Source organism: Centroberyx gerrardi, chromosome 8 (assembly GCF_048128805.1).
Source record: "Centroberyx gerrardi isolate f3 chromosome 8, fCenGer3.hap1.cur.20231027, whole genome shotgun sequence".
In the NCBI taxonomy this organism is placed as follows: Eukaryota; Metazoa; Chordata; class Actinopteri; order Beryciformes; family Berycidae; genus Centroberyx; species Centroberyx gerrardi.
In genome coordinates this window covers 4,301,688-4,369,634 of record NC_136004.1, presented here as the reverse complement: position 1 = coordinate 4,369,634, position 67,947 = coordinate 4,301,688, and the positions used below count along the sequence as shown (strand labels likewise).

The 67,947-nt window shown below is 44.1% G+C and overlaps 5 protein-coding genes across 8 annotated transcripts; 3 read left to right on the top strand and 2 right to left on the bottom strand.

Annotated features, from left to right (window-relative positions):
- Positions 1-8,392: 8,392 nt before the first annotated feature.
- ccn1l2 (cellular communication network factor 1, like 2) lies at positions 8,393-13,667 on the top strand. The gene is made up of 5 exons (XM_071903549.2): positions 8,393-8,676; positions 8,884-9,097; positions 10,005-10,370; positions 10,775-10,977; positions 12,395-13,667. Exons 1-5 carry the CDS (start codon positions 8,608-8,610, stop codon positions 12,698-12,700), a joined length of 1,158 nt encoding a protein of 385 aa, XP_071759650.1. The 5' UTR covers positions 8,393-8,607; the 3' UTR covers positions 12,701-13,667.
- A 6,208-nt stretch (positions 13,668-19,875) lies between these two features.
- lmo4lb (LIM domain only 4-like b) lies at positions 19,876-24,578 on the top strand. Of its 2 annotated transcripts, none has more exons than XM_078285162.1 (5): positions 19,876-20,206; positions 21,079-21,312; positions 21,416-21,512; positions 22,098-22,256; positions 23,351-24,578. In XM_078285162.1, the coding sequence occupies exons 2-5, from the start codon at positions 21,098-21,100 to the stop codon at positions 23,357-23,359; spliced, it is 480 nt and encodes a 159-aa protein (XP_078141288.1). In that variant the 5' UTR covers positions 19,876-20,206; positions 21,079-21,097; the 3' UTR covers positions 23,360-24,578. The 2 variants fall into 2 exon arrangements, with proteins under 2 accessions (XP_078141288.1, XP_078141289.1); XM_078285163.1 differs by having other exon boundaries at positions 19,876-20,218.
- A 25,884-nt stretch (positions 24,579-50,462) lies between these two features.
- Positions 50,463-52,112, top strand: bcl2l16 (BCL2 like 16). The gene is made up of 2 exons (XM_071903547.2): positions 50,463-51,000; positions 51,601-52,112. The coding sequence occupies exons 1-2, from the start codon at positions 50,518-50,520 to the stop codon at positions 51,727-51,729; spliced, it is 612 nt and encodes a 203-aa protein (XP_071759648.1). The 5' UTR covers positions 50,463-50,517; the 3' UTR covers positions 51,730-52,112.
- A 489-nt stretch (positions 52,113-52,601) lies between these two features.
- On the bottom strand, positions 52,602-55,264 carry tubb2b (tubulin, beta 2b). The gene is made up of 4 exons (XM_071903530.1): positions 55,155-55,264; positions 54,121-54,229; positions 53,918-54,028; positions 52,602-53,817 (listed from the first exon to the last, which is right to left on the bottom strand). The coding sequence occupies exons 1-4, from the start codon at positions 55,209-55,211 to the stop codon at positions 52,757-52,759; spliced, it is 1,338 nt and encodes a 445-aa protein (XP_071759631.1). The 5' UTR covers positions 55,212-55,264; the 3' UTR covers positions 52,602-52,756.
- A 7,752-nt stretch (positions 55,265-63,016) lies between these two features.
- Positions 63,017-67,457, bottom strand: LOC139915064 (Golgi-associated plant pathogenesis-related protein 1-like). 3 transcript variants are annotated; one of them, XR_013505047.1, is made up of 7 exons: positions 67,384-67,457; positions 67,138-67,164; positions 66,716-66,925; positions 65,949-66,026; positions 64,916-65,065; positions 63,204-64,097; positions 63,017-63,160 (listed from the first exon to the last, which is right to left on the bottom strand). XR_013505047.1 is itself a non-coding variant. In XM_071903553.2 (6 exons), exons 2-6 carry the CDS (start codon positions 67,142-67,144, stop codon positions 64,116-64,118), a joined length of 450 nt encoding a protein of 149 aa, XP_071759654.1. In that variant the 5' UTR covers positions 67,145-67,164; positions 67,384-67,457; the 3' UTR covers positions 63,017-64,115. The 3 variants fall into 3 exon arrangements, 2 of the variants coding, with proteins under 2 accessions (XP_071759654.1, XP_071759653.1); XM_071903553.2 differs by having other exon boundaries at positions 63,017-64,120; XM_071903552.2 differs by having other exon boundaries at positions 63,017-64,097.
- Between the last annotated feature and the right edge of the window lie 490 nt (positions 67,458-67,947).

Here is a 67,947-nt window from a genome sequence, read left to right as displayed (position 1 = left end):
TTAAAGACTAATTTCATTAGTCTGGGTTTCAGTGGAGAGTTTTGGTGTCACATGATGGTCTAAATGCTGTTTCAGAGGCTTTTCCACCCCGACAAGGATACAATTCTGGGGGAAAAACTGTATCCTTGCAGTTTTTGGGCATGAAAACAGATTTAAAGCTAATGGCACTTCAATCCAAAAATATCCATATCAACATCCGCCTTGTATCTCATATCTCATATCAATCAAACCCTACTAGGAGCATTTGCTCTCTTCGCTGCAGCCAGAAAGATTTCTCTTGCTTCTTTCTCTTATAAATCTAATGCTTCTTTCATACTACAAAAGCCCAGATTTCGACACCGAATGTGGCTTCTAACAGCATTGTCTATCCAGGACCGGTCCGTCTCGTTCACATTCAACCCCCTTCGAGACCCTCCAAGACTTTTCACACCTCAAACCTCACCGAGCTTTCAAAGAGCCCTTTGAATAAATGACCTCAAACCAGTCGAATATCAGCGCAAACAAACTCGGGCCTAATTTTAGACGCTATAACACTTGAATATTTGTCATCGGGTATTAGTGCGCGCCGCTTGCCGCCGAGCAAACAAATGATCTCAAATGAACACGCCAACGAAGTGTGTCAAGGTTGAGAGTATCCAGCGCTCTTTCTTACTTTGGCGCACAATGCCTCCTGTGCTGTCACTTCTCGATCAAGTGTGACTTCATTTCCATCTACTGTATAGTGTGGTTTTCCAGTGGGGCCCCGGGCACAGTGAGCTTTATGTGTTTGTGTCCCAGTTCCCGTAGGGGAGACCTGGAACGTTTTTCTGTTTACGGCTTCGCTGCGATAACATTTTCCCCTCTGAATCACAGGCAGCGCTGTGTAGCAGTGCCACCTTTCCTCCTGCCTGCTAACAGGACACTCTCTGTCAGTCGGCTGCGCCGGCAGCTCCCACACTAAAGTCCCTTTGAAATACCAGTTTGTTTATTCGAGTGTACTTAATATGCAGCGTGCAGCTTAAGAAACCTCAGATTCACTGGAGGGAAAGGCAACATCTGTGTTGATGGCTCTGGCCTCCCTCGTTTTCTAGTTAAATCCTGGTGTTTTTCGGATATTGTACTCAAGGTGTTTTCATATAGGATTTCTTTGTTGGTGGTATGAACTGAACCATATTTTGACTATTACTCTTGCTTCACTCCACTTCTAATCAGGGATGTAGAGAAGGGTAAAGCCACCTAAACTCTGTTTACTTACTTTTTTTTTTGGCCTGACATCAATTTTTATGAGATAACTTCATGGTATACATCATATGTACTGACAAACTGATGTACACTATAAGAATATAGGGTCTTTTAAGGGAAAAACATACATTAGTGCTTTTCTTAAAGTATAACTGACTGATCACCTATTGGAGGTCATAGCTTACTCAGATTTCTATTCACTGCTACATCACTAGTTGCAATTTTCATGCCATACAAGAATTCCAGATCCTAGACGTGTGTGTGGCCTTTGCAGTGATTCAGCAGTAGTTTTGCGTCACATTTGCAGTGGTTATCTCAATTGTACTTACCCTCCATGGCTGGGAAGACTAACAAAATAAGAATTAGGCTACTGTTAGGCTACTGTTTCTTTGCTGAAACTTTACTTAAGTAGGAGTAAAATTACTGGTGTAAAAAACTACTAAAATAAAAGCAAAACGTAAAAAGCTTATTCAAAATGTTCAAAAAAACTACTGAGTTACTTTTAAAACAAAAACATTGTTACACATTTGACATATAGTGTGATTCTTTTGCTATTAGCAAGCTAACAAGGCTAGCAAATTAGCTAGACAACCAGGTAAACACAAACCAGTAATGCTGTATGTAGCTGGATGGATGGCTTTTTGGCTAATGTTAAGTAAGCTACTGTCATGGATAAATTTGAGCGTTTAATGTTACAGTTAGTTAACTTAAGGTTTCCTCCACATGCTTGAGCAGGTTTGAAGCACATGTATGCATTTATGTCAGTTTCTGGTGCAATAAATGGACAGCCTACAACATGTGTAGACCTACTTTGTAGTGGATTAGATTTAAAATGTAGCGAAGTACAATACTAACATCTACACATACTTACAGGGGTGATAAGTAAGGTTTTCACTGTCCCATAGCACCAGATGACCATAATATATCTGTGGGGGGGTTGATCAATACCAGTGGTTCAATGACTACTTGGCCAGCTGCTGAGATTTCTGTCTTTGAAAACTCACCCACTCACCAGTCCGTACTCGGTTTTGGGATCACCACACACACACACACACACACACACACCTACCGGCATTTTCAACTGCTCCGTGATAGTGGATGGTGCTACAAGCGACCGGCGTCGCAACACATTTCAACTATGCAGGCTAAAAAGCCTCGTTGTCAAGTCAAAAAAGTAAATGACAAAGCAGTATTATTATTCCAGTATTCAGCATAGTGATATATTACCTCTTCCCTAAACATGTATGCTCAATTAGCTAGCTTAATCCACTCTATTGTAGAAAATGTGACTTTATTGTTTGTGTCAATTACAGGCCACCGAGACCTGTTGTTGTTGTTGCAATTCCCACTGTTCTCCAATAGAGGTCAGTAGAAGTAGAAGTCAGATAACTTAATGCACCTTTAAAAGTAAAATGACTGACTTCAACAAAAGTTCAAGTACACAGAAAAAGCCAGTCAGTCACAGCGACAAGGGTAAATGTCATTTGTTAATTCCACCCCTGCGTACCTCAGGCTCTGGTTGGAGGGGGTGTGTCTCAGTACCTGCAGCACACCTGCTCATGCCAGACGCACAATGGCCAGGTTATTGCTAGTATTGCTAGCGCTGTGGCCAGTTATTCCCTGTTGTCATCGCTCCCATTAGACGGGCTGGAGGAATGTGCGGGCTGCAGCTTCCCTCTGCCCTCCCGCTTGGGCAGCCGCCAGGTTAAATGACTCCCTTTTGTATGCGGGTGCAGGACAGCCACACCTGCAGCAGCCCCCGCGCAGGACTACTTTGTCATTCATTTTGATTTTATTCAACCTAAGAGTTATTAAAGAGCTTGTGGAACTGCCTCCTCCTGCAAATAAAAAAAAACCGGTTCTATAAACTGTCAAAGGAAGGGAGAACATTATTTTGGGCCAGTATTAGGACAACTTAATAATTACCTATGATCTTTTGATTCCCAAGTCCACTTGTCTAAAATCATACCAGCAGGTTCAGGTTCAAAACTATTTAAATCTTAACTAGACAAAGCAAAGACAGTTCCTTATTGGTCTGCCAAAAGATCCTTCATTATCATTTCAAACTCACCAAGAGAAACCAGCTCTTTCAACTTTCAACCATTTTGCAGTGATTTCCATGTAGGGAAACAGGACACACAATACATCCAGAATACAGACTCATTATCATGGAAAAGTGTGGAAAATGGCATTTAAACACTTTAGGAATTGCACAAAAACATGCAGGAAAATATGGTTTAATCCAGTTATAGACCCATTGTCATTGTACATTATTGTGATATAGTTGTTATGAAGAACAATCATAAGTTCATCATTACTAGTTTGTAAATGCCTTTTGATTGGATTTTCACATTTTAACACACAATTCAACCCTCCATACCCGAAAGACATATAATGCTGCAAATAAGACAGCTTGAAAGCATAGATAGGCCCAAAGTGAACTGAAGTACATTCAAATTCATATAGAGGGGGCATAGAACATTTTACATAATTTCCCTTCCAATTCCATATAAAAGGAGATCATAATAAGGAGAAATCCTCATATGATTAGGATTTGCCCTAAAGAAATGTTATTACTCAGTTTGCAAGGTTGGTATTAGTACAGTTTTCGATGAAGATAAAAACATAATCTCCGGGTCACAAAAATCTGCAGTTAGAAAAAAAGGTTTTCTGCAATATTTAAAAACCAGGTAAAATACATTTTCATGAAATGGAGACAGAACATTTTCCGCTATCAGCTTATGCATTTCTATCAGATCCCACACTGGCCAAAGAAATTATTGTAATATGACTAGTTTGCAGCCATATTGTCCTGCAACTATCAGCATGCAGCAACCATGTTTGGTGAAGAAACTAATGTCTAAAAGTATGGATTTTGAAAATACACAATATGTAGGAAACCTTTATACCGCAAAGCACAGGAGGACTGATGCGCAAATGCCTGCTGCCAGTCATGGGCGTCCAAATGCACCGCAGCTCATGACATAATCTGCTCACACTCATCTATGAAATATAATACTCAGCTGGTGATCGGGTCTAGCCGGTCAGTACGGGCGTCGGGAGTCTTTACAGTATGGACAGTATGTGGACGGGGGGGGGGGGGGGTGGAGCAGATTCAGGCTAATACTGGGATGAGTGATGACTGAAGTGTACCAGGAGGATTGTAAGGACACCAGTATGAGGAATGCAGAGGAGACATAACCTATGGAGGTGGTGTCATGACTCGGGCTGGAGTGCAGCCTTCACACACACACACACACACACACACACACACACACACACACACACACACTCACACACAATCACACAGCTGATTCCACACAGGACATTTGTTTACCTAAATACATGTGTTGCTGCTCCACCAGTTACCATTATATAACTAATGTACAGAAGGATTTGCAATCTTCCTGTCTGTCTGTTTCAGTGATTTAGAGGCTTTCTAGCTGCGTCACAAATCTCCCAGCAACCTCGTCTGTCACCATCATGGAGGTCCATTGGAGAATTATCTGTGAGCAAATAATGTCTAAATACATAACAACCAGGCTAGATACCAAAATAGGCCTACCTGAAAAAGACACTGATTTGTAGCTTGAGAAGAGTTGGCTCAGTTAACCTGAACAAACTGTTAGCTAGCTAACTAGCCAGCAAGCACATTCAGCAAAGCAACTGATGTTAATGTTAACATGCGACTACTAGCCACTACCCTTTACAGTGTATGGCCACTACTAACACTAGAAACTACTGCATACATTTGCTAGTGTGCAAATCAGATGTGTTCACAAGACAGTGATGGTTAGCTGACCAGATACCATTAGCTAGTTAACAAGCTGTTGTTATCTAAACACAAAACTAATCAGATACAGTAATGAAATGGTCAGTTCCCAGTCAAAAACAGCACAGAAATTAATGGAATTCTCTTGAGAAGGCCAAGCTGTATGTTTAGAAATATACTCAGCTGGTGGCCATATTGGACCTCCAATATGGCTGCCATCTGGTGCATTATGGCAGTGATTCTCAACCTTTTTCATATCAAGGACCCCTAATTTAGTACACATTAGAGCCATTGATGAGATTTTGTCCCAATTCTGACAATATTTTTATTGTTAGATACAATTTTGTCCAGAATTCCATGACTATCTGTATTGTAGGTGGAGAGATAACAGTGAAACTATGATCAAAACAGTCATTCTTCTACATTTTCTAATTGTGTTAACTTCTTGTAAATGAAATAATGCTGAAGTTTAACAATTCATCAATTTGCTGGGGACCCTCTGGAACCCCCTCAAGGACCCCTTGTGGTCCCCGGACCCCACGTTGAGAACCACTGCTTTATGGCACCTGAAAGCCTCCTTAGCTTACCTCCTTTTTATTAGTATGAGCTCTACTCATCAAGTGTAAATCTGACCGAGACGACCTTCACATTATTAGCTTTTATTCGAGTCCAACATAAACCTCACTGTCAAATGCTTTCACTGCTGTTTGGGTCTGCCTGAGTTCCTGTTGTGTCTCCTTGGTTCTCTGTGGTTGACTCAGGCGTTAGAACACCTTTTCCTGCACGCTGCGCACACTTCCTGTTTATCCTTTGGACCCGTATGAAAGTATGATCCTGAGTTGTCCAGTGGTATTTGCCCCCTTTTGGTGTCATGTGGTTTTGAGGAAACCGCACACTTTGAGGACTCACATATTTCTGCAACACCAGTAGGCTATATTCATAATGCATAGTCAAGGCTGTAGAAAAGAGTCTGGGTTTAGCCTTTCATTCATACTGGTTAGGGTTAGTTAAATGTCTATCTTAACGAAGCATTTAAAATCTCATATTCAGTTTTAAAATCTTCTCTTTCTTAAAACAAGAAAAATGAAAAATTCTGTCAATTGGATGAGATAATTCCACTTGTTTTCATTCACCTGTTTCAGGGATTTTCAAGAAACAATTGTCAATATCTTGAAACAAGGCAGAAGAAGACTCATATCAAGAAAATGACACTTTTCTGGAACAAGTTGATTTGCATCAGAAACAAGTGCAATTATGTTACAGACTTTTTTTACTTGCTTTAAGAAAAATAACATTTTAACATTTTAGATTAATTGGCTTGTTAAAATGGATTATATATTTTTTCACTTTGCAGGAACGACTCTCCAGACTGTGAATGGCGGTGGTGTCTAGCTCAGGCCCAGAACAGATAAAATAACAGGGGAGGGGCGGCAGCGTGATGAATCGCTGAAGACTCCTGACCTCCGTGTGTTTTGGAAATGTTTGCCTGGGCTGACAAACAATGGCTGGCGCGCAGCCAGGCGGGAGGCTGCCAAACTGGCAACCCCCCCCCCCCCCCCGCCCCATACCCCCGTCCCCGACTCCCTACTCCTCCTCCATCAGTGTCCGATGCAGCGTGGCCAGCACACACATCCTGCCTTTGTGGGCCAGGAATGCCAGGAATCCAGACTGCTGCCCTCCTCCTCCTCCCCACTGCTGCTGCTGCCCAACAAGGTGCTCTCACCCCCCCCGACCCCAACACTCCCACCCCCACCCTCACCCTACCCCCCCTACCCTCTCTGCCGGGTGTCTGGGTGGCTGCTTGCGTAAGTCTCTGCACTGCGTGTGGTTTCAGGGTTTTTTTACTCTCTCTCTTTCTCTCTCTATACAGTAACATCACCGGTCTGGTCTGGAGCTACAGCATCTGCTGTTAGGAAACGTGGAGCTGGGTGCAGAGACTGAAAGGCCACAGGTTTGATCCCAGCAAGACACTTGATTGAGTGTTTCCCCCAGAATTCTATGCTTGTCAGGGTGGAAAAGCCTCTGGAGCAGCATTCTGACCATGGGACACTAAAACTCTCCACTGAAACCCTGTATACTACTACTACTACTATTCCTACCACTACTACTACTACCTGTGATAATAATATGCATGGATAATTTAGTGAAATCTGATCACTGTAAAATGATGAATTAGAATCAGTTAAGGTTAAGGACTTCCCGTAGACACATTTTACAATAAGATGTAATCAATCAAACTGCATCATATCCATCATATCAGAGGTGGATGACACTGGACCAGATCCCATTTTTAATAACAAGCCATTATATTGGTGTAACCCTTCGCTAAACCACTACAGTACCTGTTCAAGTCACTGTGGACAAGCGTGGACCAAGTGTCTGAAAAAAAGTTAAAAAAAAAAAAGTAAACTGTTCCTTTGCTAAAGTTTTTTCAAACTTGTATCGCTTTCACAATCTCATCTGTTGTTTCTCTCAGTATATATAGATATGTTTTTTCTCTGGTGGTTCCTAAGGGGGTTTCTCAGTATTTGCACCACCGCCAGACTTTCAGCAAGCCTTATCGAACGCGCCAAATTACATTTCCCATGTTTCATACCGGCGTGAGCCAACACTTAATGCGAGGACCTTCCTGCTCTCCAGCAAAACACTTTTGACGTGCCCCTGGGATGACAATGGGGAATGCAGCGTTTTTCCTACCAATCATGGGAACCTGAGGACAGGCCTTTATTTCCTGGAATGCCGCCCGTTAGGAAAGCGCTGGAGGGAACACAGGATGTCCTGAGCACAGTGTCCCAGACTGGACTGCAGCGGAGAGGACGGCTTTCGGTGGGTTGGCAAGAGCTTGCGGAATGGTGGAGGAGTTGTTCGCAGGGATTTTCTCAACATCACCACTTCCCCCCCCCCTCCCTGTTAAAACCTCTTACCATGCTGGAGCGGGATTCCCCACTCAAGTTTTCCATTACACCTGTCCTGTCCTTGTGTTGTTTTTTTCTTTTCTTGCAAACATCTGTCAGATATGACCTCGGCTGTCGAATGTTCCCCCTGGAAAGTATACTTTCATCAGGGTTCGCAATCAAGATGAACTTTTCATCAGGTTGCCCCGGATTCACCAATTGCCAAAGATCTCTCAGGATTTTGGACATTTGACACCTCGATCATTCCCTGCGATTATGTTGTGATTCCGAATTTGTTTCCCTCAGTGTTTCACACCAACAAAACTCCCCCCCACCTCCCTCCCTCTGGACACTTTCCAGCCCTCTTGAGAGGAGAGCCGATGATATCACAGGGGGGGCGGGGGCATGTGCGTCTATAAGTACAGGCCCCCGCCGAGGGAAACCTCTCTATGAAGTAGAGCTGAGCTGCGCTGACCTGCGCTGACACCAAGACGTTGTAGTGAGAGCAAACAACACAAGACCGGTGTGCCTCCTTGGTGCACGGACTCCTGGACTGTGGATACGATTCATCCTGAGGCGGACGGACGGAACTTCTCTTGGGAACTCTTGGACGGTCTATGGTACAGCAGGGTTCTTACTTCTCCAGTTCCTGATCTCTTGGACGATTCTTTTTTTTTTTTTTTACCCATTTCCCCTTTTTGTTCATCCGTTGCACCCAGGATGTTTTGCCTTGTTAGTGTGCGACAGATCATTTCCACCCTGTTTGTGCTCTCCGGCGCTGTGGCGATGGTGAGTTCCGAAGTGTGCCCGCTTGTCTTCAAGTGTTCTTTGTTGATTTCTGCAGAACAGCCAATGAAGTGTATATGAAAATTGGAAAAATTGCTTTGTTTTATCATGATAGCTGGGTGAATTGCAACCTAAGTGTGGAAAAGCCTGCTATTATTCTGTTATTTAGTTTTTTCTATCCTGACCTCTCCTCTAACCCTGTTTCCCCAGGCAGAGGGCGAATGCCCAGCCGAGTGCTCCTGCGCCCCCTCGCCCCCGCTGTGCCCGCCGGGTGTCAGCTGGGTGACCGACCACTGTGGCTGCTGTAAAGTGTGCGCCAGGCAGTTCAATGAGGACTGCAGCGCCAGCGAGCCCTGCGACCACATCAAGGGGCTGCACTGCCACCTGGGGGCCGGAGGAGACCCTCAGAGAGGCCTGTGTCGAGGTGAGGGGCCACAGCCAGAGATCAGCTCTACTTTCAGATGCAGCTGTTATCCTAAAACACATAGCTTCCGATTTCATTTATTGTTTTGATGTTGTGCATCTTCTGCAATATGGGTTGTGAGTTTGTTCAGTCTGGTGAAGAAGTGGGAAATAAAAAGGTGTGATAATGATAATGTAATAAACTTTCCCTCTAAATGGGTTGAAAATATAACAAAACCTGTTGATGTAATATAATAAATGTCTGCATAATTTACATTAACCATAACCATCATATGGGGTGTAACATTTTTAACTGATGATGTAATAGTAACTGGAGTTGCATTCACTATTAGTCTATATTATTCTTATATATTATACCCCTTATAAAGTAATAATCGCTGGTGAATGTAATAATGTGATGTTATTACATTATCCAGGGATTCATTACATCAATAGGTTTTATTACATTTCTAAGCTATTTCGAGAGGCATTTATTATTATATTATTATTTTATTAATTGCAGAAAGTGGATGCACACCCAAAACTTGGTGCGTGGTGCAGACTAACATTTTGGCATGAATGCCTTTGTCGGGGGCATTTTATTACAATTTGAAGTTATTGCATTATCATTTCCTACAAAGAGGGTGTTAATCATATGGTAAACCACCACCAATATAATAATAATGATAATATATATAATAATAATATTCCCTTAAAAAACCGTTATTCTCATATATCTTGCATCAGTTTGATACTACTTATTAGGAAATATAGTATAAATTTAAGTCATAGAGATTTATGTCAGCCCAAAAAGGTGAATAAATTGAGTTTAGGTGGGTTTACCCTTCTCTACATCACTAAAGTCCATACATCTCACTTCACAGTTCTATTTCCTGTATGTGTGTGTGTGTGTGTGTGTGTGTGTGCAGCGGAGGCCCAGGGCTTGCCGTGCGAGTTCAATGGACAGGTCTACCAGCACGGCGAGGACTTCCAACCCAGCTGCCAGCACCAGTGCAGCTGCATGGACGGGGTGGTGGGCTGCATGCCCCTCTGCCCCCACCAGGTGCCCCTGCCCGACTGGCGCTGCTACCGGCCCCGGCTGGCCAGGCCCCCGGGCCGCTGCTGCGGGGAGTGGGTGTGCGACGACAACAACCACATCAGCGAGGAGCCGGAGGAGTCGACGCTCCCCGCCTCCCTGCCGGATGCCCAGCCCCTCCCCAACCACATCAGCACCCAGCTCCAGGCCCAGCCGCAGCCTCACCTCCAGGCCGGTGCTGGAGGAGTCACCTTCAGCGGTAAGGAGCGCAGTCCACAGACAGTAAATACTAGATTATGTTATTCAACCCAGCAAGTAATGCAGGAGGTGACCAAGTTCATATTAAAGCAGCTTTGGAGACTGTTTTGAACTGATATCAGAAAGATATTTAGGGTTCCAATTTCACAAAACAATGCAGGCATTAGCTATGGACAACTACGGACATCGTTTCAACTTTCATTTTGGTGCCATATTTACGCAGGTTTTCATATCATCCTAGTGGCTGAGTTGGTTATCATGTAACCCTGATGTCCTGAGTTCAAATTTGGCCTGGGACCTTTGTTGTATGTCAACGCCCTCTCAATTCCCCAATGGCCAAATCCCTCTCTACTCTATCTATTCAATTTTTGTAATCCATTGCATTTGTTCTTTCCTCTCCCACAGAGGTGGTGTCCCTCCCCAAGTCCGAGATGGTGCTTGAGTCCGGCTGTTTCCCACAGACCACCGACTGGACGGAGTGCTCCACCACATGCGGGATGGGCGTCTCGAGTCGGGTGACCGATAACAACGCGGACTGTCGTCTGGTCAGAGAAACCAGGCTGTGCCAGATCCGGCCGTGTGACCTGCAGCTTCCTCTAGCTGGCAAGGTACATGAAGATAACATGACACTTTAATGAAAATGGGAACTAGCAATAGGATACAGTGAAGAAAAAAGAGACCAACAATTATGACACTAGAATGTGTTAAGTAGAACTATGAAATGAAATAGGCTTGGGCGATATCCAAAATTGTATATCACAATACTGTCCCGCCAAAATATCGCGATATACGATAATATCGCAAAATTATTTTTGTTTTTTACTACCCTACCACTAGTAGATTATAGGTTTATAAGTTTAAAAGCTTGTACACTTGTGATCTAAGCAACACATGGTGCCATTCACCATAGTCACACGGCGGCCATTTTCCTCTGACGTCACGCTCAGGGTGGGAAACTCAAATGCTGTTATCAAAAGGATAATGTCATACTGCTGTGTTCCAGGTTGCAAGTCGTATAAACGTTAGGGAATCTGACAAATCGTTATCATTACACTGCTTCCCGATTGATCAGCAACTGAAAAGACAATGGATAGTGAAAATCCGGAGGGACATCGGGACATATTTCAAGGTAAAACAACATATTTGATAACCCATTAGCTGCCGTTAGACAACAGCTAACGTTAGCATTCAACCACTTCCTAGCTAACATTACCGTTTGATAGTGTTACATGATACGATAGGAAAGGCGTAAATTAATTCTGAAATGTCAACGCACATCTTGGACACATATTTAGAAATATGTGTTCCAGTGAGCATAATGTCACATAACGTTACTGACTTAATCAGAACATTTCTGAGGTCGGGTGAAAAGACAGCAAGACAGTTAACGTTACATTGCAAGCTTGATTACATCCGGTGCGTTTTACTTCCAGGCTTAAATAAATGTGTCCAAGATGTGCGTTGATATTTCAGAATTAATTTACGCCTTTCCTATCGTATCATGTAACACTATCAAACGGTAATGTTAGCTAGGAAGTGGTTGAATGCTAACGTTAGCTGTTGTCTAACGGCAGCTAATGGGTTATCAAATATGTTGTTTTACCTTGAAATATGGCCCGATGTCCCTCCGGATTTTCACTATCCATTGTTTTTTCAGTTGCTGATCAATCGGGAAGCGGTGTAATGATAACGATTTGTCAGATTCCCTAACGTTTATATGACTTGCAACCTGGAACACAGCAGTATGACATTATCCTTTTGATAACAGTATTTGAGCTTCCCACCCTGAGCGTGACGTCAGAGGAAAATGGCCGCCGTGTGAATATGGTGAATGGCTGGGAGGTGTGGAGGCGATATTCGTTATCGTGGGAAATATCGTGATATTCACAAAATATCGCGATACTCGATAATATCGAATAACGGCCCATGCCTAGAATGAAAACATTATCACATTGCAATGGCCCTTCAGGAGCACTTTGATTTCATGATGTAATTCTAACAGTGACTCTTATTTCTGTTACCCAGAAGGGAAAGAAGTGCCAGCGAACCGTCCGTCCCCAGGAACCGGTCAGAATCACCTTTGCTGGCTGCTCGACAGCGCAGCGCTACCGCCCTCGCACCTGCGGCGTCTGCACCGACGGCCGTTGCTGCGCGCCCTCCCTGTCCCGCACCGTCCGCCTGCGCTTCCACTGCCCGGATGGGGAGGGCTTCTACCGCAACGTCATGTGGATCCAGCGCTGCAGCTGCCAGACGGGCTGCCGCTACGGCGGCGCCGGGCCCTCCAGCCCCTCCGTCAGCCTCCACAACGACATCCACACCTTCAGGCACTGAGGCCGACTCGTCATGCACCTCCCCTCCCCCTACACCCACCTCCTCCCTGTCTGTCAGCAGGGTGGGAACCTCGCCCTCCTCAAACCAGACTCTACGGCAAAGTGAACCTCTGCCAACCCCACCGCCCCACCCCACCCCACCCCTTCGCCCCAACCAGGCAATACACTCGCTTGCACTTTAAGCGTCCTGCCACGATGACATCAGTTTGCCCACACTAGAGGTGTGTCGCTATATTCAGTAGCGGACTGTTACCTTTCTAGTATAAGGGCGGCACTGAGGACAACGCCCTGCGGTGCGCTGTCGCGTTGGACTGTTGGCGGAAAGCTTTTACTGAAACGTATTTTATTTATTTGTTTCTGTTTGTTCGGCTCCTCTGTTTCCACAGAGGAGTGAAGGGATGTGACATTTTGTCATTACAGAAGGTTGGACTGGTGAAAGTGAGCATTTATGAGAAATGACAGGAAATATGTACATGCATATTTGGTCTGATGCATTTATGGATGAATGAGGAAAAGCTAGATTACATAGACTACATATTCATTGTATGGATTGTGTATTGATTGTGCCCGTCCTTTGTGATACAAGGTTTTCTACACATTTATTGATTGTGGAATTGATTGTGTGCATCTGTGTGTGTATGTGTGTGTGTGTGTTGTTTGTTTGGTAAAGAATGAGAAACTTTTACAAGAGAGAGTTTACAAGAGAATGTGTACATTACGCTACTACAGTATATGGATTAAAGAGTATAGTGTATAGACTTCACTCTCAGTTGTGGAGTGGTAATTTTTGGAGATCGCCTCATTTTTCGGGGTGTGATTTTATGTGTCCCTCACAATGTAGATACTTTACTTGGAGGGAAGAATTATGCTATAGATTTAAGATGTATATGTTACAGTCTTTCAGCAGATTATTTTGTCTGTAAGCTTCAATAATTCCCTACATCAAATAAAAACTCATCAACTCATAATGTGTCTTATTTTATACCTGACTTCTGATTCAGATGCAACGTACGATTATATAGGCTTTGCAGTTGTGTCGCAAATCTCCAGCAGCCACAGCTGGCGAGATCATGCAGGTCCATTGTTGGCTGTACGCAAATAATGTCTAAATATCACTGTGATGACTATATCAGCCTAGAATAGTTAAAAAGATAGTTGTGGTGTGGGTGTACTTTCATTTATTATAAGTAGCTAACATTATAAGTAAAAGTCTGAAAAGGAAGATTTGTTTCCAAATGTAGGTTACTGTGACACAAACTGCCTTGTCTTTAGCCTAAAACACTCATAGTTTATAGTCAGCTCAGTTATTGGCTTTGTTAGCTAGCTAGCTAGCAAGCAGGCTAATTTACCAAAGCAACCAATGTTAATATTAACACGTGACTAATGCTAGCTAGATGTGTTGACTAGTGGCTGAGAAGATACTTTGGCTCACTAGCTAACAAGACATTATCTAAACACAAAATCAATCAGATATATCAGTAGTGAAATGATCAGTCCCCAGTCAGAAATAGCACAGAAATTAACCAAGTCCATTCAGTTAAAAGTTGTACATTTAGAAATCAGTTGTTCACAGCCACTGTTACCAATGTTGTGGACCTCCAGTATGGCTGCCAGATGGTGCGTTATGTCACCTGAAAACCCTGGAAGTTTGGATGAAGGTCATGCCTATCTTGAAAACCTTTCCCACTTCGACGGTAGTTGTTTTCATCTACATGGCCCCCAAACTCTGCGGAGGTAAGAGAGAGAAGAGGAAAGTATTTGTAACATATATTTGGTGTTTCCTTTTATCCAAAACACTTTACCTAAGTGTAGGCTACCATGAGTGCTTCTGGTATGGGCAGCTCCATTGAGAATTAAACCCCTAACCCTTGCAGTGCTAGTGCCTTGCTCTACCCGTTGGCTATAATGCATGCTGTGTACCCCCGACATCCTGGGTTTGAATCTGGTCTTGTCACCCACACCTCCTTTTCATGTCTTTTTTATTGTAAGGGTGGAACACCTAACTCTGGCAGCATTAGTGCCTTGCTCATTGAGCTTCCTTGATCCACATTTTCCAGTTTCAGCCAGAGCTCCAGGTCCTTGTTGCCTCATGGCCTTATACAACGCTCCGGCCGGCTCTGGAGCACAAACATTGCGGCGGACTTCTAAATTCCTCACCCCCCGGCCTCCGCCTCCTTTCTCTCCCACCTCCTCCTGCTGAGAGGAGGGAGGAACCCGTCTGACCTCCTGGACGCCCCAGTGACAACTACTGGTGTGGGCTTCATCTCAACCAACTCCCCAGTCTCCACTTACAACTGGAGAGGAGATGTTGAAATCTTGAGCTTCATATGGAGTGTGGCGGGATCAGACCTGAGATTCTAAGCGTTTGTTTTAAACTGCTTAGAGTACCTGATGGGTGGGGTTACTGCATTGGACAATACACTGAGAGCCAGAAAGTTAAGACAATCACTGACAACTTACCTGACTTAAAATTATCCTGACCATCCAACAAACTCTACCTACAACAAACTCTAAATATTATGACCACAAATATGTTTTTGTGGCATAAAAATGAAGTCCAGGCACTCATGTGGGTCTGAAAGTTAAGAAGACTTTTTTTTTGCTTTAGCCCTCTCCAATTAAAGACCTTTTAACTTTCAAACTCTCATGAGTACCTGCACCTGCCATGAGAGCGTATTTGTGATCATAATAACATCTAAGAATTATTTGCAAATTGTTTTTGAACCCAGTCTGGGAGACGTATGGTAAGGGTTACTTGGACTGATACTGTATAAGGGCTTGGAGAAGGGCAAATTTAGATTTTGTTGTAAATTAAACTGTATTAGGAGTTTTTGTAGTCATGAAAAAACTGTTAAAAGTGTATGATTGCAGTGTATTCCCAAACCAATATCTGTAAATGATACTTCCAATGGGGACGCAGACATAGAAATACCAGAATAATACTCAAATTAGTGAACATTATTCTGGCATTGCTCCATGTGCTTCCCCATTGGGAGTATATATTGTAAATAAAACCGGCAACAGGACAAATATTAGTATCCCTTTCTGCATCCTCCTTTCAACATGGCTGAATTCTTCCCCTGGCCGACCGACAGACAGGAACCAAAAGCACACATGGCATACCATCCTCACCATGGAGACTTTCGTACCATCTGCCATCATCGTCACTGAAGGCGCCGCCTGGCTCCCATTCGACTCGGGCCGTTCCACTTTACCCCCGATGACGATGTTTGTCCGCCTGGGCTGTTTGGTGGTGTAAATTCAGGGAAATGGTCCTTCCGCCAGAGTTATTGTACACTAAAGCCGGTGTCCCATGACAACGTTTGACGGGTCATTTGTTTAAGAGTTGTCCTGGCATTTCAGTGAAATCCATGGCAGTATGAGAATTGAAAGGCTTTTTGATTTCACGGGCGTGAATTATGCCTGGTCTGGTCAAGAAAGCGCCTTCCAGAGGAGATCTCTCTGCTTAGTCAAACTCAAAGCTCAATGCATATCCATGAAACTGGACCCACAATAAATCGTAAATAAATCGAACAAGAACTGGGTAGTCAGCATGAGCAGTGATAGCCACCATGGCTGAACAGACAAAGAAAAGAGTGCCACCTACAGAAACTTCAACTTCCTAGGGACATAGTCTGGATTTAGTGACGGCATTCCCACTGTGGACCTGATGTACAATTTCACGACTTTTCCATGACTTTCCATAACTGAGCCATGACCCGAACCATGACCTAATCATTTGATTCCTACCTGGTTTGTTTTGTAAAGGGGGGAACAGTCTGGTTTCCACTCCAGTTGGGCTGAAAACCACCCAATGCAATACATGCGTGAAACAAGTGGTAAAATACATTCTGCTATATTCCTGTAAAGTGACCCATTTTCCCTGATCGAGAATTGATCAAATTCCCTTTCCCTGTCTAAAATACACCTCTCAAAGCTTCATGATACTCCAGGAATCCCATCTTATCTTTGACTTATCAAGCAGGTAGGACCACTCGTCTCTAAACCCACGCTCCAGAACTCAAGCGCGTAGCCACAAGAGAGAGAAAGTAGAGCGCCGAGTGGAAGGACCCCTCCACATCACAGCGAGGGCACTATATGAATGTGATTGTCTTGGCTGCCCACCACACTGTGATGCTGCAGAGGAGTTTACATTGGCCGGGAACCCAGACTGGAAGTTACAGGTGTCGTCCAGCCTCGCGGAGAGCTGTGACTTTCAGCACGGCCTTGACAGAGGAACAGGAAATATGTCGGAAATCAACGGGGGCCTCAGAGATTTGGCGGAGGGTGGCCATGGACCGCCACACCGACCGGAGCAAGAGGAAACCTGGCCCCGCGCACTCTGAAAGAGGATGTGCCGAAGTGGTTCCTTTTCAACACGACGTGGGATAATAGCAGATGTTGTCTGCGAGTGTGTTGTTGTCAGCCTGTTGTGCTGAAAACAAATGTGTGGAAGATGAGTCATCCTCTTTAAAGAGCGCACAACTGTGACCACAGCTGAGATCTTTAGTGGAACAAAAGTCAACATTTCCACAAAGGACTCTGTTGTTTAGACTGAAGGTTAACTGCATTTAACATGGAGTAAAGACTGTGACGTCAAGACTAATTGAAATTGCTATGACTACTACTACTACTACTACAATTAGTACTACTACTACTACTGCTACTACTACTACTACTACACAAAAAAAATCCCCTTCGGGAATTAATAAAGTTGTATTGTATTGTATTATACTGTACTACTACTACTACTACTGTGACTAATAGTACTACTGCTACTACTACTACTCCTACTGCTACTACTACTGCCACTAAAACTATTATTATTACTACTACTGTTACTACTAGCCTACTACTAAAAGTATTACTGCTACTACTACTGCTACTATTACTACTATTGCCACTAATACTATTACTACTACTACTACTACTATTACTACTACGACTACTACTGTTACTGCTGCTACTAATAATAATAATTGTACTTTATTTATGTAGCACTTTTCTACACAGAAATTACAAAGTGCTTTACAAACAATAATACAACAATAAATAAAAGCCCTCCAGATGAACAATAAAGATAACACAATCATATATCATAATCATATAATCATGTTATAAAACAATAAAACGGGAAAGTACAACACAAAATGAGTAAAATAAATACATAAATAAATAACATAAAATAATATAAAAACACAGGAAAACAACCCCCACCCCAACAACAACAAAAAACCCCTCCGATTGTCCCTTTGAAGCACAGATCTGAAAAATCAGATACAGCAGCTTTCCCTATTTTTTTTTGTTTTGTTTTTTTGCCAAGAAGAGTGAGATCCTTTGTTCCTGTATAAATGCAGCCTATATTCTTCCATCCATATCCAAACCTCATACAACAGGGCGTACAAACTCTACATTCCTACTGACCCAATGCCCGCTCAGTGCAACATAATAGGATGCTGTCCTCTGCTGGCACTCAGTAAGCAGTACAGCAAGGCAACAGGTTGGTGTGACTGAGACCATTTAATCCACCCATGAGCAAGAAACTGAATCACCTACCAGCTCCAGGACTGCTGTTCTGTAGCTGAGCCTGACCTCTGACCTCACATTACGTGATTTATTGGAAATTACATTAAATTGCATCTATTATCAGTATAATTGCAGTTATTTGGTGATAAGATCATGCAGTATTCAAAGAAATACATTTGATAAACACAAGATTGAAAGTGTCCATTCAGGATCAATAGGTTTTTTGCACACAGATACAAGAGGAAAAAAAAAAAGTGTGCATTTCTACTCTTTCTAATGTGTTTCTGTGATGAAACAAAGCTGGTCTGAATAAAGTGATTCAGAGAACAGAGTGAAAAAAATAAGCCTTAAGTCGCTTCATTGTTCTGAGTTCCATTGTTTCTTTCATTAAAAGGTTGTATTCTCTGTTGTAAACACTGAGATAACCCATATGACAAAACAAATTGACAATACATTGACAAGGGGGAGGGGAGGTGGGGGCTTCCACAAAGGGTGGCAAAGGACACCCATGGGGTCCAGGCACAGCACACCGGGCACCCATGGGTGCCAAAGACCGGGGCAAAAAAAAAGCACCCCTCACTAACACACACACACACACACACGCACACACACACAGTCACACACACACACACACACACACATACACACACACACACACACACACACACACACCTTCTTCTTCCAACATAATCGTGTGGCATAACAATAAAGTTAAAGACCATCAAGTTATAATTTGTTAATCTAGTATTGAGTTTTGAAATTCCATTTTTTAAAACAAGGGAACAATCTGCACATGGGGTGAGATCATTGAACTTAAATGAACTAAATGACTAGATTCAGAAACGTTCAAGTGGCATTTTGTTAATACTCTAGTGTTGTGATCTGTGTTATTCTGAATTTTTTCAAGATATTGACACTAGAAAATCCCTGAGACAAGTGAAACTGCATCAGGAACAATTGGAATTTTTCACTTATTTTAAGAACAGAATATGAGAGTAAATGTCTTATTAAAATAGACATGAACATACTGTATGTGAAGCAGACCCTTTGTAGTGTTGACATAGCCTACATTTCCTCCATATATGCATATACACTGTGTATATACTGTATATATTTACACATATGGAGGAAATGTAAAAGATTTGTATCTCGGTTTATATAGATTATATAAAAAATATCCCTCTATTGAATCTTATTTTTCTTAAAACAATTAAAAGACATAATTTCACTTCATCAAATCAACTTATTTCAAGAATTTGAATGGTGCATTTATGACCAATAAATGCATGTAGAACATTTATGATAGTGGATTTTTTTTTTTTTTTTGACACACATTTCCTCCACGTGTACACATACATTAAAGGATGCAAGACGATTTATGGTCTACATGGTTGTAAACCATAAAAATCTTGTACCATCATTTATGTTTTTTTTTATAGCTGATTTCCATACATGTCAATACAGTCCATACATGCTGTTAAAACCTATGGGGATCTTAATGGGTGTGAATGTGAATATTAATAAGCCACTATACACCCATAAATCATTTTGACTGCAGCCACGCCCACTGCTCTCCTATTGGCCGCCGCGCGCTTCATGTAGTCTACATCACCGCTCGGTAATTTAAATAGCCTCTTGCGCAATTTGATGAATAGTGTTGCTGTCAAAAGCATTAGAGACAGATGAAGGCATGCTGATAGACAGGCAGATATAACGGGGAGGAACGGGAACCGAAGCCGCCTCATGTCGCCTCCTCACTGCTACATTTAGCTCTTTCTCAGCGGCTCGCGGACGTCGGGAGAGACTTTTCCCCAACTATCACCTTTGTTGTGTTGCTTTGCCATGCTCTGGAAAATCTATGGAAACCAGAACATGTCAAGTCTAACCGCGGTTATATAACTTGAAGCGGCTTGTGCTTCTTCTGAATTTTTTTTGTCCGGCTTCTCAAACTTCTCCACAGGAAAACCTCTGGCTCGTCAAGGTAAGACGTCTCGTCTTTTTTTTTTCTCCTCCGTACGTAAATTCCTCGTGAAAGCGTCCTTCTACGCTTCTATAGCCTTTTCTGGGGTTAGCTTACAGCACAACACTAAGGGCAAAATAACTGGAATAGTGTTGTGTAAATGCAGAGGTATTGCTTTTCTGTGTATTACCATTAGCATATTTTGACTCCAAACTGGCACTTTTCCAGCAGTCCCATTTGGGGACTTCACCTTTTTTTTTTTTTTTTTACATGCGCATCAAATACATTGTTGATACAATGTTGATGCCAAAGAAACTGTTCTTCCCTCTGCTAGTCATTACAGGAGTTGCTACTGATATATTGTTGCTGGTATTTACATGAACAAGACTGTGATATTTGCTTTTCTTGTGATATTTATCTGGATATGTAGTGAAATATCAATGAATTCCTGTGAAAATCAATTTTCTTTACTGCCCTTTATTGTTTGAATCAACCTGTTACAGGTGCTGAACTGATCTGTTATCAGTCAAATCATTCTGGCTTGAAGACCTATATATGGTTTTGTCAGAGCATAGTGGCAGTGGATAGGGCTGTTGTGGTGTAATGATGTAGTGGTAAATACAAAGGACTTGGTGATTATTATTATTATTAAAGAACCACCAATAGAATCAGAAATCAATGATATGTACAGAAAAGCATTCATTGATGCTCAAAAGACCCTTTCCTCACATCACTTACATCAGTGTGACATCACAGCCTATCCTGTCTACTATGAATTTATGTCATGAATATTGACGTCAGCCTAAAAAAAAAGCTGGGTCTACCCTCCGCTACTACCAGCCTGTTCCGCCTCTCTCTCTGCTAATAAACGTCTCTCCTGCCGGTGTCCCCAGGCGCCGCCGAGGGCCCAGCATGGTGAACAGCCAGGCACCGGGCGTGCCGCCGGCCCCCAGGTCGTGCGCGGGCTGCGGGGGGAAGATCGCCGACCGCTTCCTGCTCTTCTCCATGGAGCGCTACTGGCACACGCGCTGCCTCAAGTGCTCGTGCTGCCAGGCCCAGCTGGGGGACATTGGCACCACCTGCTACAGCAAAGGGGGCATGATTCTGTGCCGGAGCGACTACATCAGGTGAGAGGGAGGATGACGAGGAGGGAGGAGGAGGAGGAGATGAACGAAGCTGCCGGTTTTTAGCTGAAGCCAATCTGTGTGTGTTTTTTTGTGTGCTTTGCAGACTGTTCGGGCACAGTGGGGCGTGCAGCGCCTGCGGCCAGTCGATCCCGGCCAACGAGATGGTGATGAGGGCACAGGGGAACGTTTACCACCTCAAGGTAAATCCTCGGGCTCTCGGGCGTCGGCGCGCTGCGGCTCCCGCTGCTCGTTTGACAGAAACATCTGGGCGTGGGCGGAGATTCGGCGGGGCGGGCGCGTCCCCCTCGATATTAGGAGGAGGAGGAATCGCGGCCTCTCCAATTATTTCTGCCTCGCACGCGTATACTGTAGTTTTACTGGCTCTGTGGAAGCATATTTTGTGTTCTTCTTCCCCTTTAAAATATGGAGCCCCTCTAGCTGTTTGATCCTTTTAATGCCTCTTTAAAAGGCATTTCGACAACAAACTAGACATATATTTCATATTTTGATTCATTTTCACCCTTCAGATCAAGGTTCAGTTTAGCTCGGTCTTACTGTATTTCAGATTGACCAATAATTCCCCTCACTCTCTCGTACCTGTAGACTTTTCTCATGTAAATTTCTAGATTTGTTTCAGTCTTGCTGTATCAAAAGAATTTCAAATGCATGCTGACGCTCTGACTGGCCTCTCTGTACCTTTTTAAATGATTGCTGATGGACCAACTGGTGACCCTTGCCCTCTCTTTCCTCTGCCCCCCCCCCCCCCCCCCCCCCCCCCCCCCCAGTGTTTCAGCTGTGCCACCTGTAGAAACAGACTGATGCCCGGCGATCGCTTCCACTACGTCAACGGTACAATCTTCTGTGAGCACGACAGACCCGGCGCTGCCTTGCTCAACAGCCACCTGCCTCCACTTCAGAGCAACTCTGTGCTGACAGACCAGAAGGTGAGAGGAGGATTGGTGGGGGGATAAACAGGGTTGCAGCCATGACAGTCTGTATTTGGTGCAGGATGTAGATTCTCCTCATGTCAGCAATACTATTCTGTAGGGATGGGACGATCTGCTTATGTCACGATATGATTTGATACACAATATGATATTGTAAACATAATTCTGCATTTGATACAACCGCGATACGATTTATTAATAAATAAAGTCTGACTGCAGAATATGTTTACAAATCTTTCTAGCATCGGCATTGGCTTACTAGAATGTAAACAACAATTTAAAAATGTCTTTACAAAGTGACAATAATATACTTTGGATGGAGAGCTGTGAGTGAAATTGTGATGGTCATGTCGTCTCATTTGTGATTACTACAGCAGAATGAAATTGAGCTAATATCGCAATTCATTTTTCTGCCCCACGATACATATTGTCACATTTTTGTATTGCGATATATTGAATTTCAATATATCGTCCCATCCCTACTGTTCTGTAATGATGGTATCACATGCTATATGTTGGTGTTCACTGAAATTGACAAAGACGAAATTTGTTGATCCCTGTGGGGAAAATGGGGTTGTTGCAGCAGGAAATAGTAATAATATCAATAACATGCAGCTAAGAAAAGTGGGTATAAATAAGAATATAGCCAAATGGGAGGTATTTATCATAATGCACCCGAAAGTTTCCACACTAGACTGTCATGTCCAAATGTATGAATGAAAAGTATGAAAAAAATGAACTATTATTATGAGGGTTTACTAAAAAACATGAGATAAAGAAAAAAATAATAAAAAAATATGTACAATATGAAAATATATGAAAAACATGAAATATATGCAGTATGAAATAGTGAAAAATGATCAAAAATCTAAACATATGACAAGGTGAATTGCTTCCTATGCTATTTGCACACATTAGCCTGATATGACGATGTATCTTATTGTATTTTCTTATTGTATTGAGTTGTATTTTTATTATTGCATTATTTTTGTATGCACATTACCAGATCTACAGAAGGCCGTACATATGAACAGATTGTGTCTTCCTTGGCATCCTTACCCTTTTTACCCCCCGTTCTCTCTTGGCTGTAGGTTTGCTGAGCGGCGGGAAACGGCGCTTGTTGCCCTCGCCTCTCCTCCCTCACTTCACTCCTCCTCGCCGCACTCTTCCTCACCCGCTACCGACGCCGTTGTTGTGGATTCTCCTCATCGTCCAGAGATATCCCCTCCGTCGCCGTACCAGAGACAGCATACCACATACGAAGTCACGTTTTTATGTTGTGTTCGATGTTAAGGTGGTCTGTGCCATCATGCCGAGACTCATGTGTGGACTACATATACTGGCGAGGGCCGGTTAGGACTAAAAGGAAACGAAGGAGGGAAAAGCGATGACGGATAAAACCGGAAGAGACGCTTGAATGAACGCTTGACTACCGGTTTTTGCTTGTGCCATGTGGCATGTTTGCCCCCCCCCTCCCCCTCCATCCCCCCTCCCTTCTCCTCCGAGCGTCGGTGTCTTCGCTGAACTCTTGATCTCTCTGTTGTATATGTTAATCTGGGATCTTGTACACTGAGGATTGGCGTTTTTGAATGTGATTTCGGCTGGGCGGCAAGGCTAGAAATCAAAGGGTGTCCGAAAAATCGTCCAAAATCATAGAGAAACTTGTCGGAAAGTGGGATTCGAACCCACGACTCCATTCACCCCACTCCACCACCTTGACACCTGTGTGCAGGGAAAATCAAGTGCAACAAGAAAAAAAAAACAGTTACCTATGATTATCATGACTTTTCAGACACCCTGTAGAAAGGAGCATTGACATTTTCCAATGGTCTTGTTTTTTTTTCCCCCTGTAGAGTTTTGATTTCTTTATCGCATCTGATGCCTGTTCAATGTGTGAAAACAACAACAAAAAAAATCATGTGGAGTAAAAAAAAAAAAAAAAAAAAAATCCTATTAAAAAGATTTTCCTGTAACATGTCACGAAGCGAACTGAGGTCATTTTGAAGCCCCTTAGCGGCATTAGAGTGGCACTGTGGTATTGCATGGTACCTAGTGCAGTGGATCTCTCTCTCTCTCTCTCCCTCTCTCTCTCTCTTTAGCCCTGTATGGTGAATACATGCCTGATTACCCCGAGGAATGGAATTAGGGGGCTTGAGCTCTGACCATTTACAGAAGCAATTAAACATGAGCCCTGTATCTGTGCTGCTGGAGCTCCTGGGAGGCTGAACTTGGGGCATATCCCGTGGCTGCCTGGGTGGATGGGTGGCTGCCTTGCCTCTAATAAAGCCTAATCTAGAAAGCAGGCTAATTAAAGGGGAGTGTCCCCCCCTCTACATCCAGAGCATTTGAAACAATCTGATGTATTTACTATTTACCATGTTGCAATTAAAGCGCCCACACAGCCCGGTTTGTTTCCCCATCGCAGCTCTTTGTTCTCCGCCACTCTCTGCGTGGCTTCTGGATTTTTTTTTTCTTTTCGGAGCTCTATCTAATTCGCTCTACCTCCGCGCGCCTGTCTAACGCAATGTAAAACTTTAAGTCTCAGCATACCGTCGGAGGTGGGGAGCTAATCTTTGTGGAGTGCGCGGCGTGGAGAGGAGGAGGAGGAGGAGGAGGAGGAGGCAGAAGATAGCATCTGCTCCACTTTCACACCTTGCCTGCGAGCGCGGCAGCCATCAAACTTGCACCTTAATGCGCTTAGCTATTTCGAAAAGAAAAAAAAAAAAAAAAAAGTCCCACTTGTCATGGTAGGTGCTGATACCGCATCAATTATTTATTCCACGTCTGATCAGGAAGCGTCACGCAAATTCATTAACGTATGCAAATGATCACAATTACAATTATCTTTGTATCGTGATGGCGGAGAAATAAAACCTCGGCACATTCCCGAGTCCCACCGCACCACAAGTTACACTTTGCATTCAAACCAATCAAGCCTCATCTGCCTTTTCCTAATTAGCCGGAACGTTTTCAGATGCCAATTAGCAGGTCTCATGAAAAGGCTCTTTGCCACGAGGCGTTGTCTTTTATCAGAGCTTCTGCAGGTGTGTGGCTCACCATGTAGCCTGTGTCATAGGAAAGTGTTTATTCCTGCTAATTAATCATATTAACACATGCAGATGAGTGTAATTGCCTGAGCTCCTCCACCTCACGCTGTGTGAAGACACAAGATGAGCCAGGATATTTTTACACGCTCATGATGAAGAGGAAGAGGACCGCCGAAAGCCGCCTCCTTGCCTAGACGCTCCTGTGATACGGATCCAAGATGGCTGCCGCGCTCTCTTCTGATGCCGGTCCCACTGGTCTGTCGGCCAGCAGCTCTTTACTGATGACTAGGCCTCTCTCTGTGTGGGGAGGCCAGACCGAGGGTTTGGAGTCTGGCATGAGCTGACAGATCTCCATGACTGTCCGTCCCGCTTGGCCTTGTCAGACGCGAACCAAAGGAGAACACACAGGCTCGGTTTCCACTTTCACGACTATGTTTAGGGTTCTGGTTAAATCCGTGAGACTCTCATTCTAGTTTTTCTTCAATTTCAGTCTCCATCTTTGCTGCTAAGCGCTCATCGCTGTGGTGTTTCTACACTGCACTTCCCAGAGATCACCTGTCAATCAAACAGTGTGTCCAGTACTGTGTCCAGTAATAGAAAAGCTTTCATGAACTTGATATAGATCGATACACTATTGTATTATAGAGTAGCAAAAGAGACATTTATGACACTTTGTATTTTGAAGTTGCATCCAACAGTTTTAGAGTGAGGATCCTTTATGGGGCAAATAAGGTAATATGTCATTTTGAGGGTTAAAACAGGTTAAGAGTAGAGATGGGATGATATGCTTATCTCACGATACAATACGATACGCGATATGGGCTTCACGATACGATGTAGTAATTAAAAGTTCAATGACAACAAAGTCTGATTATGTTTATTTCTGAGCCACAAATCTTTCTAGCGATGGCATTGGCTCGCTAGAATGTAAACAACAATTTAAAAATGTCATTACAAAGTGCAAATAATATAATTTGGATGGAGAGCTTGTGAAATTGTGATGGTCAAATCGTCTCATTTGTGATTACTACAGCAGAGTAAAATACAGCTAATATCGCGATTCATTTTTCTGCCCCATGATACGTATCGTCACATTTTGGTATCGTGATATATTGAATTTCGATATATCGTCCCATCCCTATAGTAGAAATCATTCTACAGCACTACAGAAAACATAGTCTTCTGACATGGGCAGATGATGATGGACAGGTATGACTGTACCATGCTCCTGCCCGCCCTCAGGCATGCAGCTCAAAGCAGGATGTTCGCTGTGAAACTACCATCTGGTTGTCACCGTTTCCAACCATCCAAGAATGTAAATGCTATGGTAGCGTGTTAAAAGACGGGTTATGGCATTTTAACTGTGCTGAGAATCCTCCTCTGTCTTGCCAAAGCTATTTACGGGTCTCTTCAAATCCCCTAAGCGGCAGATGACTGGTGAGAAGGAGCTCCAGCGACGGCCGACACGCGCCTCATTTGTCGTTACCGTACGCCACGTTAAATGTTTCAATGATTTCTGAGTCCTGCTGGCGCTCTGTTGCGTAACCCCACAGCGAACGGGAGTGCAACACGAGACAGCGCCGGAACATGTAGGGAAGTCAGGCATGTTGCGGCCATAACTCACTGTCTCGCAGCATTGGGGGAGAGTCGAAAGAGGCAATAATGACAAAGAGAGCGACTTTACAACTCCGAACCTCATGCAGGAATGTCAGGGAAGGGGGGGGAGGGAGGGGTGGTGGTGGTGGTGGTGGTGGGGAGTTCTCCTGGCCAATCGGAACGCTTTGAATAATTAAAGTGATCGGCTTAATTAGCTCAATTACGTTAATTTGACCACGGAACACGGCCATATGGTGAAAGGAAACAAAAGAGGGGGGAACTAATTAAAAGTAAAATAATGAGGATTTTAATTAACTGGCTCCCCAGACAGCGGAGCGCAGGGATCAGGAGCCTGCTACCATAATTAAAGTGCTGTAACGCTGGCAACATCTCTCCTCTCTTTCTTATATCTGTGAGGGCTCTATCCATCTAATTAAATCTGTAAATAAATTAGCAACATTGAGGGTTCCTGCTTGACTTAACACTGCCTGCAATCCACCCCAACCCCCCCTCCACCTCCACCTCCCCAATAACACGCTCACCTTACTTTCAGCACACCCCATATGTAGGCAAAGGTTGAGCTAAGGTCTGTCATTAACGGAGGGATGTGGGTAGAGGATTTGACTGTGTGTGTGTGTGTGTGTGTGTGTGTGTCACTCTATCGTGTTTGTGCAGGCTGACGCTTGTGTTTGCCCCCTGATTCGGTGTTTTAAAATGCTATCTGCTGGGAACGCGGGGCAACACAGGTCGCAGGGAGGTGATGGCAGCATCCGTGTGCTTCACATGTTCAAGCATCACGCGTGTTCGATGCTATCCTTCGGCCTGCCTCTGCCCCCTTTTCACCCCCTACACGCACACACACACACACACACACACACACACACACACACACACAGCTACAGTCAACCTGCAAGAAGCCCCTGTGGAAAGGCAGGAGCGTTTTTCATTAAAATGCATTCAAGATTGACAAGAGACTTATTTGCATATTAAATTAACAAGCACTTAAGAGTTCTGAGCTGAACTGTTACACTGCCAGCTCCGAGTAAATGAGGAGCGAGCGAACGTTCGACTGTCATTACCCACGGCTGTCACTGTTGGACACGGTTGAGGAATGGTGTGTTCAGAGATAGAGAGACAGAGAGAGAGGGAAAGAGAGAAAGAGAGAGAGATAAATGTGAGTTAACTAGTGTATTGGCTCTCATACCTATAGTTAGAACGATATATCGGTTAGCTCGATATTGTTTTCTTTATTAAGAATCTGATATCAACCAGTGAGTGTCATCCACCTCTGCTATGATGAATATGATGCGGTTTGATTGATTACATATTTAGTGTATAATTGATGAATACTACACTGGTTGTCTGTGGGAAGACCTTAACCTAATGTTCTATTAGTAGCAGCAGTAGTAGTGATACTAGTTGTAGGAGGAGTAGCAGTAATAGTATTATCCTGGGTTTCAAAGGAGAGTTTTAGTGTCCCATGATGGTCTAAATACTGTTTCAGAGGTTTTTCCACTCTGACAAGAATCAAATTGTAGGGGAAACACTGAATACTGGGACATTTTTGGCATGAAAATGGTCAAATTAGAAGTATCTGATTGCTACAACACAACAGTGATTCAACCTATATCCAGTTCATGAAAGCTTTTACATTTGCTGTTCCAAACAGCTGGTGTCTGGTAGCTCTTTCCTGGGAAAAATCCTCTGCCGCACATGAAGTGATGTGTTTTCCCAGTTTCCCAGTTTGTTTGGAATAAATAGAAGAAGAACTGGGTAGTTAGCATGAGCAGTGTTAGCCAGCATGGCTGAACAGACAAAGAAAAGAGAAACTCAAACTGCATCAACAGAAAATCCAAGGAACAAGATGTCACAGTACTGGACACACTGTTTGATTGACAGGTGATCTCTGGGAAGAGCAGTGCAGAAACACCACAGCAATGAACGCTTAGTGACAAAGATGGAGACAAAATAAAACAGCGATCTCACAGATTACCACTTATATATCGGCACAAAATATCACTATCGGTATCTAGGTTTTCAAGAACTTCTAGATGGAAGATTCCTGGTCCCAACACACTAGAAAGGTTGCACCTCCAGTCAGCGTGCTTGTGATTATGATGTTCCCAGTTGTGTCTCATGTTAGGTGAACCCATAGGGGTGTTGTATCAATACAAACCTTGACAGGCTGTGGGAGGAACCCGAGGGAAGTCTTCTCACCGCCGAGACTAGAAGACAGCTGCAGAGCAACAGCATGAGGCTATTTGGAACTGATTGGCAAGCAGCAGTTTACACCCCTTTTCCCTGAAGTGTTCCTGCTCACTGCAAGAAAAAGCACACCCATCAGTTTAACACCCGCACTGGAGAAAATGTTACAATCATTTTTTTTGTCCTCAATGATTTCAAAGCAACGATATCGACCATTTTCTCAGATGTTTACGATTGCTTTATATAGACTGCAGAAAATGTCCATCTTAAGAAGTTACTTGAAGTCTAGAATTGAGTCTCAAAGTCTTTTTTCGCAGTGTTTTTTTTTTTTGCTGTGTTGTCTGGACTTGTTGAGACATGAGGTGGTGAGGTGGACATTTTTTCCACTGTAATGTATGGCCCTGTTTGGCTGAATTGTCATTATTTTCTTTGTCATCCTCTTTATGAAAGTTTTTGGATCTCAGGTCTCTCTTGAAAAAGAGATTTCCATCTCAGTGAGACTACCTGTTTTAATAAAGGAATCTAATCATCCATTGCTTAGGTACATCATCTTTTGGCTGGGACCATCTCTAGAAAAGACTTAGACTGATATATCATTTTGCAAATATACGGGGCCAATACTGGCCTTTTTTTAAAAAACAGATGTGGTCCAGTCTGTGTCGTCCACCTCTGATATGATGGATATGATGCAGTTTGATTGATTACATATTGTAGAATTGATCAATACTACATTGGTTCCTTATGGAAAGCCCTTAACCTGAATTGATTCTAATGCCACAATTTGACTGGATTATTATTATTATTATATTGGTTTCAATGGAGAATTTTAGTGCTCTAAATGCTGTTTCAGAGGTTTTTCCACCCTGACAAGAATAAAATTCTGGGCGAAACTTTTTTTTAGCATGAAAATAGTCAAATTTAAAGATGACACCCTATTCTATTCTATTCTATTCTATCAGCAGCTTCAGTCCAAAAACATCAGTATTGACCTTCAAAAAAAACCCATATGGGTTAAACCCTAATGCAGACTACAAGTATAACTCCATGTACACATTCCACAGGCTCCTCTCAGGTCCTCCGCTGTACTGGCAGCCTTGTTGTTTTTCCAGGTAGAGCGGGGCCGTCTTGCCCGGCAGGGCCGCTGCCGAGCATCACCTTCATCATTAGAGGAGGAACCGCCAAACTGTTGTCAGATGAGCGTCTGGGGATCCAGCTCCCCTGTTTGTCTTGAGACAGTTTTTACGAGAGGAGAGCTGGGAAAGGCCAGGCCCTCATCAACCCCCCACTCCACCGAACCAGGTGGAACACACGTGCGTTCATTAGCGCCCTTTAATGAGGAGCAGATGCAACGACGACGCCTCTCTCTCTCTCACACACACACACACACACACACACACACACACACACACACAGAGAGAGAGAGGCGTGCATGCACACAGACATGCACATGTGAAAATACACAGATACACATACTGTGGAGCGTATATTTTTGCATATATTCGTGTTAATGTGCATGTACGCCCACACACATGCGCACGCACACACACACACACTCCCACCCTCTCTCACACAGACTGGCCCATTCATTCAGCCCTATTGGGGAGGTCTTTCACAGCTCCGACGTGTGGGCCTCATTTGTCCAATTTAGATGAATGACTGAGATCATATATCATTCCCCTTATGTCAGACTATTTTTATCTTTGAGGAAGTCAACGCAAGCAAGCAGCAGTCAGATCTCAGAAAACGCAGTAAACGCGTTTTTACCAGTGCGACATGCTAGACTTCTCATCGTTGACAACAAGAGCAGATAGGGGTTCGGTGTCTTGCTAAAGGACACCTAAGCTGTTGATGGACACATTGGCTGTTGCGGGGATCGATCCTGTGACCCTTTCTACCTCAGGACAGACTCGCTAACCTAGGATAGGTCAGTTCAGGAAACCCTAAGCTCTGGCAGAGTCCCCGCATCGAATATCATTTGCCCCAGAATCTTCCAAACCTGCTCAAATCCAGTCAATTTCTGGTGAAAAAGCATTGACGATTGACAAGGTATTATTATTTGATCAATGTGATAAATTATTAGACGTAAGTCAGCAAAGCTCAGAGGGAACATTGGTCCTGAATGCTCCCCTGATGTGACTTTTTGGTAGATATGACTTCCAATGGCTTGATCTAAATACCTAAGATCTAAATACCTTGATCTAAATGCCTAAGATCTAAATACCTTGATCTAAATACCTCAGATAAAAGCCTATAAGATTGATCTCTAAACTTTTCTTAACTAGCGTGTTGTTTTGTCTAGAATTCCATGTGAGTTTCCCCAACCCACTCTTCCAGAGGGCCAGGCTTTTAAAGCCACTATCCCCTTATTGCCTATTAAAGTTAACTCACAACATCCCAGTCTTGTTCCCTAATTGAGGCCTCTGAACTGGGGGAGCAGGTGGGGGTTTGGACTGCCACGTTGGGTTTGGACCCAGCATGGGGCCAAACCCTCCTCGCCCCAGCTCCACATCCTAAAGCTACATTCAATTGGACAAATGGTACATGAGATGCAGGTATGAGAGACTCTCAGCTGTTGGAACATCCACAACCAATGTTACTGGAATCAAGAGCGTGATTAAAGGAAATTATCTGTGTCGGAAGCTTATGCATTCACCTCTATCATCTGTCTGCTTTTTTTCAAGCCCATCCAGATCATTGTTCAAAGCATATAGAGTGTTCCAAGATAGGTAATTCAAAATAAAATTACCTTCTGCCGTGCATCCGGTTCAGAGTGGACCTTGATCAAATATCCCAGACATCCTCATCAACCTGAAGACGTTGTAGCAATTTCAGCAGTGTCTGCTTTCTGTAGGAAAATTGCCTCGTTATGTTCAGGCAATAATTTTAATGCCTGGCAGTGAGTTTTCAGGCAAGGAGCATGTGAATGAAGGCATACAGCAGCAGCAGCTATCTAGTTCACAGTGGATTTCGTAAGCTTTTACTTAACACCTTTTCAACAACTGGAAACCAGTCAGCAAGTTGAGACTCACTGTTTGTATGATCGCTGATCTAAGCAGGAAATGACATTTCAAAATGTGTTAGTTGAAGGGATCTTGCCCCAGATATAACAGCAAATCAATGTGATGGAGTATAGGCAATGGATAATGTAAAATAGACGAGTGATGAAGAAAGCATGGACAGTTTTGAGCAGATGTGGTGACCTAAAGGCGAAAGACGTGGTCTTTTGCCTGGAAGGTTGCCAGTTTGAATTTCTGCAAATTTAGAAGTAAATAACTAATACTCTCCCCTCCCTCAACAAGTTATGTTGGAATGCCATTCTCAGCAAAGTTTCCCTGAGAAAAGAAAATGATTGTTCTCTGAATCACATTTCAAAGTTGTAAACTCGATGTACTCCATCTGAAGGATGATTATTTGTCTGCCTCACTGCTACCTCCCAGTACAGTCAGAGTGACAAGACCATTATCGGCTTATTCTTTGACTATAGTGTTGACTGTTTTATGAACAGCTCATCACCTAATGCTTAAACACATTTGTCCTTGTTATCAGTCACTAGATCGGATATATCAGCCTTTTGGTAGTCAAGTGTACATCAACAAGTCCACCCTATTGATGTTTGGCGTCTATTGAAAATGTATATTGATTTGTACTTAAATGAGCCTACTATCACTCAACATGTATGTTGAAGTGTTAGCATGGAGCCTTCGATCACTCAACATAGTGTACGCTAAAGTGATGGTCTTCTATCACTCAACATGAGCGTATGCTAAAGTGTTAGCATGGAGCCTACTATCACTCAACATAGTGTATGCTAAAGCGTTAGCATGGAGTCTACTATCACTCAACATAAGCGTATGCTAAAGCGTTTAGCATGGAGCTACTATCACTCAACATAGTGTATGCTAAAGCGTTAGCATGGAGTCTACTATCACTCAACATAAGCGTATGCTAAAGCGTTTAGCATGGAGCTACTATCACTCAACATAGTGTATGCTAAAGCGTTAGCATGGAGTCTACTATCACTCAACATAAGCGTATGCTAAAGTGTTTAGCATGGAGCTACTATCACTCAACATAGTGTATTCTAAACTGTTAGCATGGAGCACTGGAGCCAATAATCTACTGGGGACACAGATGATTTTGGTGTCTATATTCTCATCACAAAATGGCTAAGTTGACCAATGGCACAATCTCCCACTTGAACCCACTTGATATGAATACAATTTGATTAAACTCAATGGTTTCACCAACAAACACCCTGTATCAGACGGAAGTGGACCTCTTATCCACAGACACTGATAAAAACTTGAGTGCCCTTCATAAAATAAATATTACTCAAAAATATCCTTGCTGTCAAGTGCGACCCCATTCTTTTAAATACACATTTGATTTGATACGAGGATAACTCACCGACTGGCCAGAGCGCTGCAGCCCGTCTACAAACTAAAACCACTCAACCATCCACGCCATTCTGAAGGCATGAGTGCAAGCACAGCAGACTATGCTGATCAGAAGAAGTGCAGCTGAAATGTCAGTGTGTGTGTGGCTTGTGTGTGTGTGCTGCGGGTGGTGTGGTGTAGTGGTTTGGCATTTCAGACAGAGATATCATTGCAGACCGGGGTGAGAGGTGTGCAGGCCCTGATTCGGGGCGAGGAGGGGGGCTGGGGGGGTTCAGTCTCGCCCTGAGAGTGGTGGACCGTGGTTTTCCTGACTCTGACAGGGGCCCACGCTGCCAGACAATGTTAGGGCCTGATGCCGGGGACTGCAGGGCCGGGAGTAGAGCGGGGCGAGGGTTCAGCTCCCCGTGGCTCCGCTGGGCGTCTGCTCCTCGGTCCCCGGCTTGATAAGCGGCGCCGGTTTGCGCTTTTTTGCCCTCCGCGCTGCCGCCTCCCCCACCTCGGAAATGCCAGCGCAGGGCCGAGGGCAGAGCGCTCCCCTGCGCAGCCTCACCTCGGCGAACCACGGGGCACCTATGCCTCTTATCAGCACCCATACACCTGCACAGGCAGACAATAGGGTGGTGGTGGGGGCACGGTAAGGTGCGTGCGCGTCTGTGGCGACAGTTAGGGCAAACAGACGGACAGACGGGGTGGGGAAAAAGGCTTGGTAGACAAGGCGGCCCTTTTACTGGCTCGTTGAACTCCTGGAAAGAACGCACCATGCGCCTATTCCGCAGGAAAAAAAACACACACAGCCGCAGTTTGAGGTTTGTCAAGTCAGCGTGTCTCCGCGTCTAACTGCTGCTGCACTGAACTTTCTATTCACGGCGGGAGAGGTTAGGAGAGGTGGCGTGAGATAAGAGATCTGACCAACAGTCCTCCGCCTATCTCTGGCCCCCATCTCTCGCTCTGTTTGCTTACTCTGCCGGTCATGACCTCCGAAATAGGAAGGAGCGAGGCTATCTGAAACAGAGCACCGTCTCTGGGCTCATATGTGAATCCTATGATGGATTTTCGTCATAAAAAACACGCATACGCTCGTTTCTGTCTGACTCCGTAAGACTTTAGCTGTAATGGTCTGTACAACCACTCTGCTGCCTCGAGGAGGTTAAGTTGATCTATTTTGGACTTAAGTGGGCTGGTAAATGGCTCTTTGCGTGTGTGTGTGTGTGTGTGTGTGCGAGGCAGGACTCTGGTGTGTGTGTGTGGGAGCATGCCTCGGTGCGCACGCGTGGCTACACACTTTTGTGTGCGTTTTCTATAATTGCGTAAGCCAATGAGGAACTGATAAGCCTCGTGGAGCCAGACGGCAGACACTTAAAGATGTCTGCATTGATAATAAAGGGAGAGTTTAGTATAGGCGGTCTCTCCTTCAAACACACACACACACACACACACACACACACAGACATACTCACCGTATCATTTTTAACCTGTGCTTTGAGTGTCTGGGCTCCTAACAGTGTACTGTATACACAGTCGCATGTGTCTGAATAAACATTCCTTCAAGAAAAGCAGGTAAACAAATTAATCTCATCACTGCTGGGGTGGTGAAAAAGCTCGGGTCGAATCAGGGTCCGCATGATTTTATCAGGGGGGCCGTTTGTTGTCATAACCATCCGAGCACAGTGGCGCTGCATTCCTTCGCTCCGAGCGCCGCGGCCTGAAGAGGAAATTCAGCTCTTCCTTGAAGTTTAATGTAAATCTCCGCGTTCGGAGAGAGAGGAAATCTAAACACGTGAACGTCTGCGGAGCCTCTGCTCTTTAGATATGGTTCTGGGATATAATACGGATCAAAGCGCGGGACAGACAGCTTATCTAGCGGCTGTGGCAGGGGTCAGGAGGCTTAAAAAAACACAGCTATGATCTCAGCGCTTGTTGAAATGAATCCTCCGTGGCCGCCGCGCGCTCTTTGTGCGACTGTGGCCTTGAAAGAAACTGGCTGCAGTAGGGAGGTTAAAAGCTAATTGATTGCATGTTGTCAGTATGTGAGAGTGCACGAATCGTGTCTCTGAATGCGAACGTGTATGTGTGTGCACGTGGACGCACAAGTGCCTGTGTGTGTGCGCATGGGTCCCTCGCCCCCATCCCTCCTGTCTGTGTTTTTTGAACTTGGAGATGAAGCCATCTGCACGGCTCTCTGGAGACACCCGGCTCCCTCGTCTCCTCGTCTCTCCTCCATTTTCTGCTCCCGCTGTAATGGGAAAATTGCTCTGTCTTTCCGCTCTAGTTGGGATTGGCAGTGTTGATAAGCATTGCAGGGACAATTAGAGGCAGGAGTTTCATTGAGAGGCTTTCAAACGACGCTGAGCCGTCATTGGCGGCCGATACCCGCGGGACATACCATTGCACCAAACGCCGTTCCCCCCCCTCCTCCTCTCCTTCGCTATAGGAACACCCCTCCTTGGAGGTAAAGTCCAGTAGTTTGCCTTGATGACAACCTCGCCGAAGAACCGCGCTCCTTTCATACTTGTAATTGCATTGATCTGGACGGCATTCAGTCACAGTATGTACTCCAACTGCCGCAGACAATAGGTGTCTGCAGCACTAACTGCTGCAGCTGGTTATGTTCCTCTTTTTTCCTTTTCATGTAGTTCTGTTGCGTAGACAACAAAGGCAACAAAAAGGTTTTCTCGTTTTCTTTTTTTTTTTTACACAAAGACTTGGCTTTGTTTGGATGTGTATGATGAGCCTGTCATTATCTCAGCAGGCTCCAACCAACACACGGCTTTACCTTCCCCTACTCCTTCTCCCAGAGATGGGGATGAATTAGGGAAATGTCTTGCTGTGCTGCAGTCCCTCAACTAATTACTGGTAAAAGGTCTGATATGACTTGGAGGTAGGCAGGCGGCGAGAGGCTCGCATTTGTATAGGCAGGCAGAAATATGAAGGTGTGGAAGGGGCTGGGGGCATTGTTTATGAGCTAAGTGAAGTGGACCATCACAGAGGGAGTCAAGCAAAGGCCAAGTAAGCGATGGAGGGAACGATTAGAGGAGAGAGAGAGAGAGAGAGAGGGGGGGATGAAAGAGGGGGAGGCAATAGCAACATTCCTGCGTAGGACTCGATGCCGCCCCCCCCCCCTCCTTTTCGGTAACAGGACACTCTCTGTCTCCGCAGTGAGAGCTTCGCATGATAGAAGCCCAGAGCGAGTTCGAAGCCCCGCTACCTCTCCTTTCCTATTCATTTGTGGATGCTGTTGGGAGTGCAAAGCTTTCACGTCTCCTGCCAGTGTGTGTAATCTTCCTCTCCTTTCCAAATCTGGGCTACGATTCAGCCACACAACACAGATAACTCTAGCTATTCATCATCCTCTGCCTCTGTGCGAATTCTCGGGACCGGCTCTCCGATTTCCTAGTGCGTCTGGGGTCAAACGCCCATCAAAACCCAACTTAGTAGCCGCCAGGTTTCTCCCGAGCCCAGATAAAAGCTGTAATAATAACAGCGCTAGGTGAGTCAGTGGAGCTCCTTTCACAGCACACTGCTAATTGGCCATAAATGAGTCCATCTGGTTTGATTTGCCGTTCAGTGAGGCAGCAGGAACGCAGCTCCTTCTCAGCGGCCCGGCTCAGCTAAGCTCCTATGCTGCCTCGCTCAGCCCACGTCCCCGCGAACACCCGAGACCACCTAGGCTGAACTCACAATGAGAGGCTTCAACCACACCTCTCTACACCAATGCATAAAAAAACACTTGGGTGAGTCTTATACCTAAGCCTGTCCTTAATGGTCGCATTATAGATATAAACCCTTGGCTGAGGCGGCCATTTGAGAAGCTGTTTGCATCACTCTTAAACTAATACCAAAGATCAGAAAAACAAAATACTTAAGACTCAAGATAGAGCCCAAAGATATTTAAAGGGGAAGTAAGCCAGATTTTTACTGTCCCATTGCACAAAATGGCCATAATATCTCTTGATAGGGTTGTCGATCGATCTGCTGAGATTTCTGGCTTTTTTGTGACTTTGTTTGTGTAAATCCAGGCCACTGTAGCTCAAGGGGGCTGTACCAGAGACTTGTAGGAGGAGATAAGTTCTATCAATGTAGTTGCAATTGCTACTGGTCACCAATAGGGGTCAATAAAGTTCAGATTACTTAATTCATCTTTAAGGGACAATTCCAGCGTGATATGAGTTTTTGTTCATTTTTTACATTTTCCATCTTTAATTAATTGTTAATTCTAATGACCTAATGTTAATTCTGACTGTTTTTACATGCATGCACCATGATTAAAGATATTTTAAATCAGTTTTGCCAAACCTCTCTGGCTCATTCACTCCCATTCAATTCCAATAGAAAAGAACTCTGGAGACTTCTAATTTGGCCGGTAAAATCCATCACTGTGAATGAGAAACCAACAGTCGTGAAAAGTTGCATCAGAATGCTAAGGCTATAAATGTTTACATTTTGAAAGAAGTTCTGTTCACTGTTTCATATTAATGCGCACAACACCGCCAGAGCCAAAACGAGACAGGAGGGGGCATCAAACAAACATGCAGGTCATTACGAGTTTTCTTCTCCAAAATAAGTCTTGCAGCCAATAGCTAAGGTTCTCTGCGGTTACATTAGAACCCGCCTTCTGTCAATCACATTCCAGTCAAGCCAACAGACAAACCAAAGCAAGACGCCTCTGCCAGCTATAGTCTGTAAAATTAAACGGAAAATAAACTGCCACCCACTTCTTTACTGGGAGTACCTCGGAATATTTAGACAGCGTTTGTTTCGATTTGTTGTTTGTTTGTTTTGAAAAACAACCAAGACTAAGGAAAAATAGCATCTCATAATGTGATGAAAAGCAATGTAAAACGATCTACAGTGATGTAAAACACTAAGGGAATGCAGGAAATGAGCAAAAACTAATCACACTGGAACTGTCCTTTAATGATCATGTTCTGAATATCCACCATTTGACAAGCTGTATGCAACACTCAAATAAAATCCTAAGATTAGAAATAAAATACTTATATATATATATACACACATTTAAGATAGAGCCCAAAGATGTGACAGGGTTTCTTGAACTTTTGCTTGAACCAAGGACTCCCAAATAGACACTGCCAGCAACTCCAATACAGGGGCTATATAAGATGTAGAAGATGTAGGTCATGTGACGGAACAGGGGGGTGAATACAGTGTTATTTATTAGGTTTGATAATTACTTTCTTAATTGTTTTATGGTTGTTAGTTTAGATATCTAGTAAAGTATACATATGACCACATTTACACATCAGCAAACAAACATTATGTGTTATATCGGGTGATAACGATGGGGAGAGTGAATGCTATAATCAAAATAAGCATTCTCTCAAGACAATACCAACTTACAAAATAGAAAAATAATTAACTTGAACTAATCTTTATTTTGGGATCACTGCATAGACCCCCGAGGTCAGTGGCTCCCACTTAAAAAAACACTTTACACAACCCTAAAGGATACGTTTGTTGATTTTGGACCTATATAATTTGTCTCTTTCATACCTGTAGTACCAGTCTATGAAAACAATACGGAGACCGACCGACGTATTTCTATCCACGACCTGGAAAGCAGCAGCACCGCACCATTTCCACTCAGTGGATCGTCTTCTACCAAACTCTACTGTTTACAATCTGACCTGATGGTCCAGAAAACTAGATCACGCCGCCAGTGATGACCTTTCACCCCACAGCAGTCTTTTTTTGTGTCATGTTTACTCTCAACTCCCCTGTGGAGCCTACAAATGGCTTTTTTGGAGATATTTTGACAAACCCCGTTTGGACTCATTGTTAGCAGCAAGAGGCAACGAAGCTCATCGTTTCAACTGACAGCTGACTCTGCAGTCAATATTCTCTGTGGGTCCAAGTACTACAAATATGTAAGAGACAAATTATATATAGGTCCAAAATCACTGAACTTATCCTTTAAAGTGCACCATCTGCCCTTTAAAACTATACATTTCTAACTGATATACCTCAGCTGCATAAGCTGAATGCAGCAATTCATTTCACATTGCCTTTTTTCAACATTAAATTCTCCCTTTACCATAGAAGACGGCATCTAACGTAACAACAATAAAGTTACATTCCCAAAGTCACTAACTCCATTAACCTTTGCTTAGTTTAAACTCAAATAATGGCAAATTTGACTGGTTCCACTCTGTGGGGTCCAGGCCTGTTGGCACCACTTCCCCACCTTTAGCCTCAGATCAATCCCAGCACATCCTGCCGGCTGTGTTTGCACAGCTTGCCGCCCAACACTCATACTAATACAATACATTACCTCAAAGCAGAGCAAACTATCACAACCTGTCATGATGTGGAATGGGTGCAGCTGGGTCACCCTATAGGTGAACCTGCAAAGGCTTTCATGATGCTCAGGACTGGGTTTGAACTGGTGGCTGACACTGGACACCTAGTAGTGATTTGATTATTATTTCAATATTAGCATTATAAAGATGCAATTGGATTTGATCAATATGGGTTTTTGAAGGCCGATATGGATATTTTTGGATTGAAGCTGCCAATAGCCAAAATTTTGTGCTGATATCTTTAAATTTGACTATTTTCATGCCCCAAAAATTACAAATTACAAAAACTATGCAGTACAAGTGAAATTCTTTTATAGGTTAGCAGCTCTTTAAGGCAGGGTGACCCACCACACCTATTCAATAGGTAGGGAAACTCCAATATACATTACTGCTTTTGCATGAAGAATTATTTGACAAACTGTTAAATGAATAAATAAAATGAGCAATGAAAGGAAGAAACCTCCATTATATCGTTCTAGCTGGATGAATGACTGATATCTGTTTTTTAATAAAGTCAATATTGACCCAAATGGATATATCAGTTTAAGTCTACAGCAATGTTACCGTAAAACTTCAATTAAAAGCTGAGTCCCAATTAGACGCCGGCCCCTTTTACTGGCCGGGTGTGGCTACACGTTTTGACAAATAAAGGCCGGTCTCAATTAGAAGCCGGTTGCCAGTTTATTTTTTTTTACTTGCATTCAAACGTCAGTTACATTTGCTGATCGCCATGGCGGCACAGAGAAAAAAGTAGGCTACGACCTGAAATTCAAGCTGTCAGTTGTCAAATTTGCTGAACAAAACTCAGGAGATGCAGCAGCAAGACATTTCTCCATTGATCCCAAGAGAGTGAGAGAATTGAGAAAAAATAAAGTTGAACTTCAACGTCTGTCCGAGGAAGACGGTAAAAGGTCTTTCTAAGGTAGGCTATCTCTCTCTCTCTCTCTCTCTCTCTCTCTCTCTCTCTCTCTCTCAGTGCATGAGGTTGGCCTAGATGCGCTGTCTCTCGGAGCGAGATCAAATGAATGATTCGTAATTAATATGTTATTCGATAGCCTAATTTTTATAAAAGTAATATTCATACTGGTTTATCAGTAAATAAACAATTTGATAGTATTTCCCATCTTTGCTGAGCAAGAGTTTTAGGAATTAAAGGCCTGTCCCATATTGACGCCTGTCCCAAATATAGGCCGGTTGAGTTCAGTGTTTGAAGCAAATAAAAGCCTGGGCTATTAATTGAAGTTTTACGGTATAATAAATGTGGCTTTCCTAAATGTGCCTTTATGCCTGTTAATGTTACAAAGTCATTGAATCTTACCTTTTTTTACAGTCTGTTAACAGCATAGACAGGCAGATATGTAAAAATTAACATTATGACAGACTGACAAAAACACAAAATATATGCTTAGATTTGGTTCACCAACAATCTAATAATTGATTTGGATATGGATATGAATCTACCCTGGTAGTGTGTTTTTCCCGCCCAGCCAAGCTTCTTTGTGTGTACATCTAAATGCATAATTACATGTTATGAAATTGCAGTTTTACTACGCTTACAATATACATAATCTCAGCCGTGAGTGACACACCATTAACCCTCGGAGTCTCTGAGGTCAAGGCCCGTGCTGCATGTTGGAATAATTCAAAAACAAATAAGACCAGGTGAGCGAGATAAGCCAGTGCTAACAACTCTGTAACTGTGACAGGCGTTAAAGTGGGAAAAACGGGAGAAGCAATTTCATTCGCATTCATTTCGGTAATCGCCGTGGTGTTGCGGAATGTTTCCACTAATGCATCACTTGCAGGTAACTGACAAAAATAGATTTTTAATCTCATTATCTCCAAAACAGCTATGCAGGAAGAGAGAGAGAGAGAGAGAGCCGAGTGTGTGAGAAAAGCGAGAGTGAGCGTGGATGTGTCCGTGCCCGTGTGCATTGTGTGTGTGTGTGTGTGAGTGAGAGAGAGAGAGAGAGAGAGAGAGAGAGGCGGGGGAGGGGGAGGGAGCAAGGCTGTATGGATATGCACCCTCGCTTCCTCCCACCCGCGGGTGCTCTAATTGAGTGGAGGCTTTTGTTACATAAACAAGAGGTACACCTCAAGTTGAAAATTAAATATTCTGGAGAGCAGGCGGCATGCTTGTGCAAGTGATATATATTCCGGTGGGTGAACGGCGGTGTCAAAGGGGTGCCGATGAAGAGGTGGTTATTGGCATGGAGAGCCCGCTCTCTTCCGCCAGAGAGTCAGTTCTCGCCTCGCCTCTCCTTCACCACAATGAACACAACAGCCTCTAAAGCTCTATTTCTGTACGCCCGAATTGTATCACGTTGCTGCTGATTGTTCTACATCTCAATGGGCTGTTAAAGTGGTAATTCGCCAGTTCCTTGGGGTTTTTTTTCTTTTTTGATTTTGTCTCCGTCTTTGGCGCAAAGCGCTCGTCGCTGTGGTGTTTCTGCGCCGCACTTCACCAGAGATCACCTGTCAATCAAACAGTGTGTCCAGTACTGTGACGTCTTTTTCCTTGGATTTTCTGTTGATGTTGAAGTTCTTTCTCTGTTCTTTGTCTGTTCAGCCATGGCGGCTAGCACTGCACGTGATAATTCTGGACGTGTAGGAAAGCCAGAAATTCCGATTTCCTACGAGGAAAAATGTAACGGAATGGCCCTTCAAATAAGAATTCCAAGTAGGAAACTTCAACCAAGTTTTCTCAACCCCAAGATTTCTAAAATGCAGTTATGTGACATTGTGGCGGACTCTATGGACATTATTCACCATAATCTATGGTTTGGGTATGTTTAACACATGCAGTTATATTGTGTGTTTCTCAGGGTTAAGGAGACACGGTCCCTTTAAGAAAGTCTGTGTTTTCTGAGTGACGTCAGCTCGACGTAGTATTGTTGTGTTTTTGGGCAGCGCGATGTAAATTGTCTGGCTCTTTGGGTTTCAAATAAATGACACACGAGTTGGTGTAGTCAGCTAGAGAAGTTGTCCGTCTCAACTTTCCTGCCACTTCTACATTGGTGACCCCGACGTTTGTCTGCTGGACGTTTCCAGTGACAGCTCTTCACAAACATGCCGACTAATGCAGTTTCCCTCAAACTACCGGAGTTCTGGGAATCGTCGGCCTCGGCCTGGTTCGCCCAGACGGAAGCGCAGTTCGCGCTTCGGGAGTTCAACTGCATCCCGAGTGGTGAACCTCCTCACAACTCCCCCGCTGCAGGATAAATATGAGACACTCAAAGCCCATCTGTTAAGAGCTTTTGAACTTTCCGACGCCGAGCGGGCTAGCCGGCTCTTCTCTCTGCAAGGCCTTGGTGACAGCAAGCCGTCTGAGCTCATGGACAGGATGCTGAATCTCCTGGGTGGGCACAAACCCGATTTCCTCTTCGTCCACCTGTTCCTGCGACACCTGCCTTCCCAGGTACGGGCTGCCCTGGCCAACACCGCCATCACTGACTGCCGTGCTCTGGCCGAGGAGGCTGATAAATTCCCAAAAAAAAAAAATTACTGATAAAAACAACAGTCGCCGCCGTAGCAACAGCTCCTCGTCGGCGGCAGGACCCCGGCCTGTGTTTTTACCACGCAAAGTTTGGGCCCAAAGCCAAGCGGTGCCGATCACCATGCAGCTTCGGCGTGGTGGGAAACGCCGGGGCTGGCGCTCAGTAGTGGCCCTGAGCATCAGCCGAGCAGGCAGGCTGCTGTTCATCCAGAACACCATCTCCGGACGGCGTTTCCTGTGCGACACGGGCGCGCAGAGGAGTGTCCTGCCCGCATCGGGAGTGGACATCCTGGCTGGTGGACACGGCCCCCCCATGGTAGCCGCTAACGGCAGCCCCATCCGCACCTACGGCACGAGGTACGTGGCGCTGTGTTTCGGTGGACAGCGGTTTGGCTGGGACTTTGTCACGGCGAAAGTGTCCGTCTCCCTCCTCGGTGCGGATTTCCTATGCGCCTATGGACTGCTGGTGGATGTCAAACGCCGCCGCTTGATCGACACTGTCACCTTCAGTTCATACGCGTGTACACTCAGCGGAGCAGACTCCATCAGACTGTCTAGCATGCTCTCCGCCGCGGACGAGTTTCTCCGTCTTCTTGGCGAGTTCCCGGACCTCACGCAGCCCACATTCTCGTCATCCACCGCCAAGCACGGGGTGGAACACCACATCGCCACCACCGGCCCCCCGGTCTACGCCCGGGCCTGGCCAAGCTCGCCATCGCCAGGACGGAGTTCGAGACTATGGAGAACCTCGGCATCATTCGCCCGTGGGCTTCACCCCTCAACATCGCCCCGAAGCCCAACGGCGGGTGGCGCCCGTGCGGCGATTACCGCCGTCTCAACAATGTGTCGACGCCGGACCGCTACCCGGTCCCACACATCCAGGACTTTTCCGCCCACCTGGTGGGGAAAGTCATCTTTTCCAAAGTGGACCTCGTTCGTGGATACCACCAGGTGCCTGTCCACCCGCTGGACGTCCCCAAAACGGCGGTGATCACCCCATTCGGACTGTTCGAGTTCCTGTGCATGCCGTTCGGCCATAAGAACGCCGCACAGACCTCCCAGCGCCTCATGGACTCGGTGCTACGGGACCTGCCTTTCCTTTTCGTCTATCTGGACGACATCCTCGTCGCCGGCACCTCCAAAGCGGAACACCTGTCCCACCTTCGGACTCTCTTCGAGCGTCTCAGCCAGCACGGGCTGATCGTCAACCCAGCCAAGTGCCAGTTCGGGCTGACCACCATCGACTTCCTTGGTCACCGCATCACCAAAGACAGGGCAGCCCCCCTCCCGTCGAAGGTGGACACCGTCACGAATTTCTCGCACCCGCTCACAATCAAGTCCCTGCAGGAGTTCCTCGGCATAGTGAACTTTTACCACCGCTTTATCCCCCAAGCTGCTCGACTCATGCGACCCCTGTACAAGGCTCTGAAAGGCAAGGCCCCCAAACACATGGTGGACTGGTCCGCGGAGAGGGACAAGGCATTTAGGGACGCTAAGACTGCTCTGGCTAACGCCGCAATGCTGGTGCACCCGTCACCCACGGCCCCGATCGCCATCACCACGGACGCTTCGGATTATGCCGTCGGCGCGGTGCACGAGCAGTGGGTGGGCGGTGCCTGGCAACCGCTCGCTTTCTTCAGCCGCAAGTTACGCCCCAGTGAACGGAAGTACAGCACCTTCGATCGGGAGCTCCTCGGCCTCTTCCTCGCCATTCGACATTTCCGTTTCCTGCTGGAGGGCCGCCAGTTCCTGCCGTTTGTGGACCACAAACCGCTGACGTTCGCCATGGCTAAGGTGGCCGAACCGTGGTCCACCCGCCAACAGCGGCAGCTCTCCTACATTTTGGAGTTCACCACGGACATACGGCATGTCACTGGCAAAGCCAACCTCGTCGCCGACTGCCTCTCCCGGGCCATCGTGGGGGCCGTTCACTTGGGACTTGACTACGCTCGCATGGAGCCATTGTGGCCGGGTCATCCGTCCCCCTCCACGTTGACTTTCTCTGTTATGGTGAATTCTGGGGGGACGTATGTGGAGGACTCTATAGACATTATTCACCATAATCTGTGGTTTGGGTATGTTTAACACACACAGTTATATTGTGTGCTTCTCAGGGTTAAGGAGACACGGTCCCTTTAAGAAAGTCTGGTTTTCTGAGTCTGACGTCTGCTCGACGTATGTTGTGTTTTTGAGCGTGAAGGAAATTGTCTTGCTCTGTGGTTAAAATAAATGACACACGAGTTGGTGTAGTCAACTAGAGAAGTTGTCCGTCTCAACTTTCCTGCCACTTCTACAATACCATATATCCTACTGAATTCAACACAGATAGAGAGGATCTGGATGTCAGCTTACTGTGATCTGGACTAGCCACTCATAATGGCCATAAGATGACTCTTACGCCAAGCGGGGTCCATTGGAATTAACCTCTTGTCTGGAACTCATACACACAAAACACACACCCTTCCACCCTCTACTACACTTGCACTTGTATCAAATCTACTCAGTTCTGTCATCTAGATGTTTCTTGTTTGTTGTTCATTTTTTTCTTTATTTTTCAAAAGCCCCCTGGTGTTTTTTAATATCTCAGCTGGACAACTTTGTATTGTTTCTCTTCTGTGTTTTTAATCATTTTCTCTTTTTTTCTCTCTCTTTTTCCACTATGTCAATTTTGTCTGTAGTCTTGTGTTCTTGCAGAGTTTTACTTTTCAGTCTTTAATTGTCTTTATCTGCTTATTTCTATTTATGGTCATGGGGGGCTTGAGCGTGTCCCAGCAGTTAACTTCAATGAGTTAGCTTTAAAAGGGCATACATTGGAAGGATTGGAAGGTAGGGAGACTTCCTGGACAGGTTGCCAGTCCATCACAGGGCTAACATAGATAGACAGACACTCCCATTCATACCTATGGACAACTTAGAGTCTCCAATCCACCTGTCTGGGGGAGGAAACCCAGGAGAACATGGGAAGAACATGCAAAGAACATGCAAACTCCACACAGAAAGGACCAGGAATTGAGCCCACAACCTTCTGGGTGTGAGGCCTGGAGTTTGACGTACTGATGCAAAAGAAGCTTAATAACAAATGTTAAAGAACCTTTTGCAGCCCTCAAAATACATGTAAAACTCATGATTATCATGCTGTCACCTACTGTCATTTTGCCAAAAGACAATACATTTCAGGGGAAAATGAATTTCATCTATATTTTGCATTTTAGGCCTTTAACTTTTCCAGAGAGACTTACAATAGTAGAATAAATTTCATTTCTTAGATCAACATTACAAGCAATCAAAATTAAAGAGGTCAAAGGTCAAGGTTTTAGTGCCCTTACAATATTCCTGTAACCATACGACGATCATGTAAGCTCTAAGTGCAAGGAAAAGAAGTAGAACAACAGCTACAGAGAGAGATAAACAGATTGTGCAATTGGAGACATATTGAAAGTAGAACAGGTTTAATTTGATAAGCAGAAACACTCCATCAGGAGGCATTGTGCTAGACATTTCCTTCTCTCTGCATTGATCAACCTCACGTGAAGAAAAAAACGTGTGCTTTTGCATCTGTGGAACAGAATAATACCAGAATAATACCACTTAACAATAACTGCCTCTGCAGATACAGCCACTATCTAAAAACCTGGTGCGGTGTGGCGGAGAGAGGGGGTAAAATGGGCGCTGGAGAGTCTGGTGTGAATCGATAAAAGCCATCAAACGCCTGAGGGGTCCCCCAATTTTCCCACAAACCACTCCACCCCCTGGGCAGGGGGGAAACAATGGTGGGGCATCAATACCTGCAATTGGGAGAAGGTGGGGCAGGAGACAGCGAGCAAAGCGCACAAGCGGGTCACCTCTCCTCCAGACGGCCAAATGGGCCCGCAATCGTTTGCATCAATTCAGTCCAGTGGGAGACGGAGGACGGGATGGGGAAGGGGGTGCCATTAGGAGTGTATTGGTATAGAAGGTGGGCGCCGGGGGGGGAGGAAGAAGGGGTGTGGAGGTTTTTAAGCCAGGTAGAGATGGAGACACAGGGGGATATAGGTGTTTTCAATTACCCGCAAATTCAGAGCAATTTCCTCCCCTTTCTGACCACACCCCCCGCTGCGAGGCTGATGGGAGCCCCGAACAAAGAGGCGGGGAGATCGCGATTGTTTGACTGCGGGGTTGGCGGGGAGGAGTGGGAGGAGGTCGGGTTTTTCATCTGTTTGCCGCGTTCAACCTTTCTCTGTCACCTTGCAGCTTTTATAGGAGCTTTTTTTGTGTGCTTTTCTTTCCCCGCAATGGGTAGAAACTTCAAAGTGTGCTTCAACTTCTGCGTAGATGTTGATAAGCAACTTCCTGAGAGCGAGAGATACTCTTATGCCGCTTGAAGATAACAGGCAGACAGACACAGTGCATTGTTCCATTCAGCAGAACAAGACCGTGTTGTTTCTGCTTTCGCAAAGGGGTTGAATTTTGCACGGCTTCGTCTCGCCTTCGGTTAAAAATTCCCATGCAACTCTGCTATGTTCTTTTGCGTTCCTCTATTAGCAGGGTTATTTTTTGTAATATTTTGGATTGAATCGGTGGTTCTCAACGTGGGGTCCGGGGACCACCTGGGGTCCTTGAGAGAGTTCCAGGGGGTCCCCAGCAAACTGATGAATTCTTAAACTTCAGCATTATTTCATTTACAAGAAGTTAACACAATTAGAGAATGTAGAAGAATGACAGTTTTGATCATAGTTTCACTGTTATCGCTCTACCTACAATACAGATAGTCATGGAATTCTGGACAAAATCATATCTAGCAATAAAAATATTCTCAGATTTGGGTCAGAGAGACTAAATTTAATCAAATGGTGGTCCGTGGCTCTAATGTGGACTAAATTAGGGGTTCCTGATATGAAAAAAGTTGAGAATCACTGGATTAAATTCTAGCAGCTAGTTTGTGTGTGTGATACTGACAAAAACACCCTTTCTGGGCCTTATCAAACCTCCCATTGTGGCGAGGAACTGTTATCTCCTGACCCAACATTAAGGCTTTGCTGTTGTGTTTAGAAGCAATATTTCTTGCTTTAAAATGAACTCTCATTTTCCATTTGCAAATGTGAACGAATCGCAATGAGAAAAAGTAGATATTTTAATGAGGGATTAGGGTTGAAATGAAACACACACTGGAACACAGCGAGTCACCGCCTAATCTAGCACCTTCCTTTCCCCTGCAACCGTCTGCACTTCAAAAACCTCCCCACTGGAGACAGGAAGTTTCCCCTGCTTGCAGATGTTGCCACATGAACATATGAGAGGCCTGATAGGAGCTTCTATCAACCATGTCACTTCCCCTGTTCCCTGGCTCAGCAATGAGGAAGAACAAGGTAGCCATTTTACACACACACACACACACACACACACACACACACACACACTGTGATAGTACATCTAAAGGGGCGGTGTGTGTGTGTGTGTGTGTGTGTGTGTGTGTTGTTAGTAGTGGTGGGGGGGATAGGGTCCTTTCTGGATGGTTAGCCTTATCTTCCCTCCCATGCACATTCACAATGTATGCGCCAGATGGCCAGAGAACACACAGAGCCGCTAATGGTGCCACTTGATCATGTCTTCGCTCTGCTATAAATCAGTGTATTAACAACAGGCATAAATGCCATACAGAGAGCGTTTGATTGATCCCCATGTGACGCATAAAGCCATTTCATAAAAGGAGAGGAAACACTTAAAGGACAATGTAGATTTAGCCATGCGTGCCTGAGTGCGACTCAATCTCACTGTGTGGCGTGAGCATGAAGAAAACACTTCATTGAGCAGTTACAACGGCAGGCGTTATCCGTAATGTAAACGCATTTAGCTGGATCCAATTTGAATGACTCTTTACATATGGATATACATAGATTTTTTTCAAATTACCATTGTAGGTATGACTCAGTGCTAACAGGGCTTTTATTTTGAAGTTCCATTTGAAACAAGTGGTTGTAAGTTTGAATCCAAGGGAGAGCTCTCGAATGCCGTGAACCTGGTGAGCCTACCACAGCCATCAACCCCCCCATACACAAACACACAAACACACACACACACACATGCACACACACCCCTCTCAACTTAATGGCAATGGTACATGACAAGCAGTCTGTCTCTCCAGTAAAGCACCACTGCTCCCTTGTGGTGAAATACGGGCCTGACAGCATTTTAACACTCCATATGTATTGCAAGTAGGTTGACAGACTCCTTTTGCACGATACAAATGATTTTGACTGGAAACTCATCATTTTGTATGCAGCTGCTGGCTATGTTACACTACAACAGCATTGCCAAATCTGCAGTGTAAGATGAGTAAAATACAGTGTGTATCTAGAGTTCGGTTAAATGAAAGAAAAATTGCTTTAAAGAGAAAAGTCAGTGGAGAAAATGGATTGATGGTCTGGGTCCATTACTAGAAAAAGGCCTTATGTGAATGCTGGTGTTGAATCCATTATTCCTGTAAAGCACTGGTAGCAAGAAGAAATCTTTATCTTTTGGATTATCACAAAATGTTTTTTTCATGTTTTGCCACTGAATGACACAATTCTTTTACTTTTCTACGTCTCGGTATGTACCTATGTCACTGCATGTCTGCACCGATACCACCAAGACAAATTAAAAATTTTGGGCCCCCTGTCTCGGCTGATCTGCAGGGACTCACACGCACTCCTGCTATAATGCTAACCTGTTCCTCCTCGGCCTGCAGGTCCGCTGCAGTCTTTATTTAGCCCTGCTTGTGTTGGAATGGGGATGTGTGTCAGGAGGGCTGATGATTGTGCATATCAGGTGGGAGATGGGTATCCGTTTCCAACAAGGGCTCTATATTTAGCCTGAGGGGGGAAAAGCAGGCGAGGGGGACTGGGTGACCTAGTCCCAGTCCAACACAGACACACTCCCCTGGACCCCGGCACTCTTTCACCTGCTAGCTTGTTTTCCTTTGGCATCGGTGTGCGTGCGTCTTGGCGCCACGTGTTTTTAAAGAGGAGGTGAGTTGTAAATGCGTTCTTTTCTGATTGGAAGAGTGAAATGACGCCATGGTTTGCATGCATATTTTACCCATTTTATGATTTTTCGCATAACAGTGTCCCTGAGCCACCGTGAGAGATTGATGTGACTGAGAGAAATGGGCGCCTGGCAAGGGAATCGTCATCTGCGAGCTAATGAGAATACAGCTTAGTGAAGTGGGACTTAGAGGGGACCATGTGTCAGTCTGACGTCCCAGAGGCCACACTTGGCCTGAGCAATCCTGACCCGCTGGTGAGAGAGGCCCATCTGATGGCCCACGACTACATCGACTACGTGACTACGGGGGGGCCGGACGGCTCCATGGGCCCGGCCCCCACGGCCTGCACCGCAGCCCTGCGCCACGCCGGCGACGAGCTCCTCGTCCGCTTCCCCATCTTCTTCAGGCGCTGGCCCCGCGTCTTCCAGGATGTGACGGAGAACACGGCCTGCCCCATGCTCCTGTCCATCCTGGACGAGCACTTTGCTCCTGCCGCCCCCGGGGGGCGCCGCAGGGAGCTGGCCTGGAGCGCGGTGCTGTCAGTGTACGTGCTGGCCGGACAGATGGCCCTGCAGTGCCGCGAGAGGGGCATGGAGGCGGTCCTGCCCCGGCTGAAGGAGTGCGTGGGGGCCTACGTGGAGAGGGTCATCTGCCCCGAGATTCGGGACAAGGGAGGATGGGTAAGTGGTCCACACCGACAGGCAAGTTGACATCTAGAGTCACAATGAAATGAAGCTAATTCTCCATATCACAACATACACCTATTTGACAATGAGTGTCAGTAATTTTGTTATTTTCTCGTATTTCTGTATCAAAATACCATTACTTAGTGGAAAATGCCAGGTATTTGAGACAGCGTACATACAAATTCCAACCAATATAGGCCTAATACCATCAAAACATTTTTAACAACCCCCTTCTACTCCTCCCATCATAGAAAACCTGCAACTACACAACATCCAAAGTGACAGATCAGCAACATGACAATGTTTGTGTCCCAGTGGCTGAATTTATTCATTTAGAATTTGTGAAGCTCAAGCATTTCACTTTCCATGTTTGTTCTGGTCCAACCCATCCACCTTTGAACAGTCCCTCCCTGTATTATGGCCCACCCCAACCGGAAATACATTGAATTATGGAAGCAAGACACTATTAAAACGCTATTTCCTTGTGACTTTAAGCATGCACCCTTTAGCAGCCCTTATTACAGCCATTACCACTGTATATTGTACAGAATGATATAATGTGAAGCTCTATTCTGCTTTTTCTGTTGTTGGCAGAGTGGTTTTGTGTCACGCTTTGGACAGAAGCAAGACTTGGAGGGCCAGGTGAAGAAATTGTGTTATTGGACACTTCTGTTGCTGGCCATAAGCATCCTCACTTACTTCTTATGGAAAAGAATGGCTTAACCAACACTGCCACCTAGTGACCAGAACTGGAAAAACTCCAAACATGTGCTGGACTCAATATTGAATATCACCAGTGTCTAGAAAGGCACTACAATGTATATGTCCTGTCCTATCCAATACAAACTTGCAAAACACAATACATCATGTATGTATTTTACTGCATACCTCATATTATGCTAAAAATGTTAAACTTGCAGTGACCTGAGGTGTGATGAATACTTCAGGTATTGTAATAGTCACATGTTGGACAAGGAAATTATGTTTGTCAGATGATAGCATTGTTTGTGTAGCAGTATACGGACTTTGGTCTGGTAATTATGAATTGATCTGGTCTGAGCTCCACATCAGCTGTGCACAAAGCTTACAATGCAGTCATGATTACACTGAGCACAGATTAGCCAGGCTGGTTGTAAGAGAAAAGTAATATTTATTTTCTGATGTATTGATGCTTGGTATGACAAGTCCCAAGCCTTTGACATCTGCCAGCTGTGTTTTTTTATTACCAGTTCAGCTAAAAGAAAGTGTTATTGACTGGTTCATGAACTACACAGTACCATAATTAACTCCAGCTTTTAAAACTTTGTAATCTTACAGAATTATAGTCACTAATCTCATAAGTATTACAAGTAAATCTTAGTTGTTTCAGACGAGCAGCACCTGACTGGAATAAATACTGTTGTTCCCTTACCCTTATGTATGCAAGCAAGCTTTCCAATGAAAAGACCAGTAAAGCAAATACTACACCTTATGTACAGTGTAGCATTTTTCTACAAAGGATCTCATTCAGAGAAACTTTCTACTCGACAGTTAAATTACTCCAACCAAGTTAAGATTTGAAAAATACCAACTCATTAAAACCAGGGAGGCAAGACTTAAATGCAAAAGAGGTTTTATTGACATGTAGTTCTGTACAGACAAGAAAAAAAAATACACCAACAACGGCAAAAGCTGACAAACATTGAGGATAATGGAGCACTGGAAAGATCTGACATGTCAGTAAATTATACAGCTTGGTAAAATGTTACATTTAGGCCAGCTCATCATCACCGTCCTCCTCAAACTCTCCCTCCTCCTCAGCGGTGGCGTCCTGGTACTGCTGGTACTCGGACACCAGGTCGTTCATGTTGCTCTCGGCCTCGGTGAACTCCATCTCATCCATGCCCTCGCCGGTGTACCAGTGGAGGAAAGCCTTGCGCCTGAACATGGCGGTGAACTGCTCGGAGATGCGCTTGAACAGCTCCTGGATGGCGGTGCTGTTGCCGATGAAGGTGGCGGCCATCTTGAGGCCACGGGGAGGAATGTCGCAGACGGCGGTCTTGACGTTGTTGGGGATCCATTCGACGAAGTAGCTGCTGTTCTTGTTCTGCACGTTCAGCATCTGCTCGTCCACCTCCTTCATGGACATGCGCCCGCGGAAGATGGCGGCCACGGTCAGGTAGCGGCCGTGGCGGGGGTCGCAGGCGGCCATCATGTTCTTGGCGTCGAACATCTGTTGGGTGAGCTCTGGCACAGTGAGGGATCTGTACTGCTGGCTGCCTCTGCTAGTGAGGGGGGCGAAGCCGGGCATGAAGAAGTGCAGACGGGGGAATGGCACCATGTTGACAGCCAGCTTACGCAGGTCGGCGTTGAGCTGTCCGGGGAACCTGAGGCAGGTGGTGACACCGCTCATGGTGGCGGAGACCAAGTGGTTGAGGTCGCCGTATGAGGGGGTTGTGAGTTTGAGCGTGCGGAAGCAGATGTCGTACAGGGCCTCGTTGTCGATGCAGTAGGTCTCATCTGTGTTTTCTACGAGCTGGTGGACCGACAGTGTGGCGTTGTAGGGCTCGACGACTGTGTCCGATACTTTGGGGGACGGCACCACGCTGAAGGTGTTCATGATGCGGTCGGGGTACTCCTCGCGGATCTTGCTGATGAGCAGGGTGCCCATGCCGGAGCCGGTACCGCCGCCCAGGGAGTGTGTGAGCTGGAAGCCCTGGAGGCAGTCGCAGCTCTCCGCCTCCTTCCTCACCACATCCAGGACTGAGTCCACCAGCTCGGCTCCCTCTGTGTAGTGACCCTTAGCCCAGTTGTTACCAGCACCGCTCTGGCCTGCAGGACAAAATCAATACATCAGTTTATGGCACTCGGGTGACATTGGCAGTATTGACTGAAAATTTCTGGATAGTCCTGGCACAAGGCAACAACCTACCGAAAACAAAGTTGTCTGGTCTGAAGACCTGGCCAAAGGGTCCGGACCTCACAGAGTCCATAGTGCCTGGCTCCAGATCAACCAGCACAGCACGGGGAACATATTTACCACCTGGAATAAGCAGAGCAAAATAGGTGAGGGAAAAATTAAATAATGCAATCTGAATAATTTATTAAACTGAATCATGGCAGATTGAGACTTACCAGAGGCTTCATTGTAGTAGACATTGATCCTGTCCAGCTGCAGGTCGCTGTCACCGTGGTATGTGCCAGTTGGGTCAATACCGTGCTCATCACTGATCACCTCCCAAAACTGTCAAGGAAAAAAAATAAAAAGGTTAGGCATGCCATCTGCTCTTCTGTAATGAATAGCAGCTGTAACTGCTTATGACTAAAGGCGCTATGAATCAACTGGTATTTTTTTTTCTGGCAAAATATTGTCGTTTTATTAGATTATGTTATATAACGCAGTATTTGATTGTTCCAAACGATTAACTTCCCGCCATATAGCACTCGGCGCGCGCGGCCTGACCTCCTATTGGCTGTAGTCCATAGGTTATGAATTTGAAAATTCCCTGTTACGTCACTAACCGAAACACCGCCTACTTCCGTCGAAAAACCGGGCGCGGTTTGAACGGCAGTGAAAAGTAGGCCTCAATAAGCCGGTAACCTTAAAAAAAAAAAAACTAAATATGTTTAAAGGCACATCCAGTCGAATCCGTTGCATTAATCACGTTGCTTATCAAAGAGGGAAATGAAGAGTGGCCGTGGGTTTTGTCTGGACCACAGTCGCCGTTACTTCCCTTTTTTGCGCATTGCAGTGGGCCGAATGAATTATGGCAAACTGGCTTAATCCTGTTCTCAATAAACAGCCATAACGTCCCATCCAACGTTATATGTGCCATCTTCGACTGTAATGTTATGTATCCGCATCCAAATTTCGTTTAATCATTTCAAGAAAGACTTTCATTCAACTGTCGAATTAAATCTTAATTGTTTGAAATGACGATTAAAACAATTGTGGACACCCTTTACAGCCCTAATTATAATCCGAATAGTGATTAAATTCATCCTCAATAGCATTTTTTATAAGTAGGGCACATTCACAGTGAAATTCCTAGGGTGTGGTTTAAGGGACACGCACACAAAGCATTGGCTTCTGTAGAAACCACAGCAAAATTAGAATTGCTTTCGTACTCAAAGCTAAAAGAAAAAAATACATATATAGAATTACTAACCTTGGCACCAATCTGGTTTCCGCACTGGCCGGCTTGAAGATGCACGATTTCCCTCATTTTGTCTGGAGGTAGGATGATACCTTAACACAATGACTTTGAGTTTATTTTAGAATGCGCGCACAGCTCGAGCTCTCTCCTTTATATCAAGCTTGAGACCGCCCTTTGCACACGATCTCGGACAGCCATTGGCTGATATTCCCAAACCTCTTTTACAGACACATTTTTGGTCCAATCGAATTTCAAATGCTTATCCGCCATTGGTTCGCTTGGCTGTCAGTCAGCTTTATCTCTAACGTGTGACTTTACCGTCTAATCTCGAGTCATGTCCTACTTCCCTTATGGCGAAGCAGGAATCCGACAGACAACAGGTTTCACACTGATTATTTTACACCAGCATATGATGTCATTCACACGGACAACAAAACGTATATTCATTGATCAAAGGTAAACATTTTAGTTGTCAAAATGGAGAGCAATCTCATTAGTCATCTCACTAGTCGTCCACAGTCCACGTGGCTGATTGTCAGGCTACATTGGCCTGGTTAGCAAAGGAAATGGTCGCAGACAAATAATATAATGTAGCGGTTCATGCTATATAACTGGCCTTTAATCGTGTGGCTACAACAGCAGATTTCCAATGTACCATAGACCCCCATGAGTCTGCAACTTTGGATTCCAGCTAAACACTGCAGCAGCTCATTTCACTGCTTAGTTCCCCCTCTCTGCTTGAAATTGTGAAAATCAGTGAAATGAGCCGGTGTGTACAGTAGTGCTTGGTTGGAATGAAAACCTGCAGACTCTTAGGCCTTGATGGCACACGATACCACTGGGTGATACCATCAAAATCCACATTTGCATCTATTCGATTCTAGTCAGACCAGCCTTTGTCCTGATGAAAAATTTGGTTTTATGTAAACTCGGACACTGTATGTTACATTCTGAGGAACATTTACATTTTTGCCATTGAGCTGTCTCTCTTACCCAGATCGACTAACAATGAGGTCAGTGGTAGAATACGCTTCGATGCCTAGATCACCAATATTACAAGCAATCAATATCAAGGAGTGAAAGAGTCAAAGCCCTGCAGTGCCCATCTGCCCAGTAGATGCAACACTGACTTGATATGGCTGGATGAGCCGATTCAGAATGGGGAGCCGGCCTGCTTCTCCTCCCGACCCGTCGCACAAGCAACAGTGGGAATGATGTTTCATGAATAGAGCACACAGGATGCGGAATGTGCTGAACCTTCATACGCCACATAGCTCATAAACCGCTCCATACCAGTCTAAATGCATGTTTTTAACCTGTTGCATAACCCCATTCCCCCTCAAAGCGTATTATATTATGTTGCGAATGCTGTTAATTCTGATAATGTATGCATGGATGAAATATATGAGAATGTAGCTTTAATGTGAGGTTCAAACAGGGGAGACAATAGAAAATCTACTGAAGCTGGCTGGATGTCTGAAAGAAAGAAAGAACACAGAGTTGTCAACGTGGGGTGTGTGTGTGTGTGTACGGATGTTAGGGGGCTGCTTTAAAACAGAGTTGTGGAATGAGGGCAGATGGGCTTATTAATAGTTAATCTGAATGCCGGGTGAGAATGTGGCCGTGACGCCAGCGCTGCTGCATGGTACAGTTGCCGTGGCCGTGCCCCCGAGGAGCGAGGGGCAGAAACACTGATGCCGGCTGGTCGTTGCCATGAGGATTAGGCTTCTCCAGCGGGCAGTCGGGGACTACGCATTACAACGGTGCTTTTATACTAGCTGCTGCTCGGTCTCTAGTACAGTATCTATGCATACCTCGCATTTTCATGTAGATTAGGCCTTCTCGGACATAGTAGGGACCGAGGCTTTCTGGGAGGGAATGAATGGGAATTCATCAAAACAAAGGCCCCCGCTTGCATCTCATTAAATCTAAATAGTAGTGTACGAGTTCATATTCGCTCAGCCCGGGCCTTGGTGTTTTTACAGGAACATGAGCTATGCTCGTCGTATCTAGGTCACGCTCATATACTGTGTGTGCAGGGTAATCTGGCGACACAAAGGCCTCCCCTGTTCAGCCTCATGATGGAGTTATGTCAGAGAGGATAAGTCAAGATAATAGTAAGTATCACCTAACTAGCTAGTGCTGTAGTGCTGTTCCCTTTTGTACAGCGTTTTAGCATCCTTGTAGTTTCTTGTTTTCAGGTGGGCTACGGCATAGCTCAAATGGTAAAAGCACTGCCAGAGTTAAGCAAAATTTGACATGGGACATGGGTAGGTAGACCTATTATGTCCCATTATGTCCTTAGTCTTACAGATGGAGTTGGAGGACGGCCTGAAGTCATAGGAACAGCTAATGCGTGCCCATCAGGGGCAGCAGGGTGGCGAGACCGCCTTTTGAATGGAGGACTGCAGTGCAGATGGAAACAGAGGCAAACTCAACTGGTCTTTGGACAGAACAATTTAAAATATATTGTATGTCAAAAGTATCTGTTGATATTGTTGAGAGATGAGCAGAGCTGGAGGCCAAATGAGCCAACTGGGTTGAAGGGAACATCCATGATGTTGAAGATAAGACCTGCTCAAACCAGCAGGTTACCCATAACCTTAGCTAATGTTAGCAGTCAGCTACTTCAAACCAACCAGGTCTAATTAACTGGCAGCATTAACAACCTTAAGCTGGTTAAAACTGCTACTGTTAAAACTTGTTATCGCTTGCAGCTTTACACAATTTGACCTAATTGGTAGGATTTTAACTTCAATCCAGTGGCTGGAGCCTTTGATTTGGACCTTTTTGAGTAGTTTGGTCTCTAGCTGTGCTCATTCCCTGACAATATCAAAGGATCATTGGTGTATATCTTAGATTTTATGTCCAAACACTGGTTGTGTTTGCCTCTGATTCCATCTGCTTTGCTGTCTTCCATGTATGACTTCAATCAAATCTGGCTGCCTTTCCCTCTGGAGATAAATAAAGCATTACATGATATATACAGTATATAGTCATTATGATTCGAAACCCTCTACCTGCTCACTTGGTATAAGACAATCTGAATAGGAGCATATCAGCTGAATAACTAAATCGTAGTATGTGATATGGAAAGCCTGCTGCAGTGGTAGCACAGAGGCAGACAGGGTGTGTCTGTAGCAGACAGCCTCAGGACTTGGTGATTTTCTCTTTCATCTCAATCAGTTTTGTTCCTTCGCAGTCTGTCGCCTTTGTGCCGTAGCTGCTCAATTATTCATTCATCCCTTTCTTTGGGGGGATGAAGTCCGTACACTAAGTGGTTTGGGGTGAAAGGCTGAGCGGGTCAGCCGGAGCTCAACGCACGATTCAAAAGCCTTTTCAGAGCAACCGGGAGGAGATTTTGCTGCTCTAGGATTTTTTTTTTTAGGAGCACTTCATGATGAAGCACTTTCATAAAAAATAGGCCACAATGTGCTTACAGTAACATGCAGTCTGTCTCGCTAGAGCTCTTGTGAAGGAGCATGGCTCCCCTTGACTCAGCATCTTTCAGCACACTGCAGCATTCAGCCGCCCCGCCTCCAGCAGCCAGATCAATATTGCAAAATGGCAGCTGATGCTGCTAGGACATGCAGTCTCACATCAACACGACTCAAATGTTTTCATGTTTCCTGTGAAGTAATCCATGTAATCTGTTCACACAGTATTTCCATTTCTATCATTTTCTGTGTCTTAATTCCCCTCATATCCTCTAAAATAGTACCATGTTTTTTTTCATTTTGTGCTATAATTTTTGTAAGAATATTACAAATACTGGATATGATCCAGTCAGTGTCGTCCACCCCTGATATGATGGCTATAATGCAGTTTGAGTGATAATAATAATACAATATTTATCAATGTTACAGTAGCTGTCTATAAAAAGCCCTCAATCTGAATTGATTCTAATGTGACATTTTAAATTGGATTCAACACAAGTATGCAAGAATAAGTTAGAATATTCTTATTATCCTGGGTTTCAGTGGAGAGTTTTAGTGTCCCATGATGGTCTAAATGCTGTTTCAGAGGCTTCTCCATCTTAACAAGAATAAAAATCTACTGAATACTTGGAATTGTTATAATTTTTTGGGCATAAAAATGTTTTCAATCCAAAAACATTGGCATTGGTATCAGCCTTCATGTTGGATCTTCATTTTATGTGCATGCTATAAAGCTGCAGACCGTATTATCTGGATTGCAAACAGACAGAGAAGCCACACCCTGGTTGAATTCACCAGCTGTAGCCTCCAATGCAGGATAGATAGCTATATAACAAAGCAAAACATGACATGATCATATTATGGCAAAGTATTCTTACATGTCAAATGCAGTATTCTCACTGCAGCTGGTACAGAATGACTGCAGGCACAGGATATAACGCATTCTAAATTCAAATGCGGGAAACAATAGAGTATTGATTTGCCCCGACGAGGGAAATGGGTTTCCAGTATGTGACTCGTCCTATTCAGTAGATACACGGGTGAACAGGTGTCGGACGGGAACAGCTGGGATCATGTACAGTATGCCTGCTGAAGGAACCACTGATTCACCCTCATATCACGTTACTGACTCCTCGCAGCAGCAGAATTCAGCCGGCGACACATTCTGCTGCAAACCGCCGGGCTCGTCGAACATCGATTTCAGTCCGTATACACACACTGGAGGTGATCAAAGTGTGTCAGAACATAATGGCGTTAAAGCTGCGTTTGTTTGAATATATAGGTTACACCCAGGCCTGGTATTGTAGAGGAGGCTGGGAGATACAATGGCTCGGGTGGGGGAGAAGTCCGCTGAATAGAAACCCTGACCCCGACTGATAAGGGTTTTTAAAGGCCGATGATGATATTTTTGGATTGCCGCTGCAGGTAGCAGATTATATTGTGCTGATATTCTTTAAATTTGACCACTTTCACTCCAAAAAATAGGAAAACATTTAAAAATATTCAGTCTTTGCACCAGAATTGTATTCTTGTCAGGGTGGAGAAGCCTGTGAAACAGCATTTAGACCATCATGGGACACCCAAGATACTACTATCTACTACTATCTACTACTAGCTATCTACTAATCTACTATCTACTATCTACTACTGCTACTACTATTACCACTAGGCCTATTATTATTTCAATATTAGCATTACAAAGATGTAATTGGATTAGATCGATATGGGTTTTTGAAGGCTGATACCGATATTTTTTGATTGAAGCTGCCAATAGCCCAAATTTTGTGCTGATATCTTTAAAATTGACTATTTTCGGGCCCCAAAATTACAAAAATTACAAATATTTGCCACAAATTGTATTCTTGTCAGGGTGGAAAAGCCTCTGAAACAGCATTTAGACCATCATGGGACACTAAAACTCTCCATTGAAACCCAGGATAATGCTACTAGTGCTGAATCAGTTCAAGTTAAAGGCTTCCCATAGACAGTGTATTGACCAATCAAACTGCATCATATCGGTCATATCAGAGATGGGACCACAAACTGGCCCATTACACAGCCCAGTAAATCAGTCGAACCCTGCTGCTGAATAATACAGTGGCAGCAACGCATCCCCCCTCCATTGATTTCTCCCCAGTCATTTGCTATGCGCGGTGTGCCTTTAAGAGCGCTGCCTCTCTGTCTCCCTGGCCGCTCTCCAGAGGGTTGAGTCAGGAAGCCCATTTGATGCTAACGCGGCCAGACAGTCATCACCAGGCTATGCAGCAGCCACAGAGCCACGGAGTTGACCGAGGATGATAGTCCAGGGGAAGTCCGCCATGCAAACCCCCGCCCTGCTCTGCTAAAACAGGATATCACGTTACAAAAATACACCGGTCTCATAATGTGGGAGTGTTTGCTGCATAGGCTCAGCTGGGGAGGAGTGGGATAATATGCATCTATGGTGGATCCATACAAAGCTGTGATTAGAATGGGTTTCTATGAGCTTCAGTGTCTATTATCTGTATGGTTGCTCTTTGCATTCTCTGCTGAATTTACATCTGTTCTTAAAGGTGCTGCATGATGTAGCATTTTAACACCAATAAATCATTCATCTTTAGACATTAGTGTAATGTTTGGTCGTTGCAGCAGACAAAATGAATAAGATACAGCAAAGGAAAATGGAATATGAATCAGAATAGAGCGAGTGAGGGGTATAATAATAATTTCAACCCTAGACAAGCAAAATGACAGCAGTAGAGGCAATGAAATGGGGAATGGGGGATGGGAGAAGGAAGGTAGAGGTGGGCGTGGGAGATGGGTGTGGGGTTGGGGGTGGGGGTGGGTGGGAGCGGAAGCAATGGGGTTTATGGGACATGTGGTCTCGATGCTGAGAAACGCAGACGATCCCACTGGCGTGAGATAGACGCTACCAATCATCTCCACCGTGATGTAATCGCTTTACAGTAGGCTACTTATGTCTTATGTCAATATTTGGGTGTATCGATTGAGGATGAACTCCTTTATGACAATAGCAAGGGAGTGTACGCACGTCCAAAATCCTGACCAGGTGCTGATACAAAAGGCAAAAACCACAACATAGAGGAAAGATACCGGCACTCTGTGATTTAAACCACAAAGTCCACATCAATCCATCGGCTCCTCTTATACATGTGGATTTATGAGATGACTTTCATCTGTGACAGAATGTTAAAAATGGACACTGTGTGCTAAAATGCATTATGAAACCTATGTTCCTGACACCTCACAGCCACTAGGGGGCACTCTGTATCAGCCAAACATGATCTGGTTACTGTAATAAGGCCCAAAAAAAATGCAAATGGTTTATTCCATGAACTCTAGATACTGTTCTATTTACATACACAAATTTAGCATTTAGCTGATACTCTAATCCACAGTGACTTGCAATTAGTGAGCAGGCAGCCTTATAGTCATACCTAAAGACACAAATCATAAATTGATGGTATACCTCATAATGATCAAACTGATGTAAGCTGTATGCGAATAGGATCTATGAATGCTTTTTTGAAACTATAATTGATTTTTGTTGCTATTGGTGGTTGTTTGCCTTATGATGATCACTGACTGGCGGTCATACAGTAGTTTACCCTCCCTGTATTTACTATGACATGACTGGTTATAATGCCTTGACACTGTTACAGGACACATGGCTGTTGCTGGGGATCAAACCTGTGACCTTTGGCTGATGGGATGGTTTTCCATGCTGCTGCTACCTGGATAAATGACATAAGTGAAACACAGAATCTATTCATTTTTATCTGTGTGACTTCCTCATGGCTCACTGGAGCTTTGCATAATTGCTAATACTTCCCTCTGTAGCTGCAGCCATAGTGTATGCCATGCTGCCCCAACACACCTAGACTATAGAGATATAGTCTACTGTCTGTAGATTTATTGTTTTGTTCATAGATAGTATACTGTCTGTTGTCCTTGTACCATATGTGTTAGTATGTACTGTCAAGCTCTGTTGTTAATATGATTCTGTACCAATGTTAACAAGCCAGATTTCAGTGATTCTGAATCTGAGTTGTAATGTCATTCTATGAAATGTCTCCACATATTAAATCTTATTCAAAAATGCAGGGTTGGGATTTGGCAACAACAGTCCAAGTGATGAAAGGATGCAGAAAAATATCACTACAGTGCTTACAATATATATATCCTACTATAGTTATGACACATTACATTTTTCTATCTATTGCTGGTTTCCTGTGTGTGTGTTGTTACATTGTTTTCCAGTGTTTTGAATACTGAAATGATGCTATGTAATGACTATGAAATTCTTTGCCACTCCATGTTCTGCACCAAATTAACCTGCAATCAATTAATCTTTTAGAAGAAAAGATAATTACCTGATAAGTCCATCATTCAGTATCAATTAAAGACATGAATTAACCAGTCCTTTAAAAAGTCAAATCATTTGTTTGAATTTGATTTATTTGATATGATTTTTGTCATATAGAGGTTTCCCAAGCACTAAAGTTTGACCACAGACAACAACAATAGCAAACCAGATGCTTTATTATTTGTGGGTGTGTAATGTACCTCCCTGTAACGTTCCTGTCTTTGTCCAACTCCTGCTTCTGAATATACAGTACAGTACACCATTCTGTTGTCTTATACTGCCACCTGCTGGCTATTTTTGGAACCACTTTCATATGGCTGGTTTGGCTGCATATAGTACATGAGTGATAAAAGACTTCATGTCCATGGACAGACTACATTAGCTCAGTCTGGAGATTCACAGACATTAACAGCACTATCACTGACCTGTGACCTGCTGTCTGCAGTTATTGTAGGTTATCTTCATGTTTATTTCCTGTGTTGCTTTGCTTTTCAATTGTTCTGACTGATGAAATGACGCTATTAAATGTCTATAAAATTTAGCTCTACTGCTTATTACCAGATAATCTTAGAATGAAAGAGATGTTGCACAAGTATGGAAAGAGTCTAAAATCACCAAAATGCCATAAGCATTTTAGAAAAACAAAACAAAAAAACCCATTACCTGAAGTTCATCATGAATTAATCATCATTCATATGAATGTGCATATTTTTTGCACATCCTGTATAATGTATATATTCTTTAATGTCATTTAATATTTCATATTCTCATAATAATACTCATATTCATCTCATTTATTGTATATTGCATATTGATATTTTCGAGTGTAGCTCTGAGTGATGGCTAGGTGGCCTAATAATTTAAATGTGAACATTTCATATTCAACATTATATCTGATTTCAATGGCCTGTTCACACTAGTCTAAGATGATAAAAGGATGATTATTCAAGAAATCAAGAGCACAAAAGGCATGCTGCATGGAGACACAAAAGACTGTTTGGACGTATTTACACAGTAGGGGTGATTGGCAATACACCGTGTTGAGGTCTATGCCTGTAGAGATGGTCCAGGTCATCTAGAGCAATATACAGGTTTTCTCTCGGCTCTTTTCACTCCCTCCACTGATGCCTGCTCCACCCATCTCTCTGCCAGCTGTAAAATGCACAGCCTTTACACTGGAAAAGTGATAACAATAAGTGATACAGTAAATACTGGTGAGGCATATCTATCTGGCTGCAAATGCTAGCTTGATAGAGGAGCATGCTACTGGTACGCTGGTAGAAAAACTATTGACATGCCACTTATTCTTAAAGGATTTCTGGGGTATGAAGTTGTCAAAATTCAAGCAGTTACAGATAAGAATGGCGTGACGTTTCAAGTGGGCCACGCCTACAAGGTGCAGTACAAGTGCGAAACCCTATTCACTTTCTATGGGCAAACAAAAATATTGACATTTTCTGTTGCCTTTTCTGTGTTCTAGTAATTTATGTGAAATGAACATGTCTGTCAAACAACTGCATGCTCATTATAATTTAATCATTTGGAAGTCGCAAAATGCTAACCGCTAATGCTGCTAGCATTTTGCGACTAGCTAGAGTCATGCTAGCATTTTGACACTTAAAGAAAAAAACATTTTAATGATATTGCTGTTGTTTGACACCCATGAAAAGGTAATGACAAATTATTTACACCATATACACTTCACATAAATTATTAAAACAAAGCAACCACAGAAACTGTCGATTTATTGTTTTGTTCATATTGAATAGGGTTTTGCACTTAGTACTGCACTTTGTGGGCGTGGCCATTTTGCCGCGTCATCGCTATTATCTAACATGCAAAATTGCCATGTATTCAATATGTTGCTCAGCCAGAGAAGTATATACTATATATATATATATATATATACAGTGTATATATATATATATATATACACTGTATATCTATATAAAATTGAGGCAATGAGTTACCTTTAGGGAGGACGTTCTTCACAAAGTAGTCCGTCACGTTCATGTTGCCAGCGGGCCGGTACTGGCCGACCACAAACACGCTGCGGCCGTCGGTCGCCAGGCCTACGCCCACCTCGGTGCTGTCCTTCCACACCACCTGGGTGAAATGGCCTGGAGGAAGCAACACAGAACACACACGCGTCTCTTTATGGTTAGTAACTGTGACTGTCTCACACACGCACGCGCGCGCACACACACACACACACCTTGGGGAAATACATTGCTGCCTAGCGTAAGCCTTGTGTCTGATGCACTGTCATCAAGATATATTTTAATGCTTATATTAACACATCTTGTTTTATCAAATACCATCATTATATATTGTAAGAACTATTACAAAAATCAGCTGGATACCATCTAAAACCTTGTTTTTCAGCTGTCTGTCAATTGCAAACTTTTCATTTGCCAAAAATGAGACAATGAGCTTATATAATAAGCGACTTCCATCAGTTTCTTTTAATGATCATGAGATAATCACGATAGTCATTTATTCCATATATACTAAACATTTGCTGTGAAATACCTCAGTTTATGTTTCTCCATAAAATCACTGTCAAAGTTACTCATTGACAAAAACCCTCTCAACAAGAAATAGTTTGTCCTAAAATGATCTATCCTGCACCACAAGATGCACTTCTTTAGAACACATTTTAAATATTGTAATGTTTGTCCTTGCTCTACTTTCTGAATATTTATTACAAAGTAGTTTCTAGAGGAAATTAACAGTGTAACACCTATATTAATGTTACAAATGTTATTAAACGTCATCTAGTAATTATGTATATAAAGCTTATGAAATTTAGATTTGAAAAGTACCATGCCATATCTGGTTCCAAAATATGAAAAAAATGTAAGCTATATGTTATCTGTTGATGTAACCCAGCAAAGGTTACATAATGAACAAATGAATACATTAATGTATGCTTTTCCTCAAATATCTAAAATCATTATGGCTTGAGTTAAGTCAGTTAAGTGAGTTGTTGGATTAGCCTACCAGTTTTCTGGCCAAATCCAGGGCTGCTCCAGCTGTAGTCCTTGATCTCACTGTACCAGTTCTCTACAGCCTCCTTCCCTATAACATACAGATGCAAGAGAAAACATGCATAATAGCACACTATGAACTTGCTTGAACATTTGAATTTGCAGATTGGACTTGTAGTTCTACAAACATTTCTCGGAGGAAGAAATAATCTCATTGGTTGAGTTAAACTTCAATGGGCGGAGCCCACCGTTTTTCAGAGCGCAAGTTACTCTGGTCAAAATATAAATAAAAATATAAATGGCAATGACTTTTTTTCATTCATTCATGACCATGGCATTCATAATCTTGGAAGGATAGCAGGTTACCTAGACAGCTATAGGCTAGTATGGCTAGTTTGAACTTGGAAGGTCAACTAGCTAACTAGCTAACCTAGACAACATAATATTGGCTAGATTGCATTTTTCAGAGCACTAGACTTCACTATATTAGCTTCCTCCTCTCCTACTTCTTCCTTTTTTCACTGGGCTTCAGTCTAATGTTACTTAGCCAGAACAACTGTGGTTCTTTGGCTCCGCCCATTGGTTTAACTCAACCAAAGAGATTATTTCTGCATCCAAGAAATGCTTGTAGAACTAAAACTACAATCTCCTTTGAATTGAGTATGAGGTAAATGAAGGTAGATGCATGTAGACAACAAACAAACATTGTCAATCAAACCAATCAATGATGAACTGAGAAAATTAATTGAAGGGCTGATAAAAGTAGGGTGTCTAATGTACCTGTCAGTGTCATGGGTGCGGAGCTCGACGCAAAGTAGATGTTCTCTCCATCCTTGGTCTCGCTGTGCGCCAAGGAATTGATCGACAGCAGGTGATTGGCCCATTTCTGGGCCGAGGTGGACAGGTCGCTGCTGAGGGTCATCGGAGGCGCGCTGTGCTGTTTCCTGTAGGCATTATGGGTATCAAGGAACTCCTTCTGAAAGCTTGCATCTGGAGACCAAATAAAAAAGACACGGGGCAGTGTGAATCATCAGATGAGTTTTTGGTACTTAAAACGGGACGGTAAAATGAATATGGACAGATTGAATCAGCACTGGAATTCCTTGTGGCAAGAAAGAGCTCCTTGAAGTTGTCTTTCAGGTTACGGCAAGTATGTGGAAATGAATGTATTTACACTGGCATAAACCAAATGACGCACTAACCTGCCATTGTGTCTGCTGTTTTGTGGGCTGAAATGAAAAAGAATGTGGTTAGGCTACATAGACAAAAAACAACATCACATAAAAACAACCACTCTACAAATCAATGATTACAAGACCAATTCACCAATCTTCAGTTGTACAAAAAAAAATTGTGAGAAATGAGTCACTTCCAACAATCTAGTCCTTATCTACATGCAATAAACACACATATACCCTCCTGTAGCTACCGTGATCTGCAGCACTCACCTGGTTCAGCGTGTTGTCCCAGGGTCTGGAGGTATGTCCCGGTAAAGATGAAGCTTCCGTGCCATCTCCAGCCAATATTTATATACAGTACACGAGCTGGACCTCTCCCTCCTCATCTCAATACGTAGGAGGAGACAGACACCCAGCCCCAGCCTGTAAGCCTGTAATTATCTCACGGTGCCTCTACATGCCAAAAATGTTGGGAAATGTTTACTTATAGTACAGTGCGCCTAATTAGAATAGTCTGGCACAGTGTACAATGTTGGTCAGTAGGCTTCACCTTTATCTAATATCCCACATCCAGATGAAAAGTGATTGATCCTTGTGGGGAAACTGTGAGTTTTTGTCTTTTTTTTGGTCGTTCTGCTCCTCACATTGTCCTCCTGAACCAGATACAGTAAGATAGATTTTGGCATCAGACCAGATCAGATCAAGTTACACCAAAACATTTTTGTTTTGTTTTTACAAGGATTTTTGGCATTGTTTTCTCCAGTGGGTAAACTGACATGGCTTACCTCGCTGGATCTAATATGCAAAACAAGAACCCATTTGACGTATTTGAAA

What these genes read in the sequence shown, in the direction of transcription:
- ccn1l2 (XM_071903549.2), top strand. Translation starts at nt 8,608, where the DNA reads ATGTTTTGCCTTGTTAGTGTGCGACAGATCATTTCCACCCTGTTTGTG. An exon ending in TCTCCGGCGCTGTGGCGATG is followed by an intron (nt 8,677 to 8,883) that starts GTGAGTTCCGAA and finishes CTGTTTCCCCAG; the next exon opens with GCAGAGGGCGAATGCCCAGC. An exon ending in AGCTTCCTCTAGCTGGCAAG is followed by an intron (nt 10,978 to 12,394) that starts GTACATGAAGAT and finishes TCTGTTACCCAG; the next exon opens with AAGGGAAAGAAGTGCCAGCG.
- lmo4lb (XM_078285162.1), top strand. Translation starts at nt 21,098, where the DNA reads ATGGTGAACAGCCAGGCACCGGGCGTGCCGCCGGCCCCCAGGTCGTGC. An exon ending in TGCCGGAGCGACTACATCAG is followed by an intron (nt 21,313 to 21,415) that starts GTGAGAGGGAGG and finishes TGTGCTTTGCAG; the next exon opens with ACTGTTCGGGCACAGTGGGG. An exon ending in GGAACGTTTACCACCTCAAG is followed by an intron (nt 21,513 to 22,097) that starts GTAAATCCTCGG and finishes CCCCCCCCCCAG; the next exon opens with TGTTTCAGCTGTGCCACCTG.
- bcl2l16 (XM_071903547.2), top strand. Translation starts at nt 50,518, where the DNA reads ATGTGTCAGTCTGACGTCCCAGAGGCCACACTTGGCCTGAGCAATCCT. An exon ending in TTCGGGACAAGGGAGGATGG is followed by an intron (nt 51,001 to 51,600) that starts GTAAGTGGTCCA and finishes TGTTGTTGGCAG; the next exon opens with AGTGGTTTTGTGTCACGCTT.
- tubb2b (XM_071903530.1), bottom strand. Translation starts at nt 55,211, where the DNA reads ATGAGGGAAATCGTGCATCTTCAAGCCGGCCAGTGCGGAAACCAGATT. An exon ending in GAAACCAGATTGGTGCCAAG is followed by an intron (nt 54,230 to 55,154) that starts GTTAGTAATTCT and finishes TTTCCTTGACAG; the next exon opens with TTTTGGGAGGTGATCAGTGA. An exon ending in ACCAGACAACTTTGTTTTCG is followed by an intron (nt 53,818 to 53,917) that starts GTAGGTTGTTGC and finishes TTTGTCCTGCAG; the next exon opens with GCCAGAGCGGTGCTGGTAAC.
- LOC139915064 (XM_071903552.2), bottom strand. An exon ending in CGCACCCATGACACTGACAG is followed by an intron (nt 66,027 to 66,715) that starts GTACATTAGACA and finishes TGTATGTTATAG; the next exon opens with GGAAGGAGGCTGTAGAGAAC. An exon ending in TGGATTTGGCCAGAAAACTG is followed by an intron (nt 65,066 to 65,948) that starts GTAGGCTAATCC and finishes TGCTTCCTCCAG; the next exon opens with GCCATTTCACCCAGGTGGTG.